The 71,701-nt window shown below is 43.8% G+C and overlaps 2 protein-coding genes and 1 pseudogene across 2 annotated transcripts; 1 reads left to right on the top strand and 2 right to left on the bottom strand.

Moving 5' to 3' along the window:
- Positions 1 to 3,231: 3,231 nt before the first annotated feature.
- On the top strand, positions 3,232 to 9,195 carry LOC105993700 (annotated as a pseudogene).
- Positions 9,196 to 16,633: 7,438 nt separating this feature from the next.
- Positions 16,634 to 21,386, bottom strand: LOC105993760 (cystatin-C-like). The gene is made up of 3 exons (XM_013027118.1): positions 21,069 to 21,386; positions 17,928 to 18,041; positions 16,634 to 16,975 (listed from the first exon to the last, which is right to left on the bottom strand). The coding sequence occupies exons 1-3, from the start codon at positions 21,309 to 21,311 to the stop codon at positions 16,892 to 16,894; spliced, it is 441 nt and encodes a 146-aa protein (XP_012882572.1). The 5' UTR covers positions 21,312 to 21,386; the 3' UTR covers positions 16,634 to 16,891.
- A 27,638-nt stretch (positions 21,387 to 49,024) lies between these two features.
- LOC105993723 (cystatin-SN-like) lies at positions 49,025 to 52,882 on the bottom strand. The gene is made up of 3 exons (XM_013027062.1): positions 52,628 to 52,882; positions 49,793 to 49,906; positions 49,025 to 49,346 (listed from the first exon to the last, which is right to left on the bottom strand). Exons 1-3 carry the CDS (start codon positions 52,856 to 52,858, stop codon positions 49,263 to 49,265), a joined length of 429 nt encoding a protein of 142 aa, XP_012882516.1. The 5' UTR covers positions 52,859 to 52,882; the 3' UTR covers positions 49,025 to 49,262.
- Positions 52,883 to 71,701: the final 18,819 nt, after the last annotated feature.

Genomic DNA, 71,701 nt, shown 5'->3' with positions numbered 1-71,701 from the left:
CAGTCTTGGACAACAGCTGCTTTCTTCTAGAAATGATTCCATTCAGAGTTCTTTTGGGATCTCTTGAAGCAGTTTCCACCGACTCAGCCAAATTTCCACTTCCTCTGAGTGTTATTTAGAAAGCCACCTCAAATGTCCAACATCAGCACTAATTTCGGAAATGTCAGACAGTATAACCACGGTGGGGTTCACACATCCTTTTTGGGAACAATACACTATTTTTTCCATTTTTTACTTTCCCAGGCATATTAGTTGTCCTTCACTAGTTAAGGTTTTACCTAAGTTTCACCACAGTTGATGTGAATTCAGTCAAAAAGAATTAGATTTGGAATATATCTCTCCAATGCTGTGTACAGGCTCCAGTTAAGAGAATATTAAAATAGCAAATACCGGAGGTGGGTTTGTGCCTGGACTAGTCAATTACTATGTTTATTATTCATGTGTGGTACATATGATCTAAAATTAGCAAACATATTTGGAGTGAGGTAGACCTATGGTATAGCTGAGTTATGGGAAAAGATACCAAAAATGCAACATGGCTATGTGCCCATTGGGATTGGGACACAGGATTGACCTAGGACTTTGCTGCTTCCCATTTTAAGCAATTCTGAACCTTGTAGAGACATTATTTTGGCAAAACAATAAAATAGTGGTTCTCAGCCTTTTGCATCCTCTTGAATTCAGAGAGAAACTGTCTGACTCAAGAGGACAATGTGAGCGGAGGAACAGTGTAGGAGAACAGATAGGAGAATAGATAGGATGAAAGAGACCACCTTCTACCTTAGAGGATGTCCCACCTTGGGCTTCCAGAGGAGGGACAGGTGGAAGGAAAGGAAGTTAGAAAGTTTTCATGGAGAAAACCCAATGAGTCTCATGGGAGTCATTTGTGGCACTTGACTTCAGATATTCTGAGTAAATGATCTAAGCTAATTGTGCGAAAGTCACTACCTTGTGCTTCAAGAGTTTAAGGCTGGAGACTTCATAGTCAATGGTAAGCTTGTGGACTTTGCCTCCAGGGCTCTGCTGCTCTCACCTTCTCTCTGAGCTTTCTTCTGTTTCAGATACTTTCCTTCAGAGCTCGCATGTTGTCTGGTCTGGTAGGCCTTGGAAGATCACATTGGCAGAAGTAAATTCACCACAATGTTTACTCACCATGGTACTTTAAAACAAAACAGGAAACACTGAATTAAAAAAAAAAACCACAGCAACACAAGGACTCCCTGGTGAAAACTCAGTGTCTTGAATTCAGCCTGAGTCAGTAGATTCTGGCCTGTTTGATTAGAGTCTTGGTCTCAATCTCTGTTTGCATCCAGGTGGAAGTTACCAAATAACGATTTTGTCCAAACCTCCTAACACACCAGGGAGACCTTTGAATCCCAGGACACTCACACAAACCCTTCAACTCAAGGTCACAATAATCCCTCTCAGTGACTACTCAGTGATTTGATTTTTTTCTTGCCACGACATCCATCAAAATCATTTGGGTGCCAGGTGCCAGTGGCTCATGCCTTTAATCCTAGCTACTCAGGAGACTGAGATCTGAGGATCGCGGTTCAAAGCCAACCCAGACAGGAAAGTTAGTGAGACTCTACACTAAACTGGTGCTATGGCTCACGTGGTAGCATACTAGCCTTGAGCAAAAGAAACTCAGGGACAGCACCTAGGCTTGTATTCAAGCCCCAGTACTGGCAAAAAAAATCACTTGGAATCAGGGTACAGTAAATCCATTTGTATAACCATGTTTGTTGCTACACCCTTCACCATAGCCAAAGGGTAGAAATAGCCTAGACACCCCTCAATGGACAAATAGATCAAGCAAATGTGATACACATACACACACACACACACACACACACACACACACACATACACACAGAGCGAGAGAGAATTCTACTCTTCCATTAGGAAGAATAATATTATATCATCTGCAAAGAAATGGATGTTAAGTGAAGTAAGGCAGGCTCAGCTTGCCAAAGGATTCATGTTTTCACTCATATGTGGAAGCCAGAATTGATTTAAAGACATACAGATTGTATACAAGTATACACAAATGTATTAACCAAGTATTGGGAGAATTTAAACCATGTAATTCCTTAGCAAAACGAATTCATAGTCCAACAAAATGAATACCAGGGAATTGGTACTTGAAAGGTGTTGGGAGAGAGGTCAAATAAAGAGGAGAAGGGGAAAATGTAGTCAATATATGTTATATGAAATTAATAAAATTGGAAGGGAGGGATTTGGTTGGAAAGGATGGGGAAAATGATGAAAGGAGTGATATTAATCAAGACACATTGTGCTTATAAGCTGATCTGCCAAAATGGTAACTCCTTGTACAACTACTTAAAAATAAAAAATATATAATTTTAGCTGGGTGCTGGTGGTTCATGCCTATAATCCTATTCAGGAGACTGCGATCTGAAGATTGTGGGTCAAAGCCAATCTCTATTTAATCTCAGAAGAAACCAGAAATGGTGCTATAGCTCAAGTGGTAGGGTGCTAGCCTTGAGCAAAAGGAGCGTAAGGACAGCACCAGGCCCAGAGTTCAAAGCCCAGGAACAGCAAAAAAATAAAAAGATAAAAATTAATATATATATATATATACAATTTTCAAAAGTTATTTGAGGAGGTTAAAAACATACATGGACTCGAAAGCCTTATCAGATGGACTCACAACCTCTGGCAGTGGGACCTGGGAACTTGGATTTTTAACAAATACACAAAAATGCCCCACACTTTTACTCCTCGGGCTGTTTTTGTTACTTCCTTTCTGGTCATGACAGGCACTGAAGTCTCACATTAGGCAAGAAATAACCAAGTTTGGAATACACACAGTCTTCTAATGGAAACTAGCAGATTTGAGAGTTGGATTTCTTACCTTGAAACAGGCTCTTCTCACTTACTGCTCATTCTCATTGAGTGAAAATCCTACAAGGTCCTAGAGCAGGGAAGAACCATGTTGAACTCTTCTAGTTACAGTTCTGTCAGTTTTCAAAATCAGCTCAAAATTAGGAGAGACAGGGAGCAGGCAAGATACGATCTGAATAGCTGGATGTGTAGGTGACTGAAGATGTGAGCTATCCTCACAAGACCATTTAGAATTTGTTCATCTTGCTACAAGGCCTGTGCTGGGATATACTCACTGAATGAATAAAACTATCACAGGCCAGAAGGGCTTTAAAAATATCCTTGAGACCACCAGCCCAGTGGTCTCCACAGGCTAGCTTACAGATGGTACCCTTAATGCTGCATTGGAATCCCTTGGACGCCTTCTTAAATCTGGGTGTCCAGGAATACTTTGATTATAACTCTTGGGAAGACAATATCAAGAGTTTGGAATGTGCTCCACAGCCAGTGTGAGGATGGTGGATCTTAATTGTCAGATGGTTGGTTTGAGAAATGCTTCAGAAATTTGTAAAACACACTTTTGTGAGCGTATGAGAGGGCATTTCAATAGTGGATTAGACCATGAGGGCTCTAGACTAATAAGTGGGTTGAGACTTCAGTGCTTTCACCATAGGATGGTGTATATATTAGGAGATGATGTAACATAGGGAGTAGGGCCTACATGGAGGAAATAGGTCACTGCAGCTATGTGGTTGGAGCTGTATGTTGCCTTGGTCTCTTCCAATACTTACGTTCTCTGCTTCCTGTCTTTCATAATATGAACAGCTCTGCTCTGCTGTGTGCTGTCCATGATGATGACTGACAACTCTGAAACCATGAACCTAAATAAACCCTTCTTCCCTTTTAGTTGCCCTCAAATATTGGAATCACAGCTATATAAAAGTAACTAACACAGTCAAGATCCCCCTTAAGCCAAACAAACTAAAATTGAGTAAAGAAAAAGCGGAAGAGTCCGCCTTGACTAAAGAATCTATTTGTTAATTTTTTTCAACCTAGCCACTACAATTATCTGGTATTATTTACCCATGTGCAACAAGAGCAGTAGCCACTGTGCAAATGCTTTGACTTTTCAGTTGGCAGGCAGAAATTCTATCACCTAGCATCCTAGAAAATGATTAAGTTGAAGCAGAGAGTGGTAGCTTTATAAAGGAGACCCTCAGTACAATGTTGAACACAGTTGCACTAAGGATATCACTAAAATTACCCACCAGGTTGGCCAAAGACTCTCTTAGGACCTTGGATTTGACGTGACAGATTGATTCAGCATCTGTCAAGTTATCTACTTAAGTTATCTACTTATGTGAAATTCTAAATGCATCATTATATTGTTAAGTAAAAGAAGTAAGCATAAACAAGGTAAATCAAGAATAGAATCTTGTTTTGATGGAGTCTTGCTCAGTTGGAGAAAGCTGCTCACAACATGACATCAGCAACCTCTTATCCTGGTTTGGAGCTGGGATGTCTATAATTATGACAATGGGAATTTTCATGATCTCATTTAAGGGCCCACACATCAGACTGTCACTTGAAATTTACACTAAGTTGTCCATTTTCAGGGTCTAGACCTTCACAAATGAAGGAGTGTTTGTTCTTATTGTAGATTTGCAATCTGATGTTAGAGTTTTTTTTTTTAACAGGATGAGACAAATTCACCAACAACCAATAAGTCCACAATGCCCCTGCCATTTTTACCAAAGATTATCACAGTCAGGTCAGTTTGTCTGCAAAGTAGCTATTGTCTCCTGATTATTTACTCTAGGATAGCCATAATAATCAACCACATAGACTCCTTAAACTTTATCCTGTTCTCTTGTTTAATCTGTCAAGACTAGAATGCCACAGTAAGGAAGCCAGTCAGGTAATGTCATTCTGAATCATTACATTAAAACAAGCCAACATTTCCAATTACATCCTATTATATGAAAAAAAGATCATTTTTTTGTGGAACTTAAAAAATTGTCATAAAAATAAGGATACCTGGGAACAACTAAATGTTCCAATTTTTGGTTTACGGAAGTCTATTTTACTAAAATGATATATACTATCGATAGTTTAACCGGGAAAAAAGTACCCTTAAATTCAGACAACAAACTATAAAAAGAATCAGCAACATTTTAACCAAAAAAACCCCACCAAACCCATAAAATTGTGTTTTTCTGCATTAATTCATTCCATTTCATGTAATTAAACCTTGTTCTGCTTGATCTTGACTAGTGAGTTTACAAAATTATTAGTTTCTTATGAGAAGGTTGGAAGTTTTTGCTCAGACTGCAGTTATTAGAATCCTAAACTTGTCAGAGTTTCACAAAACTTTAGGATTATAGTTGCATACAAAAATCTTCCAGAAAGGCACTAGAAAAAAAGCAATGTAATTGTGGGGAGAAAGACTTTTAAGTCATGATTAATGATCTGATGAATACAGATTCTTTGTAGAGTACAGTAAATGTTAAAATAATAGTTAGGATTAGACCTGATAATATTTTGTAAGATGTACCAGATTTCTGGAAATCCCATACAAGTTAACAAAAAAAATTATAAAACATAACTCAAAGAAGACTAAGCATTACTGGTTCTCAAATATTAAATCAAAATAAACCTAATATGCTGGGTATTAGTGCTTATGCCTATAATCCTATTCAGGAGGCTAAGATGGAGGTCTGAAACCAGCCTGAGCAGAAAAGTTCATGAGACTCCATCTCCAAAATGAACAGAACAAAAAGCAAGGCTGGAAGTGTGGCTCAAGTAGTAGATTACCAGCTGAGAGAGACTAAGGCCCTGAGTTCAAATTCAAGTGCTGCTGCTGCTAATAACAATGATGATGATGATGATGATGATGATGATATTTTAGAATTTCCTAGGAACCTCTGGAAATTCTGTGGCCAGTTCTATTTAGTTCCCTGGGCAGTGAAGTACATCTATGCCTCCATCAGAAAGAATGATACTGCCCCAATAGTTAGGAAATGGAAAGACTTGGAAAAAAGTATAAATGAAGTAAGCCAGGCCCAAAGAAACGTAGGTCCCATGATTTCCCTTATTTGCAATAACTAGTATATGTCTAGAACAAGCAGAAAAGGTCAAAAGCTATGTACATATTACCAGATAAGATGATGTTAAGTGAAATGAACCCCAAGATAGAGACACAAGTGTTTTTTTCTTTCTTGCTATTGTTTCTAATGTATTTATAATGTACCATGTGATTTTTTGTTTCTTAGTATGTTTCTACTCCATGGTATAACCCCTGTTTTCACTGTATTTGATGTCAGTGCCCTGCATTAAAAAATTATTGTAAAAATGTTGTACAGAGGGGTTACAGTTACATGAGTAGGGTAATGAGTACATTTCATAGCGAGCATTGTTACCTCCTCCTTTGTTTTCCCTCTACCATCACTTCCTTCCCCACCTCCTCAACTCCTCCTGCCCGACCCCGACATTGTAAAGTTCATTTTCAATATAGTGTCCTGTACATCTTGTCATCACAATGGGTCAGCCTGCATCCCCATTTAAGCATTCTCTAATATCCCTTCCCCTCCCCAAAGTACAAATATATATACACAAGGTACAGAGCACTGGCATCAAATTCAGTGAAAAAAGGGGTTATACCATGGGGGAAGAACATACAATAGAAACAAGAATCACATAGTGTATTGTAAGTACATTCAAAACACTAGCAAACAAGAAAAAAAAAACCTCTTGTGTCCCTCTCTTGGGGTACATTTTGCTTAACATTATCTCATGTGGTCTTATGTACATAGCTTCCTAGACCTGTACTGGTCACTGCAAACAAGGGAAATCATGGGACCTATGATTCTTTGGGCCTGGCTTACTTCACTTAATATGATTTTTTTCGAAGTCTTTCCATTTCCTAACAAAAGAGGCAATGTCATTTTTTTCTGATGGAAATGCCCTGCATCTTGTATATACACTTCTCTAGCTTGGGAAGGGGAAGGGAAAAAACAAAATGCTTAAATAGGGATACAGGTTGACCTATTGTAACAATGAGATGCACAAGACATTATGATGAAAAACGAACTTTACAATTTAGGATGGGGAGTAGTGGGTGAGGGAGAGTGTAGTTGTGAGGTAGGAGGGAAGGGATGGTAGGGGAAAAACAAAGGAGGAGGTAACAATGCTTGATAGGAAATGTACTCATTACTTTGCTCAGGTAACTGTAACCCCTCTGTACAGTATTTCTTCAATAAAAAACATATAAAAAAGAATATGGAAACGGACACTCATGATTGTATTTTTTTGTTTCTTTGCTTTTTTGTTTTTACTGTGAATAACCGTTGGGCACATCTGCTGACTCTTCTTCCTTTAAAAATAGATCTATGAGCTGTGATTTGGCTCATGCCCATCCACTGAGAAACCAAGTCCCAGCTCCTTGGCAGCTGGGTGGAGCCAAGTAAGGAATGCCAGAGAGATACAAGCAGAGGCATGTGGACCCGTGAGGATCCGGAGCTCTCTGTGTCTGCCCTGCTGTCATGATGAGAATTTGTTGTCTTCTCAGCAATGTGACTGCACAGCTAGTGGCCAAGAAGGCCAGAGTTAGAACATTCTGTTCCAGAATCATATTTCCTTGGGCAATTAAGCAGAAACAGGAGGGGAATATTTTGGAAAAAAAACATGCTTTGGTCTAGCTTAAAAATAGGAACCAAGGGAAAATAAAAACTGAAAAGAAGAAAACCAACTATGAAGGTTAACATTTGTCTATGTCAGTTTGAGTTAGTGGAGGTGCCCACCATGCATTTAACAGTGAAAGCCCTGTGTCTGATTCCTTGGCTCAGTGTTCCCTGTGAGCATTCCCAGTGCTGCTTTCTTATCTTTCTCCCCAGACTGAGAGGATGTGGCCAGCTGGGTATTTTGTGGGCTTGACAAAGCCCTCAGCTCAGGGAGTGCAGGCCTGGGTTGAAACAGGGCCCTGGGAGTGGAAAGCCATAGGGGTACTCTGTATAACCACTGGTTTTGCTTCTTCTCTTAGTTCTATCTGTGTGCCTGAAAATGGCCTGTGACAAGTGACCTCACAGGTGGCACTTTGCCACTGGAGGTCTTTAAAGGGCACCCAGAACTGTCCTGGGGGTGCTGAGGCAAGGATCAGCCAGCCTGGGAGCTCAGCCTGGTAGTGAGCTTGGGGTGGGGCTACAGGTGAAGCTGGATCAACAGGAATCAATAGGAAGCTTAAAGAAAGAAGCATGTGATAGAAACTGCAGTAAGTTCTGTGGAAGATCTTGCTGAGAGCTTTGATAGGGGGCTACCGTGAACAACAGCTATTCAATGTGATGAGTCAGCTTTGTATTAGATGAAGACATCTAGAACACTTGTCGCTGAAGAGCTGTCAAGGCCAGGCTTCTGTGCTTTGAGGAACAGGCTGATGCTCTTGTCAGGGGCTAGCACAGCTGGGGACTTTAAGTAGAAGCCAATACTCCTCTGCCATTCTGAAAATTCTAGGAACCTCAAGAATTAGGCTTAATTGATTCTGTACTTTATGAGTAGAACAACAAATCCTGAATGGCAGCACATCTGTTTACAACATGGTTCACTGAGTATTTTTTTGGGGGGGGGTCTGGTCGTGGGGCCTGAACTCTGGGCCTGGGCGCTGTCTCTCAGCTCTTCAGCTCAAGGCTAGCGCTCTACCACTTGAGCCACAGCGCCACTTCCAGCTTTTTTCTTTCTGCTTATGTAGTGCTGAAGAATTGAACCCAGGGCCTCATGCATGCAAGGCAAGTGCTCTACCACTGAGGCACCTTCCCAGCCCCTCATTGAGTATTTTAAGCCCATTGCTGATAACTACTGCTTGGAAAGATTCCTTTAAGAACAAGACTGCACTTCGCTGAAAGCAAAGAAGGGAGCTCTTGCCCCTCCTAAAGCCAAAGCCAAGGAAAAGGCTTTGAAGGCCAAGAAGGCAGTGCTGAAAGGTGTCCACAGTCACAAAAAGAAGATCCACACTTCGCCCACCTTCCGGTAGCCCAAGACGCTGTGTCTCCAAAGACAGCCCAAATACCCTCACAAGAGTGCTCCAAGGAGAAACAAGCTTGACCCCTATGCTATCATCAAGTTCCCCCGAGCACCGAGTCAACCATGAAGAAAATAGAAGACAACAACACACTTGTGTTCATTGTGGATGTCAAGGACAACAAGCATCAGATCAAACAGGCTGTGAAGAAGCTCTATGACATTGATGTGGCTAAGATCAATACCCCGATCAGACCTGATGGAGAGAAGAAGGCATATGTTTGACTGGCTCCTGATTATGATGCTTTAGATGTTGCCAACAAAATTGGAATCATCTAAACGGAATCCAGCTGGCTAATTATAAATATACCTTTTTTCCACCAAAAAGAAGAGAACAAGACTGCAGCTGAGGGCTGGGGGCTCACACCTGTAATCTTAGCTACTCAGGAGGCTGAGATCTGAGGATCACAGTTTGAAGCCAGCTGAGGTAGGAATGTCCATGACACTCTTATCTCCAATAAATTACAAAAAATCCGACCAGAAATAGAACAGTGGCTCACGTGGTAGAGTGCTATCTTTGAGCAATAAAGAGGCTAAGGGACAGTGTCTAGGCCCTGAGTTCAAGCCCTAGGACCAACAAGCAAAACAAAACAATACAAGATTGCTCATTGACAATGCACCTGGTCATCTAAGAGTTCTGATGGAGATGAACTAGGAGATGGACAGTTAAGCACTGCCTCCTATAGCTGTCAATCACCTAGGGCAGGGTACTGCACTCAGCATCAACTCATACAGTTTGTAGCGCTAGGTCTAAACACCATTGGAATGATCTGGCCAGATATCCACCAACTCCACCTGCCTGCAATACCCAAAGCTCTGCTGGTGGCATCCCAGGTGCCTCAGACTTGGTAGGTGGAAATCCAGGTTGGCTTCTGGGTCATGAGATTCTTGAGCAATTCAAGCACAGTAAGAGAGAGTGCTACAGAAGTGTGGCTGCCAATGGGAGCTAGCCAAGGAGAGCTAGGGGTGTGATTGTGGGGATTTGTCAGGCATTCTGCTAGGAAATTCACCTGGCTCAGGACAAGAGAACAGAAAGATCTGCTTCAATAGTAGATAATTTGGAGACAGATGGGCAGTTATCACCTAAACCCTTCTTTGGGCAGCCCTTTGGCATAGTGTGGAGAATGGTACAAGAACAGAAAATAAGTGGGCTAGAAAGAGGAAAATGGAGGTGAGGCAGAAAGGCTCAAGTCCACCAGAATTGGAAAGGTGAGGGAGTGGCCTAAAGGATAAGGGGAAGCAGCAAAAATGCATCAACCTTCTTGGGAGGTAAAGGGAAGAGAGAAGTGTATGGCCTTGTTGGGGACTGACCATCCTGAAATGAAAACAATGGTCCTCAAGCTCCCAAACCACAGAGGGCTCTGTGGCATAATTATACATTTATAACAAAGCTTTGTAAACGTAGCAGCCTGAATAATAGGTGTCTGTGATCATGTGGTTTATATAGGCCAGAAATCCAGGTGTGGCACCATGGAGTGCCCCAGCTCATAGCCTCTGAGAAAGCAATAGTCATGATGTCACTGTGGCTGCTGGCTCTGGGAAGATTGGCTGTGGTGGGTTGGTAGGGACTGTTCATATTTCCCCAGGTAGCCAATGACAAGCCTTGTCTTGTTTCTCTGTCATCCACCTGGGTGTCCTTGCAACAGAGCAGCTAGTGTGAAGAGAGCCAGGGTCAGAGATGTCCAAGGGGAAGCCACAGTGACAAGTCTGTCATTGCTGCTGTATTCAGTGCATTAGAAGATGGACACTAAGTCCTGATCATTACAAGGCCAAAGGGTTACACAAAGGCCTGGACCCCGGGAGATGGGCCCTGGGGCATGGGTTGCCCAGAAAGCCACCTACCATAGCCTCTTAGCATCCATATCATGGACCCCAAAGTTTGTGATGCAGCAAGCTGAGGTGGAGACTGAGAATTTGCATCTATCGCAAGCTGCCATTGCTATAGCTCCTGCTGTTGCTCCAGAGCCTGAGCTTTGAACATCACTGTCTTACACAAACTCACAGTCAATCATGGTAAGATGATGGCTTCCCACAGGCAGGAGCCTTTCCTTCAGCCATGCCTGTGGCTGGAACTTCAGTATCCAGGATTCAAATTCTGACCAACCTGAAGAAGGATTTAGGGACATAGTTTGAAAACTTTTTTTTTTGTGCCATTACTGGGGCTTGCACTCAGAGCCTGGGTGCTGTCCCTTAGCTTTTTAATCTCAACGCTGGTGTTCTACCACTTGAACCACAGATCCACTTCTAGCTTTTTTGGTGGTTAATTGAAGGTAAGAGTATCATAGACGGGATTTGAATTGAAATCCTCAGATCTCAGCCTCCTGAATAGATAGAATTACAAGCATGTCTGTAATTCTGGTGTCTGGCTCTAAAGCTTTTCTTTGGAGAGTATTTTTTATTTTACTTTTTTGCCTAAATGCCTCTGAGTATCAACTTAAGGAGAATTAAAATTTCACTTTAATTTTGCCTTACTTGTGGGAATAAAGTGATATGAATTGCAGGTTCATTTGCTAAGTTTGAGGGGGCAGTTCCACATTGGCTTATAATAAGGAGATGCCTCCTGAGTAGCCCCCTTCAGTGCTTTTAACATTTTGTTGAAGCTTGATTGAAAAACATGACTAGAAATTGTTCAGATGGGAAAAAGAAGAAAATAAACATTTTGCTTGGGTAAAATGTAGCTTTACTATGATATATTTTAAAACAGAATTTTTAATTCAGCTACATGGAATGCAATTCACCCATTTAAAGTGTGCAAGTCAGTGGTTCTTAGGATATTCCCCCCAAATGGTGTAAATATCACAATTTACTTTTAGGCAATTTTGATTGCTGTTATTGGTCACTTTTTTCCTACTATAATGGGGAACCTGACAAAGAAAAGGGGCTCATTTAGCTCACAATCTTGGAGGTTCAAGGGCAGCTTTGGCAAGGAGGAGGAGGGTACCACAAATGATAGGAACCTGTGTAAGAGCAAGAGAGTAAATGACAAGACAGAAGCCAGGAACAGGGAAGCCGTGCTCCTTTTATGACAATCTATCCTGAGAACAAAATCAAGGGTCCCTGAGAATTATCTCATCTCTTCTCTGTGGCTGCCTCCCAGGACCTCAGGCCTTCTATCTCATGTCCATCTCCAAACAACACCACTCTTAGAAACAAACTCCTTGGACAGGAATACATGGAGAACAAACCACATCCAGACCATGCTCCCCTAACCCTGGCCCGCTCCCCATTAGTAGTCATTCCCTACTCCAACGGTCTCCAGGCCTAGGCACCCATCTAGCATTATAACTTTGTCTGTTCTGGCTTTTTCATGCAAATTTGGTCGTGTAATAGGTTGTGCTGCATCCATGTTCATTGCTGCTCTCTTCGTAATAACCAAGTTGTAGAAACAGTCAGGATGCCCTACAATAGATGTGGTACCACAAATGTGGTATCTATACACAGTGGAATTTTACACAGCCATTAGAATAACATTTGTGTCATTTGCAGAGAAATGAATGGACCTAGAACAAACCATGGTGAGGTAGACCAAGCTTAGAGAGACAAATAGAGCATGTTTTCTCTCATATGCAAAAGCTAGATCTAAATATACTGGGATATGATAAACTATACAGGTATCTAGGCATTCATATACAATGAGACCAAAAGAGAAGAACAAAAAGGCACAGGCCTACGTTCATCTGATCATACAAAATAGTACTTATCAAAATGAACTCCAGGAAATGGAAACCAGATTTGTTTTCTTATTGCTATTTTTGTTTCCTTTGTGTCTTGTATAAATGTCTTTGGGAGTATAAGGGGAGGCACAGAAGTGGAGAGACAAAGAGTAAACAAATACAGCAATGGTACTCACTGGACACGATGTTGAAAATGAGTTATATAATTTGTAGGTGGGATAAGGGGAAAAACTGGGAAAGCTGGAGGGAAGGAATGACATTGTTCAAAAGGAAACGTACTCTGCCTGACTTATGCAACCCCTCTGTTTTTAACATTTTCAAATAAAAATAGTAATAAAAAACCACATTCGTGCTGATGTCTTTCACTTAGCATTCGGTTTTTCCCTTGCATCTGTGCATCCTCCTTGATGACTGTTTTAGGCGTGAAATTATTAAGAATATTATATAAAATGATGCTTGTAGAAATGAAGCCCAAGAAATGGAAGCAAGAGGTTGTTGTGTTTTTTTTTAATTATTCTATTTGCAGGAATTTTTTCCCCCTTTGGTTTATTCCCTGTTGTCACTGATTTTGATTTCTGTATCCTTTGTTTTGCATATATGTTTATCTGATTTGGGAAAGGGAAAGGGAATCACAGAAATGGTGGGACAAAGGGTGAACCAATGCAACAGTGATACTCTCTAGATACTACATTAGAAACGAACTTTACAACTTGTGGGTGAGGGGAGTCAGAGGACAGGGAAGTGGGAGAAAATGAGGGAGAGGGTAACACTCTTCAGAAAGAAATATACTCATTATTTACCTATGTAACGGTAACCCCTCTGTACATCACCTTTATGATAAAAATTTTAAAATATGATATAAAATTAACTTTAGATTATGAATTTTGTCCTTAGACTTATTCCTAGCCACAAGAAATTGGAATGTGTATGTACAAGTGTCCCACAGTTCCAAATATTGAACTATGTCCAGTCCTATGCATTTTATATAAGATACCCTAATTATAGTCAGACCAAGTTCCACTATTAAGCCCCATGAGTCCTGGGTGGCCAGACTTGGATCAGCCACTGGTCCACAGCAGAGTCAGGCTCCCTGCACACAAAGAAAGGGAAAGGAGAGGGGCGGATCCCCACTGGAAACTGTTTGTTGTTTTAAGAAGGCAAGGCTCATGATGAGTCAGCCACCAACTTCAGGGGTGTGTGCTGCTGACTCAATAAGGAACAGTGTGAAAAACACAGCAGTAGTTATACACAGCAACACACAGCAACAGTCTGCGGGTAGCAATGCAGGACTGGAGGTATTTTCCTTAGGTTGTCATTGGGAGCTTGGGTTGGGGTCAAAGAAACCCTAATGTTGCTGTTCATGATCAAAAGTCCCTCAAAAGGGGTGGAGCCTGCTCACTGGGAAGCCCAGTGTATCAGAGCATGTACATGGGTGTGGCAAAAATCTCCCAGAAGCTAAATGGTTCTATACTACAGAGGGAGCCTGCAGACTTCTTGAGATGCAGAGGAAAAGGTCATGTGGATGAATGAGACACACTAAAGGAAAGAAGAATGAGCGAAGTACATGATGCCAGTGACCTGTGGGATGAAGGCTAAGAGGCCTTTGGAAATGATGTCAAGAGCATTGTAACGGCAGAAATGCTCAGTACTGGGACTGAAGATATGAGCTTCTTGAAATCCCCAGTTGAGCCCAATGACCTAATCTACCCTTTGGTTGAGGGATGTTTTCATTTGCTTCTGCTGTGGAAATCAAGGATGAACTATTGGGTTTTAGAGCACTAAGTATGTTGAGAAGCAAGTTATAACCATGAAAACACTTCCCCTTTGGCAATGCACAGATGTATGAGGAAGAGACTTTCACAAGGGAAACTGGGTTATAGATTAAGCAGGTGACTGGAGAAGCCATTGGCAGTAGGTATTTAAAGCCCCAATGTCCAGGTTCCTCCTAGACCAATAAAATCCATTGTTCAGAGGGAAATAGGTAAATGCAGCTTGCAATGTGGTCCCCAGTGCAGGTGACTGCATTATACACAGCTTGGTATTGAGGGAGCTGATCACACTTCTGACTTTACAGTGACCACCGAGTTAAACTGACTTGTTCACATTTGCCTCTAGTGACATGATTCTGTATTGCCCCTTTGGGAATCTCAAGGTCAAGCGCAAAGAAGCAGACATGAATTAAAGAGAATCTGGTCCTTGTTGAGCTATCGTTGCACTCGAGTTCACAGCTTTCTGTGTGTTAATGGTGAGTTCAGATGTTTGTACAGGGTAGACTGAGAAGGAACAGGGAGCCTACTTTTACCTTCCTAATGCCAGAGAGGGATCTAGACTTTTTTCTCTTGGTGTTTGAATGAAGCTGTTGTCTTGTTCCAGGTCAGTTCTATTACCAATAATCGAGAGCTCCTTTCTCACCTGACAACAGCAGCGGGCTGTCCTATCCCAGACCTCTGAGTCTGCACATAATGAGCTGCGACAGCAGCAGCCAGAAAAACAGGGACATCGCTGACTTTCCCTCCTCAGTGATGGGTGTCAGACACATCCAGTGCAATAAATACTGTGCCTAGGGATAGAAAACATCCAGGGGAAATTTCACAGGTCTAGAAGATGTTCGGTTACTCTAGAGACACAATAAAAACATGGACATGCCTAAATGAAAAGCTGGGGTTATTAAATGTCATCTCTGATATGGAAATATAAATGAATAATAATCTGGGTTCCAAACACTACTTCTGCCTTTTGATCTTAAAAAATATTGATTTAGAATAAATATATCCAGAAAATGAAATGTAAGGGATAACAGAGAAGAAAGTGTCTTTACCTAAAACCCATGAACACATTATGTTTAAAAAATAAAAAAGGTCAAACTGGCAACAATGACCAAGTAAGAAAACCAGCTGGGTTTTGGACTGAGACACAGAATGTAGTCTATGAAGCTACCGGTATTTCCTGAGCTTAAGGTGGCTTTTTGAGGCTACCTTTGGAAATCTCACACCATTAACTAAAAACATTGTTGTGAAAAATTGCTAAGACTTATAGTCTTATGAAAACACATGACGTTTGAAGGGATGACACTGTAATCATGAACTGACATGTTGGATTGAAACCCCTTCGTACAACTACTTAAAGAAAGTAATAACCAAAAAGTAGTCTGTGAGCCTTGGGGCTAAATTAATATAGATTCATATGATAAACTCCAATGTATCACAATGTGGTATGCAGAATAAAGCACATTTAATCTTCATCACCCCAAAAAGGAAGTTATCACTACGCTCAGGAGCTAGTCCAGGTCACAGAGCTAGTGGAATTCATGCCCAGTAGGTCTGGATCCTACAATGCTGGACTCTCTCTCTCTGGATTTCTGGATCCTACAATGCTGGACTCTCTCTCTCTGGATTTCTGGATCCTACAATGCTGGACTCTTTCTCTCTGGATTTCTGGATCCTACAATGCTGGATACACACACACACACACACACACACACACACACACACTGATTTGTGTCGTACAGTAGTAGAGTCAATCTAACACTCTGTGGTTTCCAAAATAAACTGATTGCACTGCTCTAGATACACACACACACACACACACACACACACAGATACTGATTTGTGTAGTACAGTAGTAAAGTCAATGTAACACTCTGTGGTTTCCAAAATAAACTGATTGCACTGCTCTAGGTTGGAACTTTGGGCAAGTCCAACTGCGTAGTTCGACTCAGGGGCTCTATGTGGCTGGCTGCAGTCACCTGGGAGTTCCAGTTGGACCTGCATCCATGGTGGCTCACTCACCTGGCTAGCAGCTTTTGCAGAGTTCAGGTGTTACCTGAAGCACCTCTGGGTGGCCTTTCAGGCATAGTATCTTTCAGGATGCTAAGACCCCTTGTATGCAGCCTGGCTTTCCCCAGGATGAGGGCCCAGTGAGAACTCAGCAGTGGTTAAAAGGCTGTTCCTGACATCCATCTTATAGGCTTCCTCCCCATAAACTTCTGGCTCCCCATCTACTCAAATCCCTCCTCCCTCACATCCCAAGACAGCAACAGCAGAGCTGATTGTACTGTTTTATTGAGTAGGGAAGAAGCATCTGTGGGCAACATGCAGTAGTTAAAAAAAAAAATACAAGGAGAAGAAAGAAAGGGGAAGAGATGCATAGGTGTTCAAGCTTCCTGGAGCAGCCTCCTCTACTAGTCTGCTAGTGCTAGCACACCAGATGTCCTCCTGGGTGCGCTATCATCTAAGAGTTAGCGTGGGAAGGGGAGGGGTGTGATGAAGGGCGTTCAGCATGGCCCAGCCTCACTCAGCCCCTTAGGCGTTCTCACAACTGGATTTTAACATGGAGACTTTGCCCGTCCAGGGGACACTGTAGATCTGGAAGGAGCAGAGTTCTTTCTGCAAAAGGGAAAAGAGAAAAGGGCAATGGGTTACCGTTGAAAGGGAAGCTGCCCAACCATAAGACGCCAGAGTGGAAAGTGGAGCTATAGAATGGTGGAGGTGAGACTTGAATATCACAGTCCCTGCAGAAGCCCAGGATGCTCTGCTCAACACTTCAGTGTCTGCTCCTCATGCCTCCATTGCTCCAAATCTACCAGGGTACCTATGTCCTCCTCCTCAGAGGATTCCTTGATGATCCATGGAGCATCTATACAAGGTGGGAACCCTGGAGGGGCAGGCCAAGGGATGAAGGCTCACAGTTACAAAGTTGACTCCCCTCCAACTCCTGGGCCAGTTTAAGTGGGGCTCAGAGGCATGAAGAGGGAACATGAAAAAGGCCTCTGAAAGGGAGCGGGGATGAGGAGGAGTGACAAAGTGAGTACAGCTGTCCTCTAAGCTACGATGTCACAGAAACTGACCCTGTATAGAAAGAGGCTGGTGTCTGGATGGGGCAGTACTCAAGGGTTTTAGCTATTTTACAGGTAGCTCTGATATGTTATGTGTGGCTCTGAGCAGATGCCCCAGGATAGGATTAAACACAACATCTTTTCCCTCCCCCAAGAATCACCTGTGCAGCTACTTTCTCTAGTCTAGCAGGCAACACAATTAAAGCAGAAAGGGTTCCCCAGAATCCTAATTCCTAGCTTAAAGCCACAGAGAAATTCAAACTGATCACACACATGCATAGACTGTTACTCCACATAGGCATACAAGAGCACAAATCTGGATCAGCAGATACTCACTTGCACCCCCACATCTGTTTTATCTGTTACTGAGACATCACATTCCCGTACATATTCACTTCCTCATACACCCACTTGTGTGTACCCAAACTTTTCCACAGGTATCTACACAAATGCACACCAATAACCTGACTGTGATTGGTCCCCTACCCATATCAGGTACTTACCCTCTTCAGATTGGGTTGCTCATGGAAAGGACAGTCACTCAAGTTGGACTGGGACTTGGTACATGTGGTCCGGCCAATCTCCACATCCAAGTAGTACTTCACTCCAGCCACAAGCTATGGTGGAAAGAATAACATTGGTCAAGTTCACATACACACATCCATGTTACATGGAGTTGACGTGTTTGCCTAGGGTTCACGCCTGTATTCCTGAGCTGTCAGAACCATCACCCACAAGGCACACAGCTATCAATTCTATACTTCTGATCCACTCTGGTGAAATGTCTCCTGAAGTTGAGTTAAAGAAGAAGCCGGAAAAACAGAACACAAAAGCTGGGGACTAACACCCTTTCACTGGATTCAGGGATGGAAGGAACAGCTCAGGAGACAGCCATGAAGAAGGTAAATAAAAAGCTCTGTGTTCTAGGCGCCAGTGCTGGTCTGAGCAGAACGCTTAGGCTCTGGGCCACAACACATGAGTCACTAAATTCTGCTGCCTGTGGCTTAGGAGGCAGAGGCACTATTCCATTCTAGAAAGTTTGTGGTCCGAGGATTAAACTTCAGCTAAACTCTAGTGACCAGCATGCAGCCCACACGAGATTCCATTCTCTCCACTGATTCCAGTTTTACTATTCCCTTATTTCCCAGCAGGAAGTGGAGCACTTAGCGTACAGAAGGGAAACCAATAAGAAAGTCCTTCCCTCAAATGTGGTGGGCTACTCTCTCTCTCTCTCTCTCTCTCTCTGTGCTAATACTCAAGGCCTTGCCCTGTTGCCTGGTTTTTTTGTTTAAGGCTGATGTTGAGCCACACCTCCACATCTGGCTTTTTGCTAACTGGCAATAAAAAATCTCGCAGATTTGTCTGTCTAGGCTGGCTTCAAATTGTGATCCTCAAGATCTCAGCCTCCTGAGTAGCTATGCGTATAGGCTTCAGGCAGGGCTACAATGTAATTAAAGAGTAGAATCTAACCCTTTACTGGCACAGGGCATCCTAGACTCAACTTATCAGAACTGTTGTGAAGCCCAGAGTGAGGGACAGGGGATAAGGCTCCAGACCTTGTCCTATGCAAAAAAGAACTCCCTCTTGTATCACTTTCCATTCACGAACCCAGTAGCCTGTAACACCCTATGTTCCCTTCCCAAGCGAGTGTCACACCTACGGTGTGCACAGGTTAGCAAGGACCATGGGAAACATATCTCATGTTTATGGGGAACAATGGCAGGTAACTGCTGCCACAGAAGAAATGAACTGGCCTTCATTCATATGAGTATTAAACAGTAGATGGAAATTTCAGGCAACACCTGTGGCTAAATCACTTGTGCTGCTCTGCAGTGAGACTCCGGCCCTCTGCTCTGAATTCCAGTCCTTCAAGGTCAAGCCTGGGACCCAGCAGCCCTTCATGCTCCCTTGAGACCTTTGTTCCTCTAGCACACTGAGACCTGGCTGAGGCAGGATCCAGTGTAGTCCTCTACTCAAGGGTCCAGGGCTATTGGCCATTATACATCTATCTCAAGATGGGAGGCTGTGGTCCGTCACCCTGAACAGTCCCAGGAAGAGGAAGCAAGATATTCAGAAGAAGGAAATAAAAAGTCAGCCAAGACTGGGCAGCAGTCTACAGTCATGTATGATAGATGTGGACACATTCTGAGAAATGTGCCATAGGACTTCACAGTGTGGAGGTCACAGGCACACATACACTCCAAGATGACCACAATGTCACTAGGAAATCCTATCGTTTTGTGGTATCCCTATTCACGTGTAGCTATCTGGGATGGGGTTCATGAAGTTCACCAGCAACTGGCAGGACCCACTTCAAAGGCCAGGCATGAAAAGAGCAGGAAATGCAACACAGGGAAGGAGCCTCAGGAGTCTAATACTGACTGCAGCCCACATTTGAGTGCCCATCAGTGGGAAATCCAGTGAGGTAATTGTGGCAGTGCTAATTCTTCTTTTTTTTTTCAGTCGTGGGGCTTGAACTCTGGGCCTGAGTGCTGTCCCTCAGCTCTTCAGCTCAAGGCTAGAGCTCTACCACTTGAGCTACAGCACCACTTCCGGTTTTCTGGTGGTTTATTGGAGATAAGAGTGTCATGGATTTTCCTACCCAGGCTGGCTTTGAACCCCGATCCTCAGATCTCAGCCTCCTGAGTAGCTAGGATTACAGGTGTGAGTCACCGGTACCCAGCAGGCAGTGCTAATTCTTGATTTTCAAAACCGACTCCTGGGTATGCAGACTAGGCTCTTTGGTTTGCAAGAAATGTATATTGAAGCATCTGCTCTCAAAAGTTTAGAGGGGAGCACAAGAATGGAGAGAGGAAGGGTAGGCAAATACAGTCATATTATTCAATGTACATTATGTAAGAATGGAACTATGGAACTCAAGAGAGTGGATGGGATGGGGAAGGATGGGGAGAATGGAAGAGCTGACATGGATCAAGATCCATTGTACTCATAATCTGACTTGCTGAATTGAATCCCCCTTGTACAACAACTTAAAAATAAAGTTTAGAGAAATAAATGCATGAAACCCCACAGACCCACATAGACACATATAGGTGTGTGGGGAGAGAGCGGAGGAGGACCAGTAAACATGGGCAGGGCAAGCAATCATCCAGGAAGGATGAGGTGTAGGATCCACAGGGGTTCTGAGACTCCTTCGGAAGCTGCTCTGAACAAGAAGTCGGGGGGGGGGGCGTGCTAAGATCTCATTTCGTAAAGGTATCCTGTTTGTGTGTGGGGGGGGGTCCCGTGGTCACCTGGCCAATAGCTGTTACACTGACTTGGGAGTCCCACTAAGGCTAGTGGTAGGGAGTTAAGCTGGGTTTCCCCCTAACCTGTCCCCCTTGGAGCCTCTGATGCCTGCTGAGAACTGGGAAAAGCAATTAAGGTGCCAGGCCTTCAGATGCAATGCCAGGCTGGGTTTTAGGCCAGACCCGAAGGGCCAGTCCTGGACACAGGCCCACGGAGGGCTGCTGGGGTCTGAAAGGGGGAGATGGAGGACCCCCTCCAGTGTGAGAAGCAGAGAAGAGTTCCAGCGCCCGCAGGGCTGGAGAGCGGGGACGGGGAACGTCCCACCCCCGTCCCCACCCCGCCCGGGGCAAAGGATCCAGCCAGGTCCGCCCCCCCCTCCCCGCCGGGACACGCACCTGCTTGCGGGCGCGCACCACCTGCACCACGCGGCTGTGGAACGCGTCGTTACTGGCTTTGTTGTACTCGCTGAGCGCGTAGGACAGCGCTTTGCGCACGCCCAGCTCGTTGGCGTCGGCCTCCTCGATGCCCCCGATCTTCACCCGCGGCTGGCTGGCGCTCACGCCGGCCTCGGGGCTCACGGCCCGGGCCGTGGCCAGGGCGGCCAGCAGGAGCAGCGAGAGGCGCAGGCTCCACGACATGACGGGCAGCGACTCCGCTCGCAGACACGGGGGAGAGGGCTGGAGCTGCCGGGGACCGCGGGCCTCACGCTGGGCGTACCTCCCGGCTTTTATCCCGGACTGGCTGCCCGCCCCATCTCACCCTCCCTCGCCAGGCTCCTCCTTTTCCGGCCTCCACCCGCCCCTCTTCTTCCGCCCCTGCTCCTCCCTCCCATCCCGGACGCACACTTCCAGCCTCCTCCCCCCCCCCCCCCCCCCCCCGCTCCCGCCTGGACTCCTCCCTCCCCTCCCCACCCGGTCCGGCCCCCTCCAGCCTCCAACCAGTCCTGACTGTCCCCAATCCTCCATCCCTCCGCACTAGGACTCCCCCCACTCCTATAGTCCTGGGGGTCACCTCTCCACTCCGGGTACCCGACCTCCCCAGCCCTCTCCTCCCCCATGTCTGACCCCTCCTCCTGAGTTCCATCCAGTCCTGGTTTCTAGAAAAGATGTCACTGCTATTTGCACCCTGGAGAAGCCTGTGATCTCTGAACTCGATTGCTCTGGGGAAAGGGGGAAAGGGCAGTCCATTCTTGGCTTCCTGGATTGTCAGACTTTTGTTCAGACCTGGGTCAAAGTCTGGGAATCTCAGGAGCAAGGACACCATTTCTGGGGTGTCTGAAAGACCCAGCCTTAGCTGGCTGCCTGCCTGACCGCTTGCCTGCGGTTCCTTTGGAACTTCTTTGCCAAACTGAAGGGAAGTTTGGGGGGAAAAGAAAGAGGCTTCCTAAAATTATATTAAGTGAAGTAAGCCAGGCCCAAAGAAACATAGGTCCCATGGTTTCCCTTATTTGCAATATCTAGTACATGTCTGAGTCAAGCAGAAAAGGTCAAGATAAGGTGATGTTAGGGAAATGAACCCCAAGATATGTATTCAAATGTTTTTTTCTTTCATGCAATTGTTTCTAACACATTTATAAGATTATTTCTTTGTTGCTTTGTATGTCTCTCCCCCACAGTATAACCCCTGCTTTCACTGTATTTGATGTCGGTATAATTTATGGAGGGGAAGGGAAAAAACAAATCGTTTAAATAGGGATACAGGTGGACCCATTGCAACAATGAGATGTACAAGTCGTTATGTCGAAAAATGTACTTTACAACTTTGGTGGTCGTAGGGGGGAGAATTGGGGGGTGGCGGGGAGGATGGGAAGGGATGGGAAGGGGAAACAAAGGAGGAGGCTACAATGCTTGATAAGAAATGTACTCATTATCTTGCCCATGTAATTGTAACCCCTCTGTACAGTATTTTCACAATAAAAAAATAAAAAAGCAGAAACAAAACAACAAAAAAAAGAGGCTTCCTTCCCCACCCCTTCCCCTCCAAATTCACCACTGTTAGGTTTTTAAAAAGAGGTAGCTGAGAAAGAACTGCACCATGCACGTGGTATTCAGGTAAGGGGTAGGTTTATTCAGTAGACCTGCTGGGACCAGGCAAGGTTGGCACTCCAGGCGGCTGGCAAGAGATTCTGGCCCCGGATTAAGCCTTATATAGGGTAGGGGCGGGGGAAGGTGTGTCCAGGTAAAGGGAAGTGGGATCAGGTGGGAGAAAGGTGTGGCCACATCAGGTTAAGATATGACCTCAGCGGATGTGGATGTGACCTCTTCCATGTGTCCCAGTTGCCTAGGTAACACAGGTACTGGGTGAGGTCTGTTCGCCGCCCAGGAATGGACCTTACAACCACCACGTCACTATTATTCCATTAAAAAAGGTACCTCCTGGACCAGATTAACTAAAACCTGGAGATGGGGTACAGTAGTTGAGCCCTGGACTTGATGTAGAAGCAGCCTAATATGTCATTTGAAACCCTGGGTAAATTTTAAATTTTCTAGTAGACACAAAAAGAAACAGGTGAAATAATTTCAATAATGTTTTATTTAACATATATCAAATGCCATTTCAACAAATAGGAATAATTCTCAGATACTTAGGTACTTAATTCTTGATTAGGTACTTAGTGTACATACAATTAACATTTGTATGTGTGCTAAATCTTCCGAGTTATGTGCATATTTGTGACATTTGGGGCAAATGTCCATAAGTGACTGGCCTCATTTCAAGCATCCCTCGGCCAAGTGTGGTGGTAGCTGTGTACTGTACACCCCGGTTTCAGGGTGTGTGCTGGGGGAGGGATGATCCTTACAATCAGGGAATTCATTATAGGTGATTTGTCAGAAGTGAGACCAAGAGGGAGGGAAGGAGAGAGGGGGAGAAGGGAAAAGAGTATGAGAAGGAGAGCTGTCAGCACTGGTCAGGAAGTTGTGCCCCAGATCAAAACAGCTTAAAGACAGAGGGAACAAACAGTCAATGGAAAGGCCTAGAGCCACAGCTGGGCTTTCTTCCTGTAAGACCAGGAAGCCACTGAAGTAGAAGGTGTTTAATCAGGGAAGAAGTATGGTGTGGAACTGTACCCTGGAAGCTGTGTACACAGGCCATAGGGTGAGGGGTTTGCCAGAATACCAACTAGCAGGCCAGGGAGAGAGGATGGGCAGCTGAGGGATAAGAGCCAGGGTATATAATCTACTCTTGCTCCTCTCCTCAATAAGCCACCTTGACTATGGTCAATGATAGTTATCTGGCTTGAATGAGATATGATTCACATATTATGCCCATTTTATGTGTCCAGACAGGAATTGTAGTGAACACATACATCTATGTCACCCTACACTGCCATCAAGATCTAGAATAATGTATGACTCAGAAAACTCCTGGTGCCTCTGGAGTTTCCAGCCTGGTTCTCTTCATCTGTTTTTGGGTAACTCCATTTCCTGGACTTCCCACAGTGGCTCTTCAGTGAGAGTCATGTATCTGTCTCTTTGGCTCATCGGTCTGTGAATTTTCCACCTACTGCTTCCTTACCCTTTTCCCAGACTGAGAGGACTCACAGGGAAGTGCTGGCCTGGGCTGTAACACAGGGCCCCAGGAGCGGAAAGAATGGAGGGGTGCTCTTTGTATGACAGCTGGCTTTGTCCTCTCAGTCACACCTGTGTGCCTGAAAATGGTCCAACACAAGTGACTTCTTGGGGAAGGTGGCAGACTTTATCACAAACACTGAAAGAACAAGTCCTTGAAGGGTACCCAGAGGGACTGTCTCGAGAGGTGGAGGCAATGGTCAGCCAGTGGGAGCCTCAGCCTGGGACTTGGGGTTGGGCTAGATCAGCAGGAGTCAGCATTAGGACAGTATTTCTAAGGAGTAACTAAGTTCAAGATTAGGATAGGGGGTCACTGATGCCAGATATATGGCTGATATCTAACTTCACTATGAATCGGCAACCCCAAAATGTCCCCAATGGCCTGCTAGTAAAACAGCTGTCACAGGGCTGTATTTGCAGCTCTGTGAAATCAGGGAGGTCTTGAAATTTCATGTGATGTTATCTTGGTTAAGTAGGAAGGAAAGGGAGAAACTCAAAGCCAGGCAGCAAGGGCTGTTCATGGCCTGATGAAGCTTCTGAGCACAACAGCTGTCTCTGAAGGGCAGGAATTGGTTTTCATCTGTGGCTCTCCACCTTCTCTGAGAAAGCTGAGACTCCAGTCTTAGGAGAGTGTGTTTGCAATAGTAAAATGAGGAAAGCTGAGTTCTTTTGTTGTTGGTGGTGGTGGTTGTGGAGCTTGAACTCTGGGCTTGGGCACTGACCCTGTGCTCTTCAGCTCAAGGCGAGCGCTCTACCATTTGACAGCACCACTTCTGGTTTTCTGGTGGTTAATTGGAGATAAGAGTCTCATGGACTTTCCTTCCCGAGCTGGCTTCCAACTGGAATCCTCAGATCTCAGCCTCCTGCTTAGCTAGGATTACAGGCTTGAGCCCTGGCACCTAGCTCCTGAGTTCTTTTGTCACTAGGAAGGAGGTGGTAGTCAAGCTGGAGTTGTGTGCATGCTCAGAAGAGAGGCCTAAATGCTGACACATGCTAGTGTGGATGATGACACCACTCATCATCATCATCCTGTTAGGCCTCTGGCATGGGCTGCTTTGGATACTCAGGTATCCTGAGAAGGTGACTTTATGATCTCCAAGGAGCAGGTACCAGTGTGGAGTACTCCCAGAGGCTCTAAGAGCCATCTCTAGTGTTTTATGACAAGACAAGACAAGACATGGAAGTTCAGGGTTAGGATGGACATTGGCTCCATTTGTTTGGATGGACCTGGAGCCATTTTTCTAGATCCTCTGCATGGAAATCAGCAGGAGAGATGGCTGTTTGCAAGTGGTAGGTTAAAAGTCAGAACTAGAGCTTCCAGTGGTGAGCTGGCTGCAGTGGGGGTGGCTCAGCATAGCTAAAAGTCATGCCTGATTTTTGGAGATACCCAGTGGCAAATGGTAGACCCAGGACTAACCCACAGGGCCTCTCTTAGGCAGCACTATTGAGTGTACCTGCTTAGGACTAAGCTTTCCCTGTGACAGAGGAAGAATGTGAAACACTGTTCCCTCAGTCTGCACGTGTTACTGCTGATCCCTTTACCAGAGTTAGCGAATTAAGAAATTAGGTTAAAGGTTGACAGAAATCATAAAATTAAGTGGTTGTTAAGTAATACTATAATACTATAATAAATGACCAAACACGTTAAAACACTTCTTATAGCCAGGTGCTGGTGGCTCATGCCTATAATCCTAGCTACTCAGGAGGTTCAAAGCCAGTTTGGGCAAGAAAGTCTGCATGACTCTTATCTCTAAGCATTCTAAAACAACCTGAAGTTGAGCTGTGGCTCAAGTGGTAGAGTACTAATCTTGAGGAAAAACAATCTCAGAAACAGTGCCCAGGTCCTGAGTTCAAGCGCTAGGACTGGCACAAAACAAAACAAAAAAATCTCATATCTTGTCAAGAGGCAAGATCAAGTTGGTCAAGAATTGAGACTCTGCCAGGCACAGGTGGCTCACGCCTATAATCCTAGCTACTCAGGAGGCTGAGATCTGAGGATCTTGGTCCAAAGCCAGCTCGGGCAGGAAAGTCCGTGAGACTCATCTCCAATTAACCACCAGAAAACTGGAAGCAGCACTGTGGCTCAAGTGGTAGAGTGCTCGCTGTGAGCTGAAGAGCTCAGGGACAGCGCCCAGGCACAGAGATCAAGCCAAGCCCCACGACTGACCAAAAAAAAAAAAAAAAAAAAGAGTTGAGATTCTGAGCATTCAGTTCCAAACCATGAAAACTTAGCTTCTCTGCTAGCCCCTGAAGTGGCTTATAGACCATGTGCCAGCTTTCAGTACAATTTTTACAGGGTGGATGCCATATTATCTTAAGGAAACATATCCTCTTGGGAAACCTGGTGGCAGCCCCTCGTAGGAAGAGGAGCACTTGCATAGTGCCTGTTTGATACCATCCTTCCTTCTCTTCCCTTCCCTTCCCTTCCTTTCCCTTCCCTTATTTTTTTCCTTTTTTTGAGCCAGTCTTGGAGTTTGAACTTAAGGCCTAACATTCTACTTCTTGAACCACAGCTCACTCTGACCCTTTGTGCGTGTGTGTGTGTGCGCATGTGCACGTGCATGTGCATGTGGTTAATTGGAGATAAGAAAATCACAGACTTTCCTGCCTGTTTGGCTTCAAATCAAGATCCTCAGATCTCAGCCTCCTGCGTAGCTAGGCTTACAGGCTTTAGCCACTGGCACATCTACATTGCAGGGAGGAAAATACTGTTGCAAGTTTCTGTTTAGGGTCCAGCAGCCCTCTTTGCCTTGATTACAAGGTGCCACTTATTTTCACAGTGTATTCAGTAGCATAGAGGCACTTACTGAAGCATCATAGCTACATGGAGGGCCTTCCAAGGACATTGTGGCAGGTTGGGAAGCATGGTGGTCCATCCATCTTCTTAAGCATTTCAGATGCTCTGGAACAGCAGGATGGCTGGATGGGATTGAGCAACCTCCCTGGCAGATCACTCCCTGGCTAGTTCCAGGTCCTTTCTAAGCCACAGGCTGCTCACTTCCCTCTCTTTGTGTAATCTTGAATCTCAGTTCTGTTTCCATAGTACAATGATGATTCCTACCCTGCTCGGGCTAGGTTATGGCAGGCTCTGGACACTGGTACCAGAATTCAGAGGCCTTAGAGAATCCCTGTCTTCTCCTTGGTGTCCCTTACCTTTCTTTACTATTGAGAGGTGAACTCAATGACCAAGACCCTCTCCTTTTCTACACTTGAGTTGGGCTTCCTTGAGCTTCTCCACATGGTCCCTGACCTGTCCGTTCAGACCTACATTGCTCAGTCTTAGCAAAATCTGTACAATCAACTTTAGAGAATCCCTGCTCTGATATCTGACCACTCTTAATATATGAGTAGGTTCCTCATCTTGCCTTTGGATGTCTAAGTCCTCTCACTGTCTTCACCAACAAGCCTGTAGGTCACTTTAGCTGGAACCTATTACCCTTCATGTCTTCTATTAGTAATTTTCTATTCATCATTCTTTTTATCATTTGCTATCGATCTCCCCTTGTCCTTGTTGTATTTGGAATTGAGCTCATTGTCTTTCTTATTATTATGCAGTTCTCTGATGTAATAGCCTTAAGTAAAGTCCTCCCTATAATTGAACCATTGTAGGGTAATTGTAAGGTTTGAGGGTACAAGCCAAAAGTTTGGGTCATTGAAAGTCAGGTGATTACTGGATTCAAGCAGGTGAAGAGGAAGTGGGGAGGGGCTGTTTTCCTGGGCAGACCTACCAGTAATAATTCTTTTTTTTTATTGTGAAAATACTGTACAGAGGGGTTACAATTACATGGACAAGATAAGAGTACATTTCTTATCAAGCATTGTAGCCTCCTCCTTTGTTTCCCCTTCCCATTCCATCCTCTCCCGCCCCCCCAGACCCCCCACCAAAGTTGTAAAGTTCGTTTTCGACATAATGACTTGTACGTCTCATTGTTGCAATGGGTCCACCTGTATCCCTATTTAAACTATTTGTTTTTTCCCTTCCCCTTCACAAATTATAACAACATCAAATACAGTGAAAACAGGGGTTATACCATGGGGGAGGGACATACAGTAATAATTCTTTAACAATAGAGATCATCCAATTCTTGCACTGCTGCAAGCCCAGTCTTGACTGGAATATGATAAAGAGACTCTTTCCACGTCAGACCTAGGAGCTGAGAGGCTGGGGGTCAGTTTTGGGAAGGGAGATAGGAAATGGGAGGGGTGCAGCACAGGAAGTGAGGAGTGGGAAACATTTTCCCTGTCAGTTTATTATGAAAAATTCAAACATACAGCAAGTATATAAGACATCTGTAGCCACTATCTATACTCCTGCCAATATATCCTGCCATCATTTCTGTTCTATTTTACTCTGCATCACCTATTTGTCCATGTGTTCTCTCTTCCCATCCCTAAGTTAATCTTTTCTTGGAGTATTTTAAAGTGTATTGCAGAGACCAGTGGAGTTGACAATTCTTCATTTGCTGTAAAACCATTGTGAAATGCACAAATCTTCAGTACATATTCTCTGAATTTGACAGATTACTACCCTGCACAGCCCAAAGTGCCATCAGACATAGGAAATACTTCATCTTCCTGATCAGTCAGTTTTGGCTCGCACCTGCCATCCAGCTGTCTGCAACTGTGAGGTCAATTTTGTAATTTGAAGTTCACACAAATTCTATCATATACAGACTTTTAATGTCTGGTCTTTGTCACGCAACAATGATGCCTTTGAGCATCTTAGGAGTTTACTGGGGATGTTTAACTCCATCCTGATGGCCATAGTGAAACTCCTACAAATGTGGGGGCCTCTACACCAGTCTCCTGACTGTATTGGCTAAGGAGGAAGAAATACCTTGGTTTCCCCATATTTAAAAAAGGAATTTCCAAGGCAAGAGTGAATAAAATTAGGCTAAATGTTAGAAAGAGAGACAAATTCATGTTTTTAAGAGAATAAAATCAATAGAATGTATTGTCTAAATAAGAAAATGAAGAGAAACATAGCGAAGGAAAGTTATATGCATGGGTATGTTTTTGCATATGAGTGATTTCGCTCAGCTGGGGAAATGGCTTCATTTCAAAGGTATTGAAACAGAAATGGAAAAGGCCAGCCCATCCTCACACTGACCCAGGCAGAAAAGAGAAGTGAACTAAAGTCTAGACTTTTCCGTGGATGTGGGAAGTGTGCTGGTGTAGACACAGGGCTGAGGCATATTAGGAATGGAGAAGTAGAGACCTGATGTGACTCTAGGATCCAAACCATACATCCATAGGCCAGCCAAGGAGTGTCTAGGCAGGAGCTGGGCAACCAACACAGGGCAGATTCCAGGAAAAATAATTGGATTTCCTATTATAAACAAGCACCCAAACATTCTTGGAATTGTTTCTGTCACCTTTGGCTTACTTGGGCTGCTCAAAGACACTAAGTAAATTAAGTCCTGAGGAGCCCCACAGAAGAGCTTAAAAAATGAGTAAACACTTAAGGGCAGGGTTTTGTTTTGACACTTCAAGGAGGGAAAAAAATGAATGAATATATTTGTTTTTGAATAAGAGAATCAGTATGGGGATTGGAGATCCTGTCCTGAAAAATTATTAAAACAGAAGAAGCAAATAATCTTTGAAGACACATCTTGGTTGACTGTAGACGATTTGGAGGATTCTGATCAGATTCCCTAAGCAGCCTGAATTCTCAGCGTTCGGTCTGACATGGCACCTTAACTGACTGGGATAAATAAATGCAAGCTTTGTCTCTTCCAGAATTTAAATCTTCCTCAAGGCCAGAGGATAAAAAATTTTATTGCTAGCCCATGCTCATATGCTTAACATCAAGGGCAGAAACCACAGACTAATCAGCTTTGCTACTCTGCTTAGTATGGAAGACTCAATATCTGGAAGGTTCTACAATTACCTTCCCAGATTGCTGAATCTGAAGTGGGGAGTGTGGTCCAGGAACCCCTCTGTATGTGGCTGCATATGCAACCTCTTATTAGATGGCATAGGATGGCACCTCTATATCACATACCATGAAAGACAAGGCTTAGTGCACTGGTCCCCTGCAGCTCTGCCTACGCTTCCAGCTCCTCATGCACCTCATCTTCACTGCTGGGACCAGATCAGTAGGTGGTAAAGGTCTGGCCTCTCATTGGGGAAGGGGAATTCCTTTCTCCTCTCACTTCCTCCCCTGGTTCTAATGGTTATATGCAGACCTCTCCACTCCCCCGTGTACCCCCTCCCACCTCAGGAGTAGAAAATAGCCACATTTCTACTCTGATCCAGATGTCCAGATCTTCTTCCCTCTTTCAGTTTCTGCTGCTAAGCACACCCCAGGGCCTGAGCAGAGAGGGTGGAATGGCACCTCTCCAAATGCCTTTCCAGTGAAGAGCACAATCTGGATGAAGAAGCAGAGGCAAGCAGTGGATATGATGTGCAACTCAGGGTTAGTCAATTGCTTGCTAAAGTTTTTGTATGTATTGTTTGGGGGTCTTGGACTTTTTTGTTTTTGCTCAAGGCTAGAGGTATAGCATTTGAGGCACATTTCTACTAATAGCTTTCTTAAATTTAATTTTTAAAAATTATCTTTAAGTACTGGTCCAAAGAGGTTGCTATTTAACAAAGCAATCTGTGAATATTGATAGGAAAATGGAGGAGCACACAAAAGGAATAGGCCGGACTAGATGGTCAACAGGCTAGGACTGTTTATTGCCAGTGAGGGGCACAGATCTTCCCACAGGTTTGCAGGTTGTGCGGGGGACTGGACTTTGGGGTGGGCTGATGATATAGGGAGCAGAAAATGAAAAATGGGCTACGATGTCCTGGGGGGCAAGGGCAGTGTCCTTGGTCAGGCCCACAGTGGAATGTTCCACCTGGGGTGAGGAGACTTTTGGCTGAGCCCAGGTCCAAATGGCTTGCTTGCAGGCAAGCAGGTGAGTGAGCACCTGGTGCTTTGCTTGAGCTGGAGGAATAAGACAGGTGGCAAGCCCTCAAATATGAAGCATCTTGGTCAATGTCATCCCTTTCAACACTCTCAGCCATCCTTCCCAACCTACCCGTTTCCTCTCCTAATTTTGTAGGATGTACATTGAACTCTTGATTGTACTCTCCCTGGAACGCACTCTTCATTCATCTACCCCTCCTCGCTTGACTTTACCCCACCCCTTTCAAGTATCCATTTCTGAACCAGGATACATTCAAGTCACCAGCACAGCCATGTTCATTATAGCACTATTTATCATAGCCAGTCCAGATGTCCCTCAATGGATGACTGGGTCAAGAAAATGTGTGTGTGTGTGTGAAATGGAATTTTACTCATCCATTATAACATTGTATCATTTGTAAAGAAATGGAATGACCTGGAAAAAATTCTAAGTGAAGTCAAGCTCAGAGAGACAAAGGCTGCGTGCTTTCCCTCACATGTGGAAGCTCGACTTGGCTTATATAGTTACAAGTAAATATGTTGTGTGTCTAGAAAGGGTAGACAAATGTATTATTGAAGTATGGGAAATTCAAGAGAGAACTCAAATCGTGTAATTTCTTAGAAAGACAAAGTCCAAGTTCAACAAAATAAATGCTAACAGCTTTTATCTAGTTAATTGGAGATTAGAGTCTCTTGGGTTTTTCAGCCCTGGCTGGCTTCAACCAAGATAATCAGATCAGCTTTCTGAATAGGTAAGATTATTGGTGAGAGCCACCAGCACCAGGCTCCAAATTTTCAAACTGACACATAATAATTGTACATATGTTGAGGATAAGGGTGATAATAAGGTACATGTGTTTAATATGTGATGATCAAATCAGGGTAATTAGAACTTGCAACTTCTTGCTGAATCTCCTTATAAACTCTGGCACAGAGTGTTCACTCTCATCACCTTATGGTACTGTAGAACACTACAACCTGCTCCTCCCATCCAACTGTCCCCTTCCCCTTGCCCACTCCCCACAGCCTTTACATCTGGGAGATCAACTTCAACAGCTTCAACATCAAAGTGAGGCTTGTATTTGTCTTTGTGTCTTGCTTACTTCACATGCTGTTCATGTTCACATGCTCATCCACGTGGCCACAAACACAGGATTTCATTCTTCCCATGGAACTTAATAACATCCCAGTGTGGAGATACCCCATAATTCATAATCCACTCATCTATCAGGGGGCACCACAATTGATCCCCTATCTTGGCCATTGGGAATAATGATGCACAAACCTAGGAGGAATATAGGTGTCCCACAAGTATATGGTGGCTAGCAAGTGCATGAAAAATACCCAGCATCCATAATCCTCAGGAAATGTGAATGGAAACAAAAAAATCAGATATCATCTCACCAGCAAATAACTTATTATCAAAGAGAATTAAAAAAATCACAAATGCTGGCAAAGGTGGGGATAAAGGGAAATTCTCATACACACGTGTGACTGTAAAAACTGGTACAGAAATTACAGAAAGCAGTATGGAGTTTCCTCCAAAGACTGAAAGCAGAACCACCATCTGATCTAGTAGCCATTACTGGGAATCCATACAATTCAGTTTTTACCATATAACTTGCCACAGGAGGGAGTAGGCAGTTGTCCAGGAAAGGCACACGCTTCTACTTACCTGTAAGCCACTGAATGCTGTATGAACTTCCTTGTGGAGGGATCACAGACAAAGGACAAGGGAAATGGAGGAATCAAAAGAAAGATCCTAGCCAGAGTCCCCAGTACTCAGTCTCCACTTGGGGTGTCCAAGTGGACCATCTGTGGTTAGGACAAGAAGTCTTAACACATACGCTGACACAGCGCAAAGTTCAGAACCCAGTGAGGAGCAGAAGCCAGTCAGGGCAAAGCTCTGCCGGGGGCCGGGGTACTGGTTTTAATGCAAGCTCTCATTCTGTAGCTGTGGTGTGGGCCTGAGCATCTGCATTTCTGATGAGCTCTCAGGTGATGCTGATGCTGCCTGTCTCAGGACCACTCTATGTCCCACCGGCGGACAGCAGGTGCTGGCAGGAACAGCAAGTATTGTTTTGATGACATGGAATTACTCCTTGGCCTCCTTCTGAGAGGTCTGGTATGCTTCCTGCTGGAGGATACTTGGCTTCCTTGTTTGGTAAGCTGGTACTTGCAGGTAAAGATAAATAGTCAGTGGCTAGAGTCCAGTCCTGTGGTTATTAATGTTTTACCTCGTAAAATCTGCTCAACTGGCCCCACAGCACAGATGTAGGTAAACAGATCAGAGCACAAAGTCAATGTGTCTAAATTAAGCATTGTTGTGAATCCCGAAGGACCCAGTTATTTGAGATGCAGCAATCCGAGTGATCCCTTGGACAGATATTTACAAAAACAATTCAGAGCAGCACAGTAAACATTTTACCAATTTATGCCTGTAAAGCCATCTTGACATTTTTAGATCCTTAGGCAAATTTGTTATTTTGCTTCAAGTTTCTGTACAGCATATTTGTAGCTTGAATGTTCAAGATTCTTTGTAGCAACAATTCCACGCCACTGATGATTTAATCATGAGCTTATTGACACAATTGTTCAATGCTCCAATTATTTATTTCCTTAATAACCCTGTCAATGTCAAGGCCATCTATTTTAAGCTTTTAATTGTCTTTGTACTTTGGTTGGCACAGTGTTATTACATCAAATAAAAACGGAAGTGCGTAAGAAGCTAAGTGTGAAACAAATATGGTCTGATTTGTCTAAGAGTCCAAAAGTAATGGTTAAAAAAAAGTCTTTGTAGTATCCATGCTATCTTCTGCTTTGAGATCTCCCCACTCTTGCTTTTTGGAGGGACTGGGGATAGAACTCAGGGTTTTTAGTGTGCTAAGCCTGCAAACTACTGAAGAGCATGTTAAGTCTCCTTGTATTTTGTGAGCTGTAGAAGCAATAAGCTCTTCTTCCTATTCTGTAGAGGCTGAGAATGGCAGATAACTTCTCTTCTCTCCCTCCTTCTCCCTCTCTCTGTCTCTGACTCTCCCTCTCTCTCTTTTCTTCCTAGGTAGGTCACAAACGTGACAGATGCCACAATTCTGGATTTTAATTTGTAGTAGTTAATACAGACAGAACAAGAGATTTCATCAAGAACCGGTGACCTCGTCACTGTGTGTCATGGTGACATGGGTAGGCCTGTGTAGTCTCTATGGCATGGCTCATTGTAAAGCTGTTGGAGCTGTGTTATATCAACCAAGCAGGTCGTGAGTGAATGTGGCCATCCTCCTACTATTTGGCTCCTCCTTCTTGTGCTCCTTTTCCAAGCCTAGTTGTTCAGATTTCCCCAGGGCTTCTGAACTACATCACTTCCTTTCATGTGAATCCTTTTCTACATAATTCAGCTAAAGTTGGGTTCAGTTCCATTTGTTAAGCATCTTAGCATGTACAGTGGAAAGCTTCATACTGTAAGGTCTGCACAGGGACATCTCCCTACCTCTTGGCTAAGTTCTACTCAGTATCTGTTACCTAGGTAACTGGCAAACCTGGAAGCAGTCACCTTCCCCTCCGGATAGGTCACATCCTGGGCCACCTCTGGTCACAAGCCTCCCATCTGACCTTAGGAGGGTCCCAGACCCTGAGATCACATCCAGATCCAGTGTGGCCACACCTTTCCGCCACCTGGCCACACCTCTTCCTGTCCCTGGCCTAGATAAGTCCTGGCTCAGGGGTGCGTCTCCCCTTTCCTTTTCAGCCATGCCTCTCCACCATGCACAGCATGGGGGGAGGGCAGCAGTTTGGTCACTAAACTTCTTCTCCTGCCTGAATAGCATGTGGTGGTCTCTTCATCGGCTACTTGATGAAACCTATCTATCTAATATGCCTTACACATACTACAAGGATAAAGAGCAACCCCTGTTAGTTTCTTTACTTTTTTAAACTGACTGGTAATTAAGGAACTTCCCAGAATTTCCAGTGAAGTAGCATCATAGTTCTAATTGTGATTAGAAGACAATTCTATACCATTTGGCAGGTGATTCCAAGGCAATGGCTTATAAAAACATAGTACATAAAAAAGAAAGAACATTTACATGATCTGAGAAGTATCTTTTCCAGCCAGATTGAAGTTGGCCATGCATCTTGAACAGGGTGACTCCATCTGGTTGAGATCTGACTACACTAAGTCCAGGACCCTGGCTGTGAAAGGGTCTTCAAACTGTAGTCACATTTGCATTATCTAACAGAACATAGTGAGTCTCTTCATCTCAGCTCTTGGACATGTTGATAACGCATCAGGATTTCATTCATAGACAGCGCCAGGCACTCAGTGTTAAATCAACTCCTATGGTATTCTCTGATGCATGATTAGGATCCTCTAATGAGACATCATTGCCCCCTGACAGTCTCTAATAGAGGCTGCAGAAATGCCCAGAGAGTCCAGGGATAACAAACACAGGTGGGCAGGAAGTGACATAGGCACTCAGTGGGCACTTGGAATCTCAATTCCTCACCCTGATGCCAGGATTCCTTAGCCATAGGAGCAAACACTTTGGTGACAGATGAGAACAGCTAATCACCACTGAGTGGGACTTGGGTGAAAATACAAATGTCATCTGGAACTTTCATACATAAAAACATAACTAAGAGTCTGATACTTCTTCATTTTAACATGCCCATTTATGGATACAATGTGGTTTGATCAGAGTCATCACCTTCATCATTTTCCCTCTTCCTCACCTATAACCAGAGAGTAACAGAATCCTCTTTTGTTGGATGAACTTACTGAAGAAATTTCAGACACTTGCCAAACTCATTTAACTGATAATTTAGAAAAAGTGAACTGTGCACATGTCCAGAAACAAGCCCTCAGAGAGCTAGCTAACCTAGGTCTTCATTGGGGATGTATGTTGCTCTATCTTGTGTGTTTTTCCAGTTTCTAGCTTCATATATATGTCTCTATAAATATCTGAGCCAATGCTCAAACAATATTAACCTCATTTTATCTGCGTGTGCACGTGCATGCACTGGAGTTTGAACTCAGGGCCTGGGCACTGTTCTTTAGTGTCTTTAGGCTAGGTGCTCTACACTTGAGCCATACTGTAGTTAATTGGTGTTAAAAGTCTCATGGACTTTCCTGTCTGCGTTGGATTCAAACCTCAATCCTCAGATCTCAGCCTCCTGACTAGCTAGGGTTTCAGGTGTAAGCCACCAGTTCCCAGCTAATGCTGTCTGTTATGCAGCCCCAGAAATGCTTGGACAAGCTGCCTTTGTCTGCATGAAGGGATTGAATAATATAGGGGCTAAAGAAACTTGGAAAGTTCTGAGATTTTTTTCTCTACTATAAATTAAACCAACAGAGGCATTTTGGCCTCCAAAATGCTTAGTCTGGCTATCCTTGAAGATTGAACACTCACCTCAGACTTAGTCATTCATAATATCTTCAGCTCAGGCTTTAATGAGTTAGGATCATGGTACCTAGCCAAGCCAGGAGAAGATTAAGGACCCAGCACTCTGAAACTCAGCTTATCCTGGGCCTCCCCACCATTGTGACAGCTGGGGGAAGGCTCTTTTTCCATTTCTATGCATCCCAGCAAGTTGTTATTACCACTGAAGGAACAGCTACAAACACTGGAAATTGGGAGCCTGAGGAAGGTTAGGGAGCACATGGAACATGTCTCCAGCTTGTTATTTTATTTCAAATAATTTTACTTGTGATCAGGCTCACATACAACATGGTTGAAAATGGTACTTTAAACACTTCTCGCTAACAGCTACTGAACTATCCTTATTTGGGGCAAGGAAACATTTTCCTCTGGATTTCATTTCTCTGAATCACCTTTGCTTCCCCTTTTATTCTCTTCTCCTGACTGTTCAGGTTCTTTAAGAAGATAAGATCCTGCTTACAGCAATAGCCAGGATTACTAAGGCCTGGGAAGTCCTTGCACCTTTGTGTGTGTAGGTGACCTTGGGCAAAGTCCACTAAGCCATGTTGATAGGGACAGAGATTATGGAGAAAAAAAAGAACCCTCAAATGACCCTAGCTCTGAAGGAAGTGATTCAATACACACTTTGGTGTTAGGGGAAGGAGGTGTTTTCTATCAAGTTGCATCTCTGAACCATGGTGAATTCCTCAGGGGAAGGGATCTGTCTGCTGCCCAAATGCATTTCATAAAAGGTACTTCCAGGAATGAGGTTGCCAGTCACGCAGACACAGGACATATTTTCACATTCTGTATTTGGGGGTAAGGTGCTGAGATCTAAAGTATTTTCTCCTCAAGCTTAACTGCCCGCACCCCTCACCTTCTTTAAGATGCTCTCATTGTATTCACAATTCTCTCAGCCTTCTCTGGAATGTGTGCTGAACCTCAGGACAGTCTGCCACCAGTTCCACACCCAGTGTCCAGACTCAACGGCTGCACCTGGAATCAAACCCTGGGCCCCACTGGGACACCTTAGCCTGCCCTAGGCACCTGTGCTGGCTCTCACCTACTTTTTCCAGAGGCCTGGTTCTTAACTCAACAGCGGAGCCTCAGAGGTCAGCCTCTGCCTCTCTCACAGTGACTTGACCAGTGACTGCCTGAGCTCTGGGATACTTGTGTGCTGGCCTACAGGTTCCAGAGCCTCCTGCATTCTCCTACCATCCCTTTTCCTTCCCACCACCCCTCCCCTCTCCCTCCTTCCCCACAAAGTTGTAAAGTTTGTTTTCAACATAGTGTCTTGTACATCCCATTGTTACAATGGGTCAACCTGTATCCTTATTTCAGCATTTTGTTATTTCCCTTCCCCTCCCCAAATTAGAAAAATGTATATACAAGATGCAGGGCACCGGAATCAAATACAGTGAAAACAGGGGTTATATCATGGGGGCAAGAACATACAAAAGAAACAAAAAAAATCACATAGTACATTATAAGTACATTAAGAAGAACAGCAACAAAGATAAAACCTCTTGTGTCCCTATCTTGGGGTTCATTTCGCTCAGCATCAGGTCATATGTACATAGCTTTTGACCTCTTCTGCTTGTCCTACAAGTTATTGCAGATAAGGGAAACCATGGGACCTATGTTTCTTTGAGACTGGCTTACTTCACTTAATATAATTTTTTCCAAGTCTTTCCATTTCCTGACAAATGAGGTGACATCATTTTTCCTGATGGAGGCATAGAATTCCATTGTATATATGTACCACATTTTCTTGATCCATTCATCTACTGAGGAGCACCTAGGTTGGTTCCATATCTTAGCTATGGTAAACAACGCTGCAATAAACATAGTTGTGCTGGTAGCTTTAATATGACCTTGTTTGTGATCATTTGGGTAAATGCCCAAAAGTAGGGTTGTTGGGCCATAGGGGAGCTCTATGTGGAGTCTTTTGAGGAACCTCCATACTACTTTCCAAAGTGGTTGAACAAGTTTACACTCCCACCAACAATGCAGTAGGGTTCCCTTCTGGCCACATTCCCTCCAGCATCTGTTGTTATTAGAGTTCTTGATTATAGCCATTTTAACTGGGGTGAGGTAGAATCTCAATGTTGTTTTGATTTGCGTTTCTTTTATGGCTAGAGAAGTTGAGCATTTCTTCATGTGTCTATTGGCCATTCTTATTTCTTCTTCAGAGAAGTCTCTCTTTAAGTCTTTAGCCCACTTATTAATCGGGTGGTTGTTTCTTTGAGGATTTGTTATTGGGGGATTTAATTTTTTGAGTCCAAAGTATATTTTAGATATGAGGCCCTTGTCCGTTGTATGGCTAGTGAAAATCCATGGGCTTTCTATTGATCTTTCTAGCTATGTCCTTTGGCATGCAGAAGCTCTGTAGTTTCGTGCAACCCCATTTGTCCAACCTTTCTTTGATTTGTTGTGTTTCTGGGTCTTTATTAAGAAAATTTTGGCCTGTGTCAAGGAGCCCTAGAGTTTCTTCTATTCCTTCCTGTAATGTTTTCGGGGTGTCTGCTCTGACTTCAAGGTCTTTGATCCATCTGGAATTGATTCTGGTGCAGGGTGATATACAGGGATCTAGCTTTAGTTTTCTACAGGTGTTTAGCCAATTTTGCCAGTACCATTTACTGAAGAGGCTGTCTTTCTTCCCATTCTATTTTTTAGCTCCCTTATTGAAGAGTAGGAGGCTATAAGAAACATACTCTTTACCTGAATTATGTAACTATAACCTCTCTATCTCACCTTTATAATAACAATAAAAATTAAAAAGAATATAGAAATAAAAAATTAGTATCAGGAGTAAATGCACCCAGGTAGAATGGGAAGGCATAAATAGATGATATACTGAAACCATGATTGATTTCTTCCCAACCTGGGTAAGTAATTTTAGAAATGGACAAAAATCAGCAGCCACTCTTACTGGGGTGTTAGAAGGATGCAGGAATTGGTCTTCACTGGGATTTCTGCAATGTGATACTGAATTCCAGGCCAAACCTTCAGGATCCAGATGGCTAAGGCCATGAGGTTCAAACCTGAAGCAACTCTTGCTCTCACTACCTGGGTACCTTCAAGCCATGCTCAGGACTTCCTGCAGCAATGCTTGACAGCCTGCTGCTGTATATGCTACCACAGGAATCCCAGGCCCTTCCAATGCAACATGTCCAATGTGACATTCAGCCTTGTGGCCCGCAGATCTTTGCCAATCATTGTCCCACTTTAGTAACTATTGTTCATCACAGTTCTAAGCAGAGCATACAGGCGATTTCCAGACAAGTCAGCAATCTCTTAGTGATTCAGTTTCCTCATCCATAAAACAGAAACTCGACAGCACCCAGAATCAGTGAGTTATTTTTCAATGCACTGTACAATGTGCAGTGGAAGAACCCTACTGACATATGTAAGCACTGTTTATTACGAACAAGTCTGAGGCTGTTGGATCTCGAGTGTGATCATGGGACTGCCTCTGATACTCATGTCTTTCATCCTCCACAGGCACAAATAGCTTAGATTTCCATATTCACTCACAGCAACGGTTACTGACCAAAAGGAAAAGCTACATTGCATGAACAACCTTATGGGGTGATTAATTCCAGGCTAAACCCATGCTTAGCACACACTTTACCAACTGAGTTACTTGCCCTCCCACCAAATACACCTTGTTTACATGACACCTGCTAACATTCCATTGAATTAAGCCAGTCACATGGGTTAGCCTTAAATGAAGTAGTAGAGAGGAACCCTCAACCAGGGAGTGGGTGGATGGAGAATAAGAATTTTGCAACAATAATCTGTACCTCATACTTCTGGGATTTCCCACTCGCCACAGGAAATCACAATGGGATTCTTATTGAATGCCTTTAATGGCAACCAGTTGTTCTTTAGTTAATCCTCATTAGTACTTAACATGACATATGTCCATGACAGTCTCCCTGTTCTGTTCCCTATCAGAGATTTAACTCTGTTTAAAGATCACAAGAGAAGTGTGGGTTCAAGTGTGACACAATATGATTGACACCAGTGGATCCCACAGTCTATGGGTTCAGGAATTCTTTATCCTGGGTCTTGGCCATAGGAAGTGTCCAGATCATTCTGTACAGATCAGTCATCTACTGTTAGATAAGAAATTACTCCAAAACTTAGTGGGTTAAAACCTGGTTCCATGTTTCTAATGTGTTTATAGAGTCTGGGTGGCTTTTCTTCTGGTGTTTCCTGAATTCACTCATGTGGAGGTAATCCAGGGAATGGGCTCAGTGGGGCTGGTTCGGTGCCTTTTCTGTGAGCTCTGTCACCCACAAGAAGGCCAGGCAATGTTTCTTTTTCATAAAGAAGCATATCAAAAGAATGTTCCAAGAGCCCCCTTTCAAAAGGTAAGCCTGGCTCCAGCCATTGCATCAAGCTGGTTGATTTCTTATTGGGAAAAGCAAGTCACATAATGAAGCCCTGAGGCACAGTGGGGGGTGTCTCAGCGTGTGTACACTGGAGACCAACGCAACCATTATGGGCATGAATTCAGGTGGTCACATCTCGTGTGTGGAATTTGGTTAAGGGGTTCTGAACTTGGACACTATGGTTGCAGAAAATACATCTTTTAAAGACAGTTCTCAGGGAAGTTGATCTGTCCTCAATTAAGTTTCCTTTACATTCCCCTTATTCGTCATGGGAACTGGTCAAAGTTCTTCTTCTCCTAATTGGGTAGGAAAGATCATGTTAATTTATGCTTGAGTCATGTTGAACAGGTTAGTACAGCTCTAGAAGAAAAAGTACTTTCATTGTCCACAGCTCACTCATGAGGAAAATCTCCCTTCCCAAACATCATCTCAAAATCTCAACTCTCTACATATTATAAACATAATCACTATATTTGTGTGATTTGGAGCATCCAGAAATGCAGGATGAGAGCTATAATATACATGGATTGGTGCCACCATGCTCGGTTTGCATTCTCCATCTGTTCCATGATGGTGGACAGGGAGCAGCAAGTTCCCATCATGGGAACACATAGAGCACATATTGACTGACTGCCACGGAACTCAACAGTTGCAAAACAGTCCAGTTAGAGACATTACACAGAATCCAGTACAGAGGTGGCAAAAATAAAGCACATGGAAGATATCTATTTAGAATCACAAAAACATCACCATAAAACTCAGGACAGCTAAAAGTTAAAAAATAATGGCAATAAAGCCAGACACCAGTGGCTCATGCCTGTAATCCTAGCTACTCAGGAGGTTGAGATCTGAGGATCTCAGCTTGAAAGAAGCTGGGGCAGGAAAGCCCACTAGATTCTTACCTCCAATTAACTACCAAAAAAGCCAAAAATAGAGCTGTAAAAAGTGGTAGAACATTAGTTTGGAGCAAAAAGCTGAGAGTCAGTTCCCAGGCCAAGTTCAAACCCTGGGAATGGCATTTTAAAAAATGGCAATAAAAAGTACTGGCCAGGAGCAAATAAGTGGGGTCAATGATATGTTCATCACTGTGGAAATGTGAAAGAAGACAAACACATTGGAGAAGAGTTTCAAATCATCTCGTATTTAACATGCAAAATATATATATGGTCTAGGAATTTCACTTTGGAGTATTTATGCTCTTAAATGAAAATTTATCCTTTCAGAAAAAAGTTGTACATAAATGTTTGTAATAGCCTTACTCATTGTACCAAACTGTAAGCAACCAAAATATATGCCATTCAATATGTATGTTTATATCTATATATCTATCTACTTGGGCGTGTATGTGCGTGAGTATGTGTGTGTGTGTGTGTGTGTGTGTGTGTGTTCTATCACTTGGACCATGTATACAGTTCCTGTTGTTTGCATTTGTTTTTGAGATAGGGTCTTGTGCTAACTTTTTTCAGGCTGCCCTCAAATTGTAGATCCTCCTTCCTCTATGTTTCAAGTAGCTGGGACTGTGAATGTGTGCCACCATGCTGGCCTTCCCTTCTCCATTTTTATTATTGTGTCATACATTGACTGGAACCATCACATTACAGAGAGCATGGAATCTGCTTCCTGGACACCTTGGCATGAACAGATCTGCTGCACCTCGCCCTCCCTGCCATGATGTTCTACCTCCTCTCAGGCCTGAAACAGGGCCATGTGACCATGGATTGAACCTCGCAAAACCTTAGGCCAACTTAACCTTTCCTCCTTTAAATTAATTTTCTCAGGTATTTTGTGACAGCAACAGAAGACTTTAGGTGATAAGATATCACCTGGCCAGAAAACAGGGTGATGGCTCCCACTTCCTGTTCCATTTAGCCCCCACAATAATCAAGGTACCAGATGTCCATCTTGACCTGAACACCACTGGAGCTACCCTGGGTGCACCCTTCTAGGTTATTCTACTCTAATTAAATTTCTGTTCAGTCCATTAGAAGGAGATTTCTTCATTTTACTCTATGGGCTGCTCAACTGTGGATTACCTTTGTCCCCCTCTCTTCCATTTCCTTTATGTGCATTTTAATTTTTTTGGCGATTTTCTAAATTGCACAAAGCAGTTTCCTTTCCTTTTCTTGTTCTTGCAACTTTTATAAACCAGTTTTTACAAAATACAATTCAAGAATATTGTGCCATAAAGTCATGTGTGAATGAAGACTTAGTGCAGGTTTCAGGTTGGTCATAGATGGGCCTAATGTCATCCCCTCTTTTGTTTCCTGAGTTTGCATCTTTACTAGTGAAATTAAGTAGGACCCAAGTCGTTCACCATCAATGTATGCTCAATCTGGTACGGATAGTGACAGAAAGCCAGGCCAACAGAACTGAGATATAGAAGGAAAGGGGTGGGTTGAAGGGGGTGAAGATGTTGACTTGGGTCCAGATGCATTGTACACATAACCTGCTTCATTAAATGACAAAACATTCAATACATGACTTAAAAGTAAGGAAAAGGAAGGGGTTGGGTAAAAATGTTGAAAGAGGTGACATTGGTCAAGATGTACTGCATTCATAAGCAACTCCTTTATACAACTACTGGAAGATAAAAATGTTTTAAAAAGTCTTTGTCTACATCAGCTGAGTATTGTAACTATATAGACTTTCTAGAAACTTTTACTTACTGAAGCCCTCTCTCTTTCCTTCCTTCCTTCCTTCCTTCCTTCCTTCCTTCCTTCCTTCCTTCCTTCCTTCCTTCCTTTCCCTTTTCTTTTCTTTTTTTTTGCCAGTCCTGGGGCTTGACTAATAGCCTGATCACTGTTCCTGCTTTTGTTAAAGGCTAATGTTCTACCATTTGAGCAACAGTGCCATTTCTGGCTTTTTCTGTTTATGTGGTACTAAGGAATCAAACCCAGGGCTTCATGGATGCATTCTACCACTAAGCCACTTTCCCAGCCCCTGAATGCTCTTATTTCTAAATAGGCCATATTGTTCCCTTTGGGTATCTGAATTGGATTAAAAGAGAAAATAATTTTCAAAAAGAGAGAAAAAATGAGAGAGAAAAGAACAAAGTACTGAACAGCGCAAAGAACTGACCCCAAAACTTCAGAGAGAATTGGAAGAAGGACTGGCCACCCACATCTTGGTGCCCACTGCCTGAGTTTGCCAACCCTTCTTCCAATTGCTAGGAACTTCATCACTTTGCCTGACAAGTGGTCACGATGGTGATGATGCTGATGGTGATTGTGATTAAGATGGCGATGATGGTGATTAAGGTCATGGCTGTGATAGTGATGGAGATGGTGGAAATAATGGTGATGGTAATAATGATGGCAATGGTGGTTATAGTCAAATTTAACAGGGGGATATGAAGTTCTCTGAATCAGAACGTAGGCAGTGGGTGGTGGTCAGGGGCTGGTCTATCAAATCAGGGCTCAAATGGGTCTTGTCTTCAGTCACATCACTGAATGAAGAATACAGATTTTCCTTGACACTTTTGCCTCTGGCCTCTAGAGAACACCATGAAGAAGGAGTTAGGCAACCTAGAAAGAGAAGGATGAACAAGACAGCAGAGAGAAAAGAAGGAGGGAGGAAAGCATAGCAGACACAGCAGAAGCCAGGCTTGTCCACAGGGGTCACGCAGGTTCACCTAATCTACTTTGAGCAAGTCCTAGTTTCTCTACAATCTCTGCCAGTTCTAGGTAGGACCGTCTCTCCTTTCAGGGGGAACTCCAGTTTAGAGTCTTCCTGCTTAAGGTGAGAGACGTAGAGGAAGCTGCAATAACTGGAGAGTATAGATTTACTGTCATTTGTACTGTTCCGTTATTTTGTACTGTTTATAGATATCCCAGAACACTGAGAGCAGAGACAGGAATATGGAGCTCTCCAGAGCTTCATCCTTCCAGGTAGACACTAAGTTCCTTCCCAGAGCTACCTTTCTGAATACATAAGATGACCAGAACTCTAAAGTCCAGGAGCAGTGTTGATCATCAGCAGGTGAATGCTTCCATCTGGTGGTCTTTATGGTTAGGTGCAGGATAAAGCTCAAACTAGGAAGGGTTACAAATTTGGTAGGACTCACACAGGTTAGGAGATGGTTAAGTACAGTACTGCATTTGTGGTTTAGTTTTGTTGGTTTGAGTGCTATCTTGATAGAGTCTCTTTCTGTCTGTCTGTCTCTGTCTCTGTCTCTCTCTCATCCTGTTTCTGTCTTTCCCTTTACCTGTAATGTAAGTATTTGAAATTAGGGTTTGTGCTTGCTTGATTTTTTGATAGGCTAGTGCTCTACAACATGAACCACATCTCCAGCCTTGGATTTTTTCACTGGTTAGAGATAGAGTCTAACCTATTTTTCTGCCTAAATTGGCCTCGAGTTGTGATTCTCCCATATCTCAGCCTCCTGAGTAGGTAGGATTATAGGTGTGAGTCACATGATGCTAGGCTGAAGGATTCTCTTCTTGTCATGGTCATTTTTATATGTGATATTTCAGCATTTTAACCCTTTCTAGATTGTGGGGGTGAGGGCTGCCCCTTGGCAGCATGGCCTCCTCAGACACATTCCATCATCTCTGTGAGCCCAAAGCACCCTCCTCCCACCAATTCATCTTATCTCATGGCAGCATCTGTAGGGTTAGGATAACACTAAAATTTGGTAGAATGGTCATTGCAATGGCTGGCAATTACTTCACTTTGGATATTTTGGCAAGAACTAAGGCAAATAGAGAGGGATGCAACTAGCCCAGGGGAGGTGGCTGGATTTGTCCAGAGGAAGAGTCCTGAGACCTCCTCCCCCAGAACAGAGAATGCAACCTTTGTGCCTTCTCTCATGTGCTTTGAGGGCCAAGCAGTCTGCCAAGGACCTAATACCTCATCCCCCCTCACATATCCCCATGGATGGTGTACATCTATTAGGGAGAAAAGAACCCTGAAGTGTGGTGATGGTTGTGAACTTCTTCCAACCTGAGTGATAGGAGAGCCAGGCTCTACTTGAGCCTCACTGGAGATTCTACAACCCCAGGCAGGGCTAGGCAGCCACAAGGCCCCCATGGGCCTCTGACGGCCTGTACTCTTAACTCTGCATTAATGCCTGTTTGCATCTCTTCACCTGCACCTTGTGTGACACCCATCTGGGAGCTTGTGGGGGATGGGCTCATTCACTTCCCAGTGATGTCTGAACCCTGGGCTGTGACTGGACCTCAGCAGTGAGCAACAACAATGTGTAGAGCGTGAGGAGTCTGGAAATGGAGATGCATGAAGGAGTGCTCTACACAAACCATCCTCCCAGGCCTAGACATTTCAGGAAGCAGGGTGCTGTGGGGGCAGGAAGCTTGTAAGACAGAGAGCAGGTCCTTAATGTGGTTTTCCCCTGGGAAAAGACATGAGGCTACTGGCTCTGAATGACCAGTAAAGTCACGGGGCTCATCCCCAGCCCCCCTAGAAAGGTGAGGCTATGCTCTAGGGACACAGGGCTGACTAAAGGGAAGCCAGGATCCTTAGGACACCTGGAGTATCATCGCATGGCCTTCCAGATATGGTGGCTTTGGGTATGGTGGACTCCTCGCCTGGACTCTGTCTCAAGATCCACTAGAGGGCAGCAATACCTATGAGGTTTCTCCTGACCCGTGGCAGGTTACCACTTCATTCCCTCTGTGGTTTGGTAGAAGCAGTCACAAACCCATCTGAAGTTAAGAGGCAGGAGCCTAGGCACTGTTCAGCTGTACCAGGAGTTTCAGAGACTTTGGGGACCCTGTTTTAAAACCACCTCAATATATAGAAATCCATGAGAGGAAAAAAATGGTAAAATGTATTGGGTGTTGCCTCTGAGCTGGGCCCTGTGCTAAGTCAGGCACTGTACTGTCTATTTCTGTGGCTAATCATAGATAAAATGTACACCTATGGCTGACATTAATAATCGATAGATGTCATCTGCAGAGAGAAGCTGCTGAGCTTCCCCTCAGCCCATAAGAGCACAGGTGGCCTGGGGCCAGGATGCTGGCATTCACAGAGGCCTGCTCCTGGGGGGGGGGCTGGCATGGGATCAGCCTGCATTTGTCTGAGTCATAAGTTGGGAGATACTGGGTAGAGGGAAGGAAAGAAAATTGGTCACACAGCCCCATCTCCAATCCTAAATTCCCCCAAAGAAGAAAAAAATCAGGGAGGGTAGCTGCTCAGATCAAAGAGAGAACTTTCATCTAGGTAGAAATCTCTGCAGACAGGATACCCCAGATTCTATGATGGCCATGCCTGGCTTCTCTGCCCCATTACTGGCCCTCAGACCTTAGGAACTCATGGCGCGGTGGCAGGTACTTCCCTTACATCTTTCCAAGGACTTTTGTTAAATGGAGATAGAGAGGCATCTGTCTTTAAGGTGGAGAAAAAATGGGGTGCATGCCCTCTGTGCTCAGCGCACCATTGCAACCCAAAGTCTGTGAGGTGCTGACCACTAGACTCTCTGGTCCCCTTTGGCATTTCACCTTTAGTGAGTATGGTGTGCTTACCATGCCCAAGACAGCCTTCCTTCCTTCTTTCCTTCCTTCCTTCCTTCCTACTTTTTCTCTTTCTCTGTTTCTCTTTCTTTCTTTCTCTGTTTCTCTTTCTTTCTTTCTTTCTCTCTCTCTCCTTCTTTTTAGTCTTTCTCTTTTATTCTTTCTCTCTCCTTCCTTTCTTATTTTCTTTCTTCCTTTCATTCTTGTGCCTATACTGGGGCATGAATATAGGGCCTGGACACTTTCCTGTTGTTTTTCTACTCAAGGCTGGTGGTAAACCATTTTAGCAGCAACTCCACTTCTGTGTTTTTGCTGGTTAACTGGAGATAAGTTTTATGGGCTTCCTTGGCTGGGCTGGCTTTGAATTTTGATCCTCAGACCTCAGACTATTGAGTAGTGAGGATTACAAATGTGAGCTGCCACCAGCACTGGGCTCCAAGACAGCTTTCTAATGCTTCTATGAGTGCACTTCAGAGAAATGGGGTTCCAGTGACCAGATGTCTTCCTTCTGCCCTTTCAGGCAGAAGGAAAGACAGAAGAAAAAGCACCATGCACATGTACATAGTAGGACCATGGTCTGTTTGCTCTGGGTCATCAAAGACATCCCTTTTGTGTACAATGAGGTTAACATCAAGGCAATATGATGAATAAGATGCCCTCCTTAGAAGAAAGTCCACCTAGTGACAAACTTCTTCTATCGTAAATGCTACATCTCTTTCATGATGCTACACACAAGGACTTGTTTTATCTACAAGGGCAGAGGAGGTGGGGAGAAGCTGCCTGTAACACCCCAACAGGGCACAGCTAAGTACATGACAAATGTACTGTTTCCATGCTGTGCCATGTCTCCCTTCCTAACTTCTGATCTGTCTTTTCCCGCAACGAGTTACACATAAACATATTTCCTATGCTCTGTCATGCAGGTGCCGATCTTTTGTGAATAGAAATACACATAATAAGATGATTTAAATTTGAGTGCCAGTTGCTCATGCCTATAATCGTAATTACTCTGGGGACTGAGATCTAAGGATCAAAGTTCAAAGCTAGTCTGGGCAGAAAAGTCCATGAGACTCATTTCCAATTAACCAGTAGAAAACCAGAAGTAAAACTGTGACTCACATGGTAGAACACCAGCCTTGAGTGAAAAAGTTAAGTGACAGTGCTCAGTTCCTGAGTCCATCTCTAGTGAGGGCACACACACACACACACACACACACACACACACACACACACACACACACACAATATGATTTACACATAAATTGCCATTTATGGAGTTTCTGGGGAGCCTGACAGATGACAGATACTTCCCATAGTCAGTCAGCTCTGCATACATCCTGGCCTCTCCTTTCTCTGATGTCTGACATTATTTTTTAAAGGCAGAAACAAAGTTTCTAGCATGGCAGCCTATATCCTTTCTGTCCTCTGTCTGTGTCTGTCTGTCTGTCAGCGTCACACCTGAGTTCCCAGTCCCTCTTTGCTCTTTATGTGTTCTGAGATTCAGATCGCAGACAGCCTCCCCTATGATGTACATGTGTGGCCTCAAGGCCCAGGCTCCCATGCTCCTCCCTCACACCCCAAGACAGAAAACAACTCAGGAAGCTGATCATCTGTTTATGGAGTGAGGAAGAGCATTCCCTTCACTGGGATATTTGAAAAGCAAGGAGAAGAAAGAGAAAAGAGAGCCACTGTTTAGCTAAGCTGCCTGGAGCCTCCTCTACTGGTCTTCTGGTGCTGCCATTGGAGAAGGCATCTTCCGGGGCTGGGCTCTCATCTAAAGATTGGTGAACGACAGGGCAAGGCTTCAAGACAGGGGTGGTCAGTGCAGCCCGGCCTGCCACTGCCTCTTAGGCATTTTGGCAGTTGTAACTTAACATAGACATCTTGTGTTCCCAGGGCACATCGTAGACCTCGAAGGAGCAGAGTTTTCTCTGCAAAAGAAAGATGAGACCGTCAACATGGTTGTTGTTGAAAGAGTCATGAGATAGCAGCAGGGCCATTGGAAATGATGGAGGTGAGGTGCTTGCCACCCACCCACCTCCTCAAACTCTGGAGTTTCAGGACCCACAGCACAACTCTGACATCTGCTCACCATCTCTCCATTGCTCTAACTAAACCAGGTGTCTTGTGTCACCTCTTTCTAAGCCCCTGGGACTCTGTTTTCTTGCCCCCATCACAGACCTCTAAGGAGAAGCTTTGCTAGGTTGTTGCAACCCCAGACAAGCAGACAGGGGAGGAAGGCCTACCACCCTCAAGCTCTTTCTCCTCCCACCCTAGAGCCAAGACTAAGAGGCAAACAGAACAAGGGGATGGGAAATACACTTGAAAGAGAGAGGATATGGTGAAGATTGACAAGGGATGACTGGCCCCAACTCACCTGCTCCTGACCCGGTTGCTCATTGAGAGGACAGTTATCAAAATTGGGCTCCACTTTGGTACATATGGTTCGGCCCATCTCCAAAACGAAGTTGTACTTCATTCCAGCCACCGTCTAGAGTGAAAAGAACACTTGCCTGACTGGCCAAGGTCACATGCATGCAGCTACATTACATGGAGTTGACCTGTTTGCCTAGGGTTCACACCTGCATTCATGGGCTGTCAGAACCATCACCCACAAAGCACACAGCAGCATCGCTTCTTTTCCTCTGATGCATTCTGACAAAACGTCTCCTGGAGTCAAGTAAAAGAAGCAGGAAAAACAGAAGGCAGGAGCTGGGAATGCGCAATCGTTCACTGGACTCAGGGATGGAAGGGACAGCTCAGGGGACATCCATGCAGGAGGAAAATAGACAGCTCTGTGTTCTAGGAGCCCAGCACTAGTCTGAGCAGAAAGCCAAGGCTCTTGTCTGCAGCACAGGACTAACTGAATTCTGCCTGTGGCTCAGGAGGCAGAGACAGTGGTCCATTCTAGAAAGTTTGTAGCCTGATGATTAAACTCCAGCTAAACTCCAGTGCCTAGCATGTAGCCCATACAGGATCCCCTTCCCTCTATTTTCCTTCACTTACTGTGTTCTCATTCTACAGGAGGAGGTGGAACATTTCACACACAGGGGGAAGGGGAGTGGTCCAGGCTTCAAATATGTAACTGTCAGTGAGAATATGTATCTCTTCAGTGTGTCACACACCTATGTGTCTTACACTGTGATTAAAGAAGAGAATTTAATCCTTTCCAGGCTCAGACCTGACTTGTCAGAAGTTTGGCCCAGCACAGCATGAGCGACAGGGGACAGGACTCCAGACCTGGAACTGTAGAAGGAGCAAAGCCCATGCTCTCTCTTGTATCTTCCACCTGTTTTACAGGTGTCATGGACTCGATGATCTATAACATATAATATAATACCCCATGCTTCTTTCCAAGTTACACAAGAGGTGTTCACAGGCCAGCCGAGGCCGTGGTGCATGGGAAACATATGATAAGTCAAAGGAGGACTGACAGTGATGACTTCAGCAGCAGGAGAAATGGACTAGTCTTCACCATCTGAATTTTAGACAGGAGGCAAAACTGAGCTCTCTACAGCTGGGCAAGGTGGTACACGCCTGTAGTCCACTAACTCAGAAGACAAAGGTATGAGGACCCATAGTTTCAGGCTAGCCTGGACAATGTTATGGAAATCCTCTTTCAAGATAGAATAAAAGCAGAAAGGACGGGACATGGCTCAGATGACAGAGCTCTTGTTTAGCATCCTCTAGGGCCTTGATTTAATCCCAGTATCACCAAATAGAAAGAAAAGAGAAAGAAAAACACCTTCCATCCTGTTGTGCCACGTGACAATCTATGTATCTATCTGAGAGAGGAGAAACTGACCTTCACATAAACTACATTCATGACATGATCTCTTAACCCTTTCTATTTTAACTTCTTATTTTGGCATGTTTTATTCAGACCTGACACATTTTGACGCATATTTTATTACTGGATCACAATAGCCCTTAATGCTGTCTCCAGATCCCTTCTCCCCCTGGCCAATTTCCCTCCTCCTCCACTAGGGCTAAATCTATGCTGAAAGGTACAAAGTGCAGGTTCTCTTCCCTAGTGGAGACTCAAGTGCCCAGGACCACTGGCCATGGAGCACCTGTGTCAGGCTAAGGGACACTGGTCCCTTGAGCTTGCCCCAGGGAAACTATCCTGTTGTGCCAAGGCTCAAGAAGACTTGGAGAAAAGACTTGGAAAGACTTGAAGAGGAGACCAGCCTATGACCTACCTTCAACCTTCAGAAAATATCAGATCCACACAGAGTGAGCAACAGTCCACACAGGCATGGCTTCCTGTGACTGAGACACGTTCTGAGAAATATGTCTTGGGATTTCGTGGTGGAGTGTCATACTTCACTTAAACACCAAGAGGGCCACAATGTCACTAGATGATGTAATCTTATGAGGCTGACTCTGTACATGCATCTCATGACTACACCCTAACTGTCAGGACCCTTTCAAAGGCCTTTCAAAGGTCACAGAAACCGCAGGAGTGCTCCACCCAGAAGGAGGCTGAGGTTCAGGACCGTGGCTGCAGCCCAGTCTGACTGCCCACCACTGGAGAGCAGCAAGTCCAGAGAGTCTGAATGAGAAGTGGAATTGTATGTGGCAGTGTGGATTCTGATATTCACAATGGAATCATGGATGTGTAGACAAAACCCTTATTTGCAAGAAATGTATAGTGAAATGTCTGCTCTCCAAAGTTCAGAGAAGTAAATGCATGCCAAGCAAGTGTATAGAGAAAGCTTGGAGGACCAGTAGACAGGGGCATGTGCTGAGGTACTGTGACTCCTGTGCCAGCTGCTTTGTGAATATGAGATTGTATCGTAACAAGAGGTTAAGGGGAACCGTGTTAAGACATCATTTAGTGAGCGTGGCCTGGTGTGTTTCTTTCTCTTGTACTCCCCTCCCGTCCCCACTAAGCTGGAGGTAGGAATCTAAGGGGCAGCTCTGACTGGCTGATGCTGGAAAAACACTATGGTAACAGGGATTCGGCTGCAGTACCAGGCCAGAGGCCAAGTGCAGGCCAGAGTGAGACAGGGGACATTTTCTTGAATCAGAACTTCTCCATACCAAGGGCTATGAAACATACCCAGAGCAGTCAGAACTGGGTGGAGGAGGAAGAGGCTCCAGAGTGAAGTGTCAAGTGGTGTCCAGAGCATGGAACCTGGCACACACCTCTGAAAGAGACACCCAGCCAGATTCAGCACCCCTCTCCTACGCCCCAGCAGGCACGTACCTGCTGTTCAGCACTCACAACCTTCACCACAGCGTCTATGTAAGCATCGTTGTCATGCACCTGGTTGTGATACCCAACTGCATACTCCACAGCACGCTGCACCTCCTCGCTGTTGACATCAGCCTTTTCCAAGCCCCCTAGCCAGGAGTTCGCGTTAGATTCAGGGTTCACATCCTCTGCCTTGGTCAGAGTAGCCAGCAGGAGCAGCTGAATGCCTAGAATGCTGGCCATGGCTGAAGGTAGAGCTGGAGCTGTCCTTAGGCAGGGTGGTCACTATCTGGAGGCTAGGAGTTCTGCTTGGCTGCTTTTATTTATGCCAGGTTTAGCCCCACCCCCACCCTTGGCCTGTCCCTTTTTCCTGGCACACTCCAGCCTGTGTTTGTCTGTTTCCTTCTGACCTTTCCACTCTGGGCCTCTCCCAGTCCTGGCTCCCCTCCTTCCTCTGTTCCTTTCTCCTTCACAGTGCCACCCCTCCTCTTGTACTTCTTTCTTCACACTTTGTTCCTTAGCCCCATATGGCTTCTCCCCATGGAAAAGTGAGAGGGGTCCATACAGCGGTTAAACCAGGCCAGCACCACTGCGCCCTTTGCTGTTATTCTTCAAGTCCCATCAGACTTGCTACTGTCCCATAGGCCAAAGCAGGAACCATGGCCCAGTGGAGCCAGCGAAGGACAGGATCACCTTAGGTGTGGAAATGGGAGAAACAAGTAGGAGTCATTGTCCTTTCCGTATCAGTCCCCAGTGGGCTAGCCTAAGTCTCATGGCATTATTCAGTCCTGGTTGGGTCTCCTTCAGTCCCCTGTATGCTCCTGGTCATCCCTAAGTTATGTTACAGTATCAAAATGTCAGTTTGACACAGAACATCAATCAAGCTAACAGACATCTCAGGAGAAGAAAAAAAATGACAGAACCACGAAAAAGTAAAGAGTGAATAACTTTGTGATACATTGTAAGCATACATGAGGGGCAGCATAGCAAAACTCAAGGACAGCTGATGATGAGTAGAGTGCATGGGGACAGAAATAGAAATTGTTGGGTGGGGACTAGCGGGAGATAGGGGCTGGCCGGGAGGTAAATAAGGTTGAATATTATGGGAATAGATTACTTCCAACTATGAAAATGAAACAGGGGAACCCACTGGAGATGCTTTGCTCAGGGAAAGAATGGGTAGAGAGTGTGATAGAGGGGGTCAGACTGAATGGAACACTGTATAAACATAGGACATAGTAACAATGACACTCCCTCCATAGCTCATATAAGCTGATAAAAAGTGTCAACTTGATACAATTTCTGCAGTGCTTAAAAGACATATGGAACATTCCATACCCTTTCCTGTATAAAAACCAAGTCCTAAATTTAGCTAGGCATAAAAATTATATGATGCTCCAACACAACTTTCTAATACAAATCCTAATCTTCCCCATAACTGTCCCCAACACAATCATACTGGCGCACACAGGTATATAAACATGCTACAGATTGTAGCCAAGAGCAGGGCATCAGACACACATCATACAGATCATACCAATATTTATTTACACATATATCCCAGATTTCTTCCTCTCACATACACACATGCACAGGCACATCATATACCCAATTTACCAATACAAACCCCAGCCTGCCCCACATTTTCCCTTTCCCTATATCCCAGATTATACATAGGCACACACATATCTGCAGCACATGCTCATGTAACAGTGTACCATAATTCCCTCAGAGTGCCTAGAGTCTTGTTCTAATAGATAGGCCACCCAGCAGCCAACATATAAAGCAAATGAGGGCACAAGTGCCAGCTTTTGTGTTAAAGCTGACTAAAACTTGGACTGGGAGTGCAACTTGGTTGGAAAGTACTTGCTTAGTTAGCCTTAGATCCCCAGACCTACAATAAATAAATAAAATGACTAAAACAGTTCTTTTGTTATTTTTTTCTTCATGCATTTTTAGTTGTTATTATAAAGGAGATGTGTATGGAGGGGTAAAAGTTGCATAAGTCAGGTAAAGAATGTATCTCTTTTTGGACAATATGACCCCTGCTCTTGCTCTCTTCTAGTTTTTCCCTCCCTTCCCCATCCACAAGTTGTATAGTTCATTTTCAACATAGTGTCCAGTGAGCACCACTGCTGCATTGTTTACCTCTTGTCACACTATTTCTGTGCCTCCCTTTTCTCTCCCAAAGACAGATAAATGAACAAACAAGACAAAAGAAAAAGAAAACAAAAACAGCAACAAAGCAAAAACCTCTTGTTTCCATTTCCTGTAGTTCATTTCAATATATATTATTTTATATGATCAGATGCACATAGATATTAAAAACTAAACATATATAACCTTCATTTTTTTTACCCACTCCAGGATCACTAAACCTGATAAAATCTTGCCTTAAAATAAATAAAATCAACATGAAGAAGGCCTTATTTCAAGTGTCCATGTCCAGGAGCAAACATATAGAACAAAACATGTGAGTTTCACTTTCTGTAGTCACGATAGGACTTAGCTGATGGGGCTGGAGATTGAATAAGATCAAGCCGTCATTGACAAAAATCAAGCTATCAGTTCTAAAATTTCAGGCGTGTCCTGAGAGAGCTCATTTCATTTCTAGAACAAATTAAACCTTGATGTCAGGGGAATCTATACTGTGTTAGGTAGTTACCTAGCTGTGTGCTAAAATGATTTGGAAAGAAAGAATTCAGGACACTGTGATTTACAGGAATAAAAGAAAGTGCTTAGACAAACGTGTGTGTGTGGGCATCCTGCTTGTATGTTGATCACACTAATTTGGCTCTATGCTCAAAGGCTGTAGGACAAAGACATAGGTTTACTTTCAGCTTTTTAAGAAACCTGATTTCCATAGTGATTGCTTTTGTTTACATTCCCACCAACACTGTTTGAAGGTTCTTTTCCCCAAATCCTCACCAGTATTTACTGCTGTTTGTATTCTTGATGATGACCGTTCTGATTGGGGTGAGATAAAATCTCAATGTTACTGATTTATATTTTCCTGGTGGCTAAGGGTGTTGGACAGTTCTTCATGTGTTTATTAGCCCTTTGTAACTCTGAGAACTTTCTGTTTCATTCAATCTGTCCATTTACTAATTGAATTATTTCTTCTTTTGCTGTTGGACTTTTGGAACCCTTTGTATGTTCTGTTCCAGATCTTAATTGTTTATCTAATGAAAAGCTTGCAAAGGTTTTCCCACATTTTGTGAGTTGTTTCTTCATGTTGGTAGTTGTTTCTTTCGCTATGCTGAAAGTTTAGTTTGATACAATTCCCAAATCTTGCTCTTGCAGGGTGATATATAGGTTTGATGCATACTACCTTCATATGTACAAAGATAGTATAATGAAACCCATCAAAAACTGATCAAGAGAGGTGATGGAGAATAGCTAGGAGAATGTATTGGAAGGAATAAATTTGTTCAAAGTATATGCTTATGCATCTATGAAGTTTTCACAGTGCAACACTCTTGCATTGCTAATGATTTCAAAAGAGGAAGTTCAGGCTCAAAGATTGTTAGGTTACAGGAAAACTCAGCAGTATAAACCTTCAGCTCTGCTTCTAATGTAATTTCTTATTGAAATTCAAGAAGATACCATAGGAAATATGGGGAATAATGAGCAACTACAGAAAATTAGTTTCATGGGCTGGGAAGGTGGCTCAGTGGTAGAGTGCTTGCCTTGCATGCATGAGGCCCTGGGTTCAATTCCTCAGCACCACATAAGCAAAAAGAAAAAAGCTGGAAGTGGCACTGTGGCTCAAGTGGTAGAGTGCTAGCCTTGAGCTGAAGAGCTGAGGGACAGTGCCCAGGCCCAGAGTTCAGGCCCCACCACCGGACCCCCCAAAAAATAACAACAACAACAACAAAAAGAAAATTAGCTTCATAATCAGGATGAAGCCGGGTACTGGTGGCTCACACCTATAATCTTAGCTACTCAGGAGGCTGAGATTTGATTGTAATTTGAATGCAGCCTGGACAAGAAATTCCATGAGACTCTTCTCTCCATTTTACCACCATAAAGGCAGAAGTCAGGTCTGACTCAAGTGGTGGAGTGCCAGCCTTGCATGAAAAAGCTAAGGGACAGCACGCAGGCTCCAAATTCAAGTTCCAGTACTGGGACACATGCAAAAACGAGTAATCAGAATACAGGGCTCATATCTGCAGAGCTAATAATATTTGCTCCTTTTCTTTCTAATGGCACAGTGGCAATAAGTGGTATCCTCATTAACCCTTTTACTGAGGTCACAGTGACCTTGACAAGAGAACATCTGCTGGATGGCAGAGACTGACTGGGAAAGATTCCAGTGCCCTGACAAGGATTCTTGGGTATCTGGCTTCAAAGACAGTACTCACTGCATGGCCAATTGAATGTGATTTTGGCTGTACCTACGTTTTCTCATCTTGTAAGTTGGGGAGAATAACAAAACTTATTGTCATGAGAAATTGATAAGTGCCAAAGGCTTGGAGCAATACACAGACATCTGCCAATCTTAACCATGTTTTGTGGTAAAGGTTATTCCCATTCATGTAAACTATGACAGCCTGTGATGTGTTTTCTAAGGTCATTGGCTGATGCCAGCCATCTGAGGACAGGAACCAGATCTGTCCTGTCCATATTTCTAATCAAAGTTAACTTCTCTATACTACACAAAGAAGGGGCAGATTCCCAGAAACTTGCTTTCACACACACACTTGTTGGCTGGTTGATCAGTAACTCCCTCAATGTCAGGACACAGGGAACATTTCAAGCCTGGGCTTCAGTCAATGGCACCAAAGCCATCCTGCTTCATGAAGAGTGATTTTGTGCTGCTGTGTCCTCAGCATAGCAAATAAGCAGGATGATGTCAGGACAATGAGAGCCCTGTAGAGTCAGTTGGGATTCTGCCAGTGTGCTGGGAGCACCTGATGTCAATTGTATTGAAAGCAGAACAAAACAAACCCCTGAACAGTTCTCATGGCTGCAGGAGCCAGAAGTAACTCTTGCTGCTGCTCCCGCCCCCTTTCCCCCTCCCCCACAATCACAGCAGCCTGGGGTTTGCCACAGGCATGTTCTGGAGCATCAGCAACTGGATTCCTAATCCAGGCTCCAGCTCCTCAGGAAGCTCTGGGGCCTGGGTGGGATGAAATATTGAGGGGAATAAAACCTAAATAAGGAGCAAATATGGTGGCTGGGTTGACCAGTTGTCCAAGCTGGACCTGCACAGCAAGTCCCAAGGCTTCCATATTTAGCAAGACGTGTTCTATCATAATAATTGAAGATCCGGTTCTTTGTTCTGGCTGGGGAGAGAACTTAAATGCTTCACATTTATCCTTTATTATACAGCAGAGTTACAGATGACCTCTCTGTTTAGGCCGGTTACCTTTGTCAAGGAGAACCCAATTCTCTAAACAATTTCAAGCACCCATGCTTGTGGACCTCACCTGCAGTATCAGAGTTATCTCTCAACACAGTCTTCTGGTCCAATCAAGAGTGGTGTTTCTCAAAGTGAACAAGGCCAAATCCTTTTCAGCATCTGAGTTCTGTCTTCAATTCCAGGATCATCTTTGGCAGATGGCATTGTGAGAAGTTGGCCCCTCAATATCTCCCACTCTTCATGCTGCCCGGACTATAGGAGATCAGGGCTGTGCCCCTCCTGTGAATCTGGTGATCCGCTGTGACTTCTTGTATCAGTCAGGTTAAACACACAAAGAAAGCCTTGTGGCTTCCAAGATCATGCAAGCTCCGTGAACTGCCGCTTTTGTCTCTTGGGATGCTATTCTTAGGACTCAGCTATCATGATATAAGAGATTCCCAGGAGACAGTGGAAAAGTCCATGTAAAGAAGATCCCAAACCTAGGCCTCTGCCATGGTGACCTTCCCGAGCAACAGTCAGAACCGTATGTCCAGCCACATAGTAAGCATGTTTGAAATGACTGCTGAAATGGGCCTTTCCCTCTTAGAGACACAGTGTACTCCCATGGTACAGTTCCATGGCATAACAGGTCTGAGACAGGTTATCTCCACCATGCCTTAATCCATGCAAATTCAGGAGCAAATAACTGACTTGGGTTGTGGCAAGCAACAACAGTTTGGGCAGGGCTTGTTTACCGCTGCAGATCATTGACATACAAGCCAACCCAACAATTTCATGTTTCACTGCTGCCAAGCTTTGCCCATACCTAGTGAGGGTAAAGGGTGTGGCTCTGCAGATGGGAGCCCTCACTTGTTAGATGAACTGTGACAAAGAGCCTTGATTTGGCCAAACTTCGGTCTTCTGAATCTTCTAAGTACTTCCTTGCTCCTTTAGCAAGAATCTCACCCTTGGTATCTGATCAGGGTCTTTATCCTTTACCATCTCCTGAGTGATGTCTGATCACCTGGTCTGCTTCAGGAAGAACCCCATTAGGTAAATTTGCCCTCAATCCCTCTTACTCCTGAAGTTTCCTCTTAATTATTTTGAACTCTGAACCTTCATGCTGTTCTTTGGATAGCAATGTCCACTTTCTCAAGCTAGGCACAGAAGTGACCTGTGATAAGACTCCACTGCAGTCATTGGTCCATCTAGCAAGGCAATGCTTCTAAATGAAGTCTGCCTTACCATGCATTAGCATGTATCACTGCATATGTTTCTTTAATAAGGCAAGAGGGAACAACATTTTCTCCTTTGTTTTGTGGAACCCATTCTAGCTACAAGAGAGCAGTTGTGCATCCTGGGTAGGACTGCTTCTACAGGACAATATTTGACAGATCTGATTCTAGCATCACTCAAAGGCTACATAGCTGATGGCTGTCTGGCACCTTATACATGTGTCAGATATTATCTAAGCTACTAAAAGAATACTGTCCATCTCTGGCAGCAGGATAAATGGAATGTGGTGTGATATTATGATATATACTAAAAATATGTAATTGGTCTTTGCCTTGTTTCCTGGCACACAGTTCCTAAGCGCTCCTTACCTCCCAAGAGATACCTTTGTGTGCTGATGGATGATTGTCAGCCAGAGGTTTCTGGATGGGGGTCTGGTTGCCAAAGCAACTAATAAGGAGTTAGAGGTTTGGAACCTTTGGTCCCACCTATTAAGTTATCACTGGCCAGTGGCTTAATCTATCATGCCTATATAATGAGAATCTATGATATGCAGGACTTAGAGATCTTCAACTCATAGAGGTGATAAGAGCTTGGTGACCCCAGAGTGGGAATGGAGACTCCACACTGCTTCTCCACATCTCCATTACCTTTAAAAGCAAGTTAACAAGTTTTGCGATGCTCAGTTACTCAGCAACCAATGAACCTTAAGTTCTGCAACAGTCCTGTAGTCTGGCCTGTCTGTGGAGATCAGAGCATCACACCTGTTTTTATTTTCTCCAAGATCCTGGAAAAGGTAACACGGAGAGACCAAGGAAATAAAGAATATGCTTCATATCTTTCCAGCATCTCCGCCCCTTAGAAATGATTTAGCCAGTCCTGTTAATCGAGGTGTTTTTTGCTAACCAGTTTATAGGTTACTAATACTGTTCTCTAAAATTTTTTCTTCTCTCTCTCTTTTTTTACACTTTATTATAGTTTTACAAAGGGATTGCCATGAAACAAAGCATTTATGCTAACAATGTCACCCCTTTCAACATTCTTCCCATCCCTTCCTTCCCACCCCTTCCCTCACACTTTTCTTAATTTTATAGGATATACATTGAGTTCTTTTTTATATTTTTTTATCATAAAAGTACTGTGCAGAGGGGTTACAGCTGCATGAGTAAGGTAATGAATACTTTTTGTTTTCTAAAATTTTTAAAAACACAACTCTATGTCAACCTCTCTGATTTGTTTTAGTGTATTTGTTTCTTTTTTTCTTTGATGTGAAATTTGAACATGCACCAAGAACCTTATGAATTCTATTGCTAACCATTAACATTTACTTCCTGTTTTGTTCCCTGAGATTTTTTTTTGGGTGTGCCAGTACTGGAGCTTGACCTCAGGTCCTGGCACTGACCCTGAGCTTTTTTTTGTGCAAGGCTAGCACTCGAGTTACAGTTCCACTTCTGATATTTTTGGTTGTTAATTGAAGATAAGAGTTTCACAGACTTTCCTATGGGCGCTGGCTTTGAAGCACAATCCTCAAATTTCAGTCTCCCGAGTAGCTAGGATTCCAGGTGTGAGATGCTAGCCCCCAGTTTGTGCTTTGAATTTTAAAGTCAAGACAAGCTACCCCATTGCTGGGGGGTGGTACGGAGAATTAATTTTAATTCCAGGGTCAGCAGCAGCAACCCAGAGCAAGTGCCCACTAGTCCCTGCTAGAGACATGCCAAGTCCATCAAGGTGAATATTTTGGAAAAGAAAAATGACTGCCATGAAATGACAAGCGTATACATAGAGATTTTCAGTACAGCATTAATAACCAATGTGTCCATAAAGCAGTACCTTCTATTTGACTAAATCAAGACAACACACAATGATTATAGTTAATTATATTAATTTCTTGTTAATAATACCAACAGAAAACAAAGAATGTGAAGTCTAGTTTTCAGTGTTCTTGCCAAGTGAAAGACTCAAATAAATTTAAAAGAAAGCCAGACATTGCTGGCTCACCCTATAATCCTAGCTGCTCAGGAGGCTGAGATCTGAGGACAACAGTTCAAGGCCAGCCCAGGCAGGAAAGTCTGTGAGATTTTTATCTTCAGTTAACCAGCACAGAAGCCAGAAGTGGATGTATGACTTAGATGGTAGAGCACCAGCCTTTAGCAAAGAGCTAGAGACAGAGCTCAGACACTGAGTTCAAGCTCCAGGATTCTCATTCTCTCTGTTTTTCTCCTCTCTCTCTCTCTCTCTCTCTCTCTCTCTCTCTCTGTCTGTCTCTCCCCCCACAAAACATAAAAGATTAAAAGGAGGAATGGATTATTGTTTGGGGTAATTTTATCTTTTATGGTTTTAGTCAGATATGAAACTAGAAAAGCAGCTAGCCTGGAATTCTATGTAGAGGAGGATTAGTGCAGTATGCTGTTAGCTGATGCCGTTTTCTGGAGCACTCTCTGAGTTTGATCTCTAGCTATAATATGATTCTAGAAACATTGCAGATACAAGAGAGTCCAGACCCACAGACCAAATTGCACTCAAGATACTTGCTATCTTTCACCTGCTAGATTTTCATCTATATTTTCTTGTCAAATATATTATTACAAAAGAATGACTAAAATATTTCCAAGCAAGAATGTGCATCCTGCCAAGTCTTTAAAACTGAAAGTGTTAAATATGGAGTGCTAGTGTTCCTAGCCCCTGAGGATGGTGCAGAAAGCCAGGATGTGGTAGGAATTCTCTGTGTGCCCCCTGCCTCCTGAACACCCCCAGCATAAGCCTCTCCTGTTGGGTCTGTAACCAGTCCCATATTGCTGCTGGCAAGGCTCCTACTTTGAGAAGTATGAGAAAGCTCATATTTTAAAATAATGCCAAAGGTACAAGCCACATTCTGCCTTGGAAAATTGTTCTCAAGTATCTATCAGTTTACTTTGAGCTCTCTCCATATATGCAGCTTTTAACTCTGATGCAAGGAAAAACTAATCATCCTTCTGCCACCCTTCCCAGTGCTTGGAGCCAAGCTCTCCCTCAGGTGAGTAAATGTGGATACTGCCTTTCAGAGTTGCCTAGGGAAACCTGGGCTGGGAGAGCAGTATTTCTCTGAATGGCTTCGACAGTGACCTGAGGGCGGGAGCTTGAAGACTCCATGCTCCCAGACATTAAGGTAATTCTATCTATTCTTCCCATGCAAGAAGTTAATGACATAGATCATGTACTGTCTTCTAGCATCTCATTCCTGGAAGTCCAAGCTTGAGAGCTATCAACCCATGCTAGTTCACTTTGGGTTCTTATAGCCAACCATACCCTGTCATTACTTGTAATTTAGCATTGACATCTAAATGGTGGTATTTCCAGAGGGCAGACCTTAGTCATCTTCTCTCTTCTATATGCATTTCTTATATTGGGAAACAAGTCTCATGTCTTTTAGTATCAATTATTTACTAATGATAATTAAGTTAATTTTATAACTTCAGTCTCTTCTGAATACTAGGATTTCCCATTTCCCCAGTTCCTGCTCCACGTCTCTGTTTTTTATTTTTTTTGTAGTGATTCTAGAGGTTGATATTAGCAGGATCTCTACCACCAGAACCATATCTACCTTTTTCAAAATATATCATCTTTGATTTTATGCCCAGGCTATCCTGGAATCTCCTATTTATTTATATTTATATTTCCCTCAGCGGTTGGATGAGAAGCATACAGTGGTTCAGGCCTATATTCTTAGCTGATCAGAAGGCAGAGATGAAGAGGATGGTAGTTTAAGGCCAGCCTGGGAGAAAAGTTTATGAGACTTTGATCTCAAACAATAAAAAGCAGAACGTGATTGTGCTGGATTAGTGATTGTAAGGAGATAAGGAAGGTGTGAGTGTGGGAAACATAAATGGGTGTGCCTTTAAAAGAGCCATGTGACAGATCCTCACTGTGTTGGAAAATTCTGTCTTATGACAGTATAATTTCCTAATTTTGATACTGTATTATTCTTTCAGAGCATACTACATTTGGAGAATTTGCTAACAGTAATCTCCACATACTATTTCTTATAATTTAGAATTTGCTAACAGTAATCTCCACATATTAGTTCTTATAATTTACAATTACTAAAAAAGGCTTACTTGATGTTTTGGAATGCCTGAGTGCATTCGAATCCATGAACATGGGCTGTCTTCTCACAATTTTATAATCTCTTCAATTTATTTCATCGATGTTTTATTGTGTGTCTGACTCTTTGTTAATTCCTTGCCCATTTTCTCCTTTAGTCCCTTCTCTCTACTCAAGAACAGTTTGCTGTCTGAGTAAGCCTCTCAATTAACTGACAATTATTTTTAGGTTTCTTTCTATTACATTTAGGATTCCTCAATAGTGCAAGGGGTTTCATGAAAAAATTCTATTAATACAAATAGTATTTTAAACAAGTTCACCCCACTATGAATAATCCACTAAACCTTCTTTCTCTTCTGCTTTTAAAACAATATTTAGAGGGCTTCAGTATGCTATCTTCCCCTTGTATGTATAACACATTTTTATTTGCTTCATTCCCCATTGGCCTCATCTTTCCCTTTTTCCTCCTACTGGGCCTCCCAAGAGTAACCTTTGATTACACAAGTCCCATTACTACTACTGCTACTCTTTTAAAAAATTATTATTATAATGAAAATACCACACAGAGGAGTTACATGGATAAGATAATGAGTACATTTCTTATCAAACATTGTTGCCTCCTCCTTTGTTTCCCCTTCTTATCCCTTTTCATTCCCCCTCTTTCTCCCAACCACCAAAGTTGTAAAGTTCGTTTTTTGACATAACAACTTGTATATCTCATTGTTGCAATGGGTCTACCTTTGAATCATTTTAGACCTATATTCAGCATTTGGATGTAAACATGCCTATTTGTCCATTTGACCTTGATTTATTTTGCTCAATTATGATCCCTAGTTCTTTTCATTTTCCTGCAAGGAGTATGATTTCATTCTTCTGAATAGTACTGCATACACATGTTTGTGAATATTCACGTTTTCTTCATCCATGCATTGATAGTTAGGCTGATTTCACAGCTTGGCTATCGTGAATAGTGCTACAATACACATGGATGGGCAGATACGCCTCTTGCAACTTCAGAAAAATTTAAATCTCAACTACCCCGCTGCATCTCAGACTTCCATGGCTGCTTTCTGAATTCCACACACAGAAAAGGACGAGAGTGATGTGGATCCTCATTCTGACTCATTGCTCTGAGTGACACTGGAAAGATCAGACTTTCCATGCAGGCAAAGCTGACCCCTAACTTGGATTGACAAACCTTGTTCATGAAGGCAAACTTGAATTTTCTACAGTGCCATGAGCAGTACCCAAGACTGCATTCTGAATCCCTATTCCAGATGGACTTGTACAAAGGAGGGACTTAATACGGTCATCATTGGAAATGGTGCATCTTTTGAGGTTTCCTTAACAAGTATAATGGCACAAATACATAATGACAGATTAAACCCCCAGAGATTTAAAAAAATCCACACTTCGGCATTGACAAATGACATGGCAATAAGAGACAAATCTACTAGTAGGTTGTCCCCCTCTGTGGGCACGTTGATGGATATTGCTATGGATGAGTGTACAAGGGCCGTGTAGGGACTCTTGTTGTTTTTAATGTACCGTGTGAAGTTCTTTCTTTTTTTTCTTTCATTTTTTCCTTTGTTTTATCCCCTGTTGTCACTGTATTTGATTTTAGTATCCTGTGTCTTGTTGATATGTTTATCTGATTTGGGGAAGGGAAGGGGGACAACAGAGTGGAGATACAAAAGACAAAGGGTGAACCAATGCAACAGTGATACGCTCAAGACACTATGTTGGAAATGAACTTTACAACTTGGGGAGGGTTGTGGGGGAGGGAAAGTGGGAGAAAAACAAGGGAAAGGATAACAATATTGGACAAGAAATGTACTCATTATCTTACCTATGTAACTGTAACTCCTTGGCACATCACCTTGACAATAAAATTAAAAACAAGGAAAAGTACCACAATCAATGGATACAAAACAACACAAAAGTTTATGGTAGAAGACAGAAGAAATCATGGCAAATGCCATATTTTAAACTGCTGATAAATACTACAATTCTCAGTAAAATAATATATGTTGTAGATAAATCAGTCTACCAGAAACAAGTCTGTGGTTTGCAACAAACTCAGGCACATTTGGTCACTTGTAATAAGGAAATGAAGTCACACAGAGGATGTGACTCTCTAAATTAAGGGAGAGTTGTTAATGTTTGGAAAAAGGAATGAGAAAGCAGTATTTTGGTAGACTCTGAGTACAGTATGGCCATGTGCAGAGGAGCCAGTGCCAGGTCTGGACTGCACAGGGATTCTGGTGATTTAAAGGTAAGAAACAGGAGTCTCACATGCTTCCTTTGTGCAAGTTGAAACTAGTGCCTGCATTCTGGAGACATGGGACAGTGTTTAAGAATCTGTAGGTACTGCACACCAATGGCCCATTCCTATAATCCTTGTTACTCAAGAGGCTGAGATCTGAGGATTGTAGTTTGAAGCCAGCCCAGGCAGGAAAGTCCATGAGACTTATTTCCAGTTAAGCACCAAAAGAGCCAGAAGTAGGGCTGTGGCTCAAGTGGTAGAGCACTTAGCCTTGAGCAAATGAAGCTGAAGAACATCACCCAGGCCCTGAGTTCAAGCCTCAGGACCAGCACAAATGAAAAAAGAAAAGCATTTGCAGGTGCAGGACAGCAATCCCTAGGGTGCGAGCAAAACCCAGCATGTGAGTCATCCTCACTGGCCAGGCAGGGTCAGCCCAAAGTCACAGACTTACAACCTGTCAATGATAACAAGGAGGAGGAGTCCAGCTGTCACTCCCAAATCACCCCCTAAAACTAATACCAAAAAACAGCTAAGAGGGACAAGATCTGCCTCGAGTGTTCTTTGTTCTCCAAATGTTCTGGTGCTGAAAGCCTGGTCACTGGGTGTGGCAAAGTTGAGAGGAAGTGGATCTTGAAGAGAGGACAGGTAGCCAAAGGTGATTAGGTCTCAGGGCACCACCCTCAGAAGGGACTGATGGCGGTCTTGAGGAGTGGTGAGGTCTTGCAGGAGTGGATCAGGTCCCCGCAGAGCAGAGCCTTTAGTCACAAAGCAAAGCCACATGTGTGCCTGACTCCTCTGCAGGTGGCCGCTTCCCTAGTTACTTCTCTGCTTTGTTGTAAGGTGGCTTTGTGGGCCCTGACCCAGGTACTGGTGACATACTGTTGGAGCTTTCTGTCCCCAGTATCAGGAACCACACCTACCTTTTTTCTTCATTCATTGCTTGGCATCAGGTATTTTGTTACAGCACACAAAGGACTAAGACACCAGGGGAAGGACCACTCTATCACTATTTCTGCTGGTAAGAAGCAAATTAGAATCCAGTTTCAGTTTTTTCACCTGCTGCATAAGAGAAATGACAGAAGCAGGACACAACTAAGGCACAGGATCTCAAGATCTCATAGTCTGAGATTTATCACATGGCCCAAGTGTGAATACCATGGTAGTAGTGTATACCCACAATACAGTATATTGGAAATGAACTTTACAACTTTGGGCGGGGAGGGAGGGAAGAGTGAGAGAGGTAGGGGAGGGAAGGGATAGTGGGAGAACAACAAGGGAAGGGGTAAAAATGCTCAACAAGAAATGTGCTCATTGCCTTACTCATGTAACTGTAACCCCTCTGTACAGCATCTTTACAAAAAATAGTGAAAAAAATGAGGGGCAGGCCAGGTACCTGGCTTATACCTGTCATTCTAGCTACTCAAGAGGCTGAGATCTTAAAACTGCAGCTTAAAGCCAGCCTTGGCAGGAAAGTCTGTGAGCCTCTTAACTCCAATTGACCACCTGACAACTGAAAGTGGTGCTGTGGCTCAAAGTGGTAGAGCGCTAGCCTTGAGCAAAAAAGCTCAGGGACAGCACCCAGGCCCTGAGTTCAAGCTCTAACAATTGACCCCCCCAAAAAATGAGGGGTTAGCTGGAGCCCAGAAGGAGAAAGTGTACTCAGCAATCAGAAAGCCTCGATCCTAGTACCCTACTCACCCTCAAATGTAGACAGTGACAATCCCAATTTGACCGGCAGACAGGTCCATGCCTAAAAGTACCGTGTGTGGAGGGCATTTGGATAGCTGCAGATAGATCCTTTCTCCGAGAGATGTGTGACCTGTTAGAAAACACCTCTTTCCCTAAACACCAAATATATGTTGAATCACTTCTTTTAGGGCTGAGGTCATTGGGGGGGGGATGTCTTTTTTTCTCTATAATGTCTGTTTCCTATCATCATGGCTTAGTAGACTTTGACCAAGGTCTTGAACACACAGAAAGGTGCTGGTACTTCACAAGCCCTACTTAACCTGGCGATTGTTTTAAGCAGGGTCTTATCTTCTTAAAGGGGCAGTGCCTTTAGGTGAGAAGAATAAAAAGGCAAGCAAAGGTTTTAGAGACAAGAAATCTAGGGGCAAATGTTCCTTCTTCCCACATGTAAGAAGGAGAATGCACTGGCAGTGCAGTTAGGGAGAAGCATGTAAACGCTCCCTTTCCCATCGTGCTGTGTGTGCCAGGTGGCACAAATAAAATTAATTGAAATGAAGTAGCAAGCTGGACACCTGCTCCACGTGGCTTCCTGTAACCTTCTGTCAGTTCTCCGTTTCTGGCATTGTGAATGCTCTTTCGCTGGCGACAACTTGCAGAGATGCCCAGTGATGTGCCAGATACACAGCCTCCCTCCGTGCCAGGGCCAGGGAGGCCAGGCAGAGGTGAGTTCAGAGCGTTAGGTCCTTAACCTTCTCCTGGGTGGCTTAGGGACCATAGACCTAACTCACCAGACCTGAGCTGAAGATATGCTGAATAATCAAATTTGAAGTGCATGTTAGGTCTCCATGCATAGTCAGATGAAGAATTTTGGAGAAGAAACTGCCCCTGTCTATATAAAAGAGACAAATCTCAGAACTTTCAAAGTCTTTTTTACATTTTCCCCCCTTCCAGTTCCTTTATTCAGACAAAGGGAGCTTGTCTAGGGATTTCTAGAGTCATGTAACAGCTGGTGTTAGCATCCCCCCTTCCCCCCGCAAGCATGGGTTCAGATATCCATAGAGGCACAGGTGTTAAGTCAGCAGCCAGAACATCAAGGTGGACAGGACACACACAATCGCAGTGGAAAGCCAGGCCAATTGGCCCTCTTTAAGGACTTGTCTCGGTGGGCACGTGGCTTCTTGTAACTTCCACTTTTTCTAAGTTATTTATTTAGGTGGACAAGCTTGAGAGGAATCCTGTCAGATCCAGGTATTGTGTAAACATCTTGTTTCTAGATAGGTTTTTGTGTATGAAGCTTTCACATGACATTTTGATTTTCACCCAACTCCCACACCATGGTGATAGCTGCTCTCGTTCATCACAAAGGCGTTTGGTTATGGTTAACACAATCCTGGCATCGGTGTGAGGAACTGAGATGCCAAGTGCCCACTGAATGCCCAGGTAACTTCCAGCCCACCTGTGTGTGTTATCCATGGACTCCCCGGGCATTTCTGCAGCATCTATTAGAGATTGTCAGTGGGCAATGACATTTCATTAGAGGATCCAGATCACACATCAGAGAACACCATGAGACTGAGTGTCTGGTGCTGTCTGGGAATGAAATCCTGATGAGCTCTCAACATGTCCAAGAGCTGAGATGCAGATTTACTATGCTCTATTAGATAATGCACATGTGGCTTCAGTTTGAAGACCCATTCATGGCCAGGATACTGGACTTTATCCAGATCTTAAGCAGATGGAACCATACTGTGCTTTGACATAGCCAAATTCACATCTGGCTCTGTCAATGTAACACCATGTCAATGTAATACCATGTCATGTCACTGAAAACTCCAGAGGGTTTAAAATTACCAGTGTATATTGAAAGAAGTGGGAAAAAAAACCCTTCCCTGGATTATCTTTTAATCTCAACAATAGGATTGTTTATAGGAGAGAAACAGTGAAGTTGCTTGACTATGAGAAACTGAACCTACATCTAATTGGGTAGAAGAAAAGGATTCATGTGAGAGGAAATGACGTAGTTTACACACCTCGTGGAAATGTGAAATGCCAGGCTTGGAAAAGGAGCACAGAAGGAGGAGCCAGACAGCCAGAGCATGGCTACCATCAGTCCTGACCTGTCTGGTTAGCATGCTGCATGCAGCTCCCACAGCTTTGGGATGAAGCACATTGTAACCACCCGAGGGCAACAGATGGCAGACAAGCCTCCCAATGCCACCAGGACACAGTCCCAGTGTCACCCACTCTTGGTGAACCATCCTAATTTCTCTGTATCACATATAGCCAAGTTGAAATCCAGAATCATGGTATCTGGTAGGTTGATCCAAAGATATGTTTGTGCTATACCTTGGAGGAGGAAGGAAAACAAAGTATCTCACATTCTTAGCTTCTGTAGAAGGGGTGGAGAGCTGACTGTTTCCACAGCTTGGAATATAGCAGGCTCAGCATGTTTGAGGCCCAGGATTCCATTTCCAACTCCATCAAAAAGCCCAAACTAGACAAAAAGTAGGGAGATCTCAAAGAGGAAGATGGTTCAGATACTAGACAGACCTGTAAAATTAAAAATTAAAGCTACAAATATGCAGCACAGAAATATGAAACAAAATAATACATTTGCACAAGGACTTTAAAAATCAAGATTTCTTTGCTAGTATAAATTCTCAAAATGCTTCCTAGAATACTTTGAATTGTTTTTGTCAGTGCATGTCAAAGACATCACTAGGATTGCTGCATCTCAAGTAATTGAGTCCTTCAGGATTCACAGCAATGATTAATTTAGGCACATTGCTTTTGTGCTGACAGGAAATATTTGTCTGCATCTGTGCTGTGGAACTGTAAAGCAGATTTCACCTGTGTGTGTTACACATACATGGTAAAACATTAATAACCACTGGTCTTGACTCTAGCCATGGGCTATTTACCTTTACCTGCAAGTATCAGGTTAGTGCACAAAGAAGCCAGGAATCCTCCAGCAGCAAGCATGCCAGATCAATTCTATGTCACCAATACAACACTTGCTGCACTTGCCAGCACCTGCTGTCCACAGCTGCAATGTGGAGTGGTCCAGAGATGGGCAGCATCAGTACTACTTGAGAACGCATCAGAAATGCAGATGCTCAGGTCTACTCTGCAGCTACAGAATGAGAACTTGCACTAAAACCAGTACCCTGGTCTGACAGAGTTTGCCCTGATGGGCTTCTGAGCTCTGTGCAGTGTCAGCATGTGTGTCAAGACTTCCTGTCTTCTCTAACTACAAGATGGCCCAGCTGGGCATCCCAATGAGACTGAGTACTGGGGGCTCTGATCAGAGTCTGTCCTTCAGTTCCACCATTGCCCCTTTCTTTTATCTGGGTCTAATGGCCCAAGGGTAAGTGCAAGTGTGTTCCTTTCCTGGATTAGTCCTCACTTTCAGTAAAGACTGAAACCAGGGGAGGAAGTGAGGAAGGCAGGGAATACCTCTTACCCAGTGGGAGGCTTGGCCTCCCAGACCTGCTGATGTTGTTCCAGCAGTGAAGATCAAGTTCGTGAGGAGTTGAGAGGGTGCAGGGGGTCAATGCACTAAGCCTTGTCGTCCATCGGATGTGAAGTAGGGGCAGGGTTATGACATTTTATAAAAGGCTGCAGGTGAAACCACATACAGAGGGATTCCTGGACCACACTACCCATTCAGCAATCTGGGAAGGCAGTTCTAGCACTTTCCAGATGTTGTGTCTTTTTTATGATCCAAGTAGCAAAGCTGAGCAGCCTGAGGTTTTCGTCCCTGATATTAAGCACAAGGGATTAGGTTGGCCATACTGTCCTTATGATCTTCCACTTCCTGTTTGTGTAAAGAAGATTTAAATTCTAGGATGGACAAAGCTTGCATTTACTTGTTCTAGCCAGTTCAAGGAGAAATGTGGGACGAAAAGGTGAGAATTCTGGCTCTTAAAAAATTCTGCTCAGAGTCTCCCAAATTTTATACAGCAAACCAGGAAGAATGTCTCAACGATTACCTGCTCCTTTTGTTTTAATCCCCTTTCAGGACAGGATTGCGAATCCCACCACTGATCATTTCACTGGAAAAGTATAATACTACACTCATGTTTTTCCTCTGCTTGGAGTATCAACACAAACCCTGCAGCTGCATGCTTCATCCTTGTTAAACTCTTCTGTGGCTCATCGGGACTTGGGTTACTTGATGTCTTTGAGAAGCCTGTGAAGGTCAAGGATGGCCAAAATAATTGCAAGAACATCTGGATGCTTTTCAGTGATGGGAAGGCAGATCCCCGGCATTTGCCCTGTGATGGACGCAGCAGAAGCCGCCTGGCTCACATCCTGGCTCAGCCTGTGAGCAGTCAGAGTTATACCTGATCTCTACTTCTCAGCTCCTAATCTGCCTCTGCCCTGCTCCTCTAAATAGTATCACAGAAAACACCTGAATTGGTTCACCTCCCTTTTCTCTCTGAGTGAGTGGGACAGAGGGCTAGACTTTTCC

Source organism: Dipodomys ordii, unplaced genomic scaffold (genome assembly GCF_000151885.1).
Source record: "Dipodomys ordii isolate 6190 unplaced genomic scaffold, Dord_2.0 Scaffold99, whole genome shotgun sequence".
Taxonomy (NCBI): domain Eukaryota; kingdom Metazoa; phylum Chordata; class Mammalia; order Rodentia; family Heteromyidae; genus Dipodomys; species Dipodomys ordii.
Note: the sequence above shows the minus strand (reverse complement) of the source record. Positions and strands in the feature narration are given on the sequence as shown.

What these genes read in the sequence shown, in the direction of transcription:
- LOC105993723 (XM_013027062.1), bottom strand. Translation starts at nt 52,858, where the DNA reads ATGGCCAGCATTCTAGGCATTCAGCTGCTCCTGCTGGCTACTCTGACC. An exon ending in TTGTGAGTGCTGAACAGCAG is followed by an intron (nt 49,907 to 52,627) that starts GTACGTGCCTGC and finishes TTTTCACTCTAG; the next exon opens with ACGGTGGCTGGAATGAAGTA. An exon ending in AGCAACCGGGTCAGGAGCAG is followed by an intron (nt 49,347 to 49,792) that starts GTGAGTTGGGGC and finishes TTTCTTTTGCAG; the next exon opens with AGAAAACTCTGCTCCTTCGA.
- LOC105993760 (XM_013027118.1), bottom strand. Translation starts at nt 21,311, where the DNA reads ATGTCGTGGAGCCTGCGCCTCTCGCTGCTCCTGCTGGCCGCCCTGGCC. An exon ending in TGGTGCGCGCCCGCAAGCAG is followed by an intron (nt 18,042 to 21,068) that starts GTGCGTGTCCCG and finishes TTTCCACCATAG; the next exon opens with CTTGTGGCTGGAGTGAAGTA. An exon ending in AGCAACCCAATCTGAAGAGG is followed by an intron (nt 16,976 to 17,927) that starts GTAAGTACCTGA and finishes TCCCTTTTGCAG; the next exon opens with AAAGAACTCTGCTCCTTCCA.